This window comes from Camellia sinensis, chromosome 4 (assembly GCF_055761805.1).
Source record: "Camellia sinensis isolate YWXY chromosome 4, ASM5576180v1, whole genome shotgun sequence".
NCBI classification, from domain to species: Eukaryota; Viridiplantae; Streptophyta; class Magnoliopsida; order Ericales; family Theaceae; genus Camellia; species Camellia sinensis.
The window spans coordinates 56540902-56612990 of record NC_138964.1 but is presented as its reverse complement, the minus strand read 5'-3'; the positions used below and the strand labels follow the sequence as shown (position 1 = coordinate 56612990).

Sequence of the window (72089 nt, the reverse complement as noted above, 5' to 3'; positions counted from 1 at the left end):
GCTTGAAATGGCCTCCATCCTTCCATACAGTGGAGGATGGCTCAGTGAAAACCAGCTAGCTCAAAAGATTTAGCATGAAATCTGCTAAGACAAGGTGTTCTGCAGGCCATCAGTGGTGGCTGGCAGTGTCTCATTGATGGCCGGCAAGCCTTATCAATGGCAGGTAGGGATAAATGCATGGCTGGCAGGTCCAAAAAGTAGCCGGCAGTGCACCATGAGAAGCATGCTGAAAGGACCAACACATGGTCCAAAAATGGGGCAGAAAGGATACAGGGTTGGGAAAGCTCAAACATGTGACATTCTGCCGCGAAATTCGAGCACTTGACGAGCAATCGAACTTGTCATTTGATGTACCTGCAAGCATATCCAAGTCTTTAGGATGGTCAAAAATGGGGTATCTACACAGTGTTTTTTGAGTAAGCACGTAGCCTCATGGTAAGATGCTAAGCATGGCAACAATCACGCACATGAACATGCTAAAGTTGAAAATGCTCACCTAGTACTCCAAGATAAGCCAAAGAAAAAGAAAGCAATTAGAAAAATGCAGGACCCTAACAATACACATGGCTAATGCAACTCATACAAAAATGCAACTTTGAGGTTCGGATTATTAACATGTCATATGGATTAACTCATAGCATGAGGTAACACACATATTCAAGCAAGTAGAAAATGACAATGATCTTCGAAAATGATGAACCAAACCTTAATGCATGCAAAAATGGATACAAAGCATGGCAACGATATGAAATGAAAACATGATACTATATGCAACCACGATAAGCATGTAAATAAGAGGGTGAAAGAAATGGGGGTTTGAAGACATACAAATATTACACATTTGCCATCGCACAAAAGGGTCCGAATGTCCTAATCAACTAATTATTACAAACACAAATGAATAAACTCATTAATTATTATAAGTTCGAATGAAAGTGACTAATTAATTACATATATGGATTAAAGTAGCTAATCTAATGGTCTTAAATGAGCGATGAGGAATTGCATGTAAGCGACCGAGAACATTCTTTGGAAACCTCACTATTTGCTACCCCGAACCTACTCTGTTTACAGTCAGAAAATAGTTTTGTTTTGCCCTCAAGATCTGCTCTATTTTGCTGTAAAAAAATACCACTGCTACACAAAATGCTTGGCCGAACGGTTTGATAATATGGTCGGTTGTACAGAATAGCCGGCCAACCACTGTTTCTGAGGAATACCCTGTTGCATTAGAAATAGAACAGAGCAAGACAGAGGGTTTCCGAAAGCTGTTCGTTTTTCCTGCTCCCTCCTGTCGTGGACATTTTGAAGGAGGGAGTAGGTGTACTTTCCAAATCATCAATCATTGCAAATTTGTTGCATGATGATCTTAGAAGCAATAGGACAAGAGTTTAATAAACGCAACAAAAGACAAACAACACCTACTCCCTACCATGAAGTTACTTCAAGGGAGGCGATAGACTTGCCTCATGAATTATTGAACATCACTAAAATAGTATACGATAACTCTAGAAGCAACAGATTCAGTATAACGTCCAACTGAACCTAACTAATCTTTTTATTATCTTTTTACTTTGATTTCATTAGCCTTTTTACTTTACTTTTCCATTTTGTTTATTTTTTCTCCTTTTTTGTCTAAAAGTGATGATCAAGTCCACTAAGTCTAAAGCAAGAAAGATTAACAAGCATGATTTGACTCGAAAAATGAACTCTTCGAGTCTTTTTCTACAGGGAAAATTACAAAGGAGGAATTAAACTCATTTACAAGCAATAATGAATTCGTAGTTAACCTCGAAATGGATGACTCCAAATCCAAACCCGATAATGAGCTATAATGAATCATTCCTTTATGATTTACAAGGGTGTAACTATAAAATTAGTCCCTTAAAAGTAACGCATCAGGGACCGGAGGAGATGTCAAACAAGTGATAGTGCTTAGTATAAGGAAAGTAATGAACCTCCGAAGAGATTAAACCATTTAGCACAATGAACCCCTCCGTTATACCAAGAACAATAACTCTTCATTGGATACAACCTTTGATCAAAAGAGCAAAGAAAGGGGGAAGGTTGCAGAGTATGAATGAAAAGTGGATGATTACAATGACATGGATATATGCATGAAAGCTGTAAAAATGAAAGAAAAGACTATCAACACAAATAGATTGGCAGCTATGTCCTAAACACACCAAATCCGAGAGGACTTACAGCAACGCAACTATAATATTCATCGGGATTTGCAAAACTTTGATCAAATTGAGAGAAAGAAAGGCGTGCTAAGCTCTTAATGATTGAAATCATGCTTGTCAGCGTGAGTACTAAGAAAGACCCTGGCTTGATCCAGCCTGGTTCCGCACTATCTTTAGCGCGAGCGATTCGTCGTTTCTTTAAAAAATTTCAAAAACAAAATGTTTTGTGCGGTCCTACGAAGACCTGTGTGGAATCGCTCTTGAGATTGTGCAGCTTAGGATCGCTCTCAGCCTCAAGACATGAGCCCTTGCTTTAAAACCTTGAACCACAATTCGGAGTGTTCAACGATCGACCATCAAGAGAGGCCTGCGTGGCCAGATTGGAAACAGCCCTCGAACAAGAGGCACCAAAGTCAAATCAAGAAGATCAAATCTCGCCGGAAGAAGCTTGTGAAGCTAGAACAGAAGCACCCCTCCAACTAGGGGCAAAAATGTCCGATGTGCTCGAAGAACCGAAGATGGGTCCTTCAGCAAGTCAATACAACAGTCATTTTCCTGGATTCAGATGACTTAAGGGTCTCAAAACCATTTGGCATGGACTTGTTACACCTTTACCCTTTGAGAGGCTCGCTGGGCCGAAAACCCGGAAGGGCAACCCAGGCAAAAGTTAGAGCAAGAGAAAATACAAAAAAGAAAGAAAAAAAAATGCAAAAATGAAAAGAGAAAAATAAAATAAATAAAAAGAGAAAAAAGAAAAGAAAAGAATCGAAAAAGGAAAGAAGAACAAAGCTCGCAAGGTTGAAAACCCGCAACGGGCACCTTGGCAAAAGTTAGAGCCTAAAAAGTGAAGGTTAATACCCGAGTGTACCTTAGCCCGAACTACGTAAGGTTTGATTCCCATGTTTGGGATACGTAGGCAACTTCATCCCGAAGTCCAGCCCCACACACTTTCAAAGTGATTGTGTCCACATATTTGTTTTGACCATCTTCATTTTCTCTGTATCCGAGAGTTCGGTTGCAACCGTCACTAATGAGGACTGACTACAGTATGCTGCGGCGTTATCCACACAAGGGGCAACTTTCCGTTGCCATGAGTCGCCCTCCAAACCAAGGGCAACTTTCCGTTGTCGTTCTGTGCCTTTCAGACAAGGGGCAATTTTCCATTGCCTCCGATCCGAGGTTGCATATCTCGAGAGTAGGTTCTACACTCGCTGAGCATTGATCGTTTGCAAAAATAGTTTTTGAGAATTTTTACTGAGGTTAACTATTTTCTCGAAAATTATTTCATTTTCCAAAACCGGACCATTTTCTTGGACCCAAAAAAGGAAAATTTTCAGTGCTCATAGCCTGACTTGCATGATTTTAAATCAGAAAATTGAACAAGTATGTTAATCTAACTCTCATTTTGGTTAAAATTGTTTTAGTAGAAAACCAAAACAAAAAAATGGTCAAAATGATGAATTAGGGGCACAGTTGAGTCAGGCTCCCTGTCTTTCCCCCGATTGTCAATACTTCCCAGAAGGGTACTCTATTCGCCAGAAGAAGACACAATTGAAGCTATCAGTAAAGGGCTGAAAGCTCTCAACGACCTCCAAGCAACAAGGTATCGAGCCAAGTGCGAAGCACAAATTGGAACGGATCAAGATACTCCATTCCCTTGTCTGGGGCATCGACCAAACGCCACCAGAAGAAATAGTCGCGAGCTAACCATATCGGGTGTGAACCCACAACTTCCTATTCATCAATCAAACACCTCGGGGAGGGATGGAAAATGAGAGAATAAAGAATAGAGAAGTGTAAGTTAAGAGAAAAAAAAAAGAAAAAAAAAACGAGCCAAAGGGTTTTGAGAGAAAAATCGAACCTGAGAGCCGAGTGATGTGAGAATCACAAATGAGAAAGGGTGGGAGATAATTCCCGGAGGAACTGGCTCCTCATGATTTAAAGTTTCTCTTTTTTGTAAGCACGTCGGTATGTCGTGTCTTTTGTTTTGTTTACCTCAACTTTTGTTTTGAGTCTTTTTCGAGTGTTACTCGTTGTGTCTAGGTAGTTTACCTTTTGATTTTCGCTGTTGAGTCTTTTTCACGGAGTTCAGTTGTAGGCTCAATACCCCGGTTTGAAAAACCCTTTTTTAATCTCAAAAATTTTTAATCATGCTGTGCTCAGAGTGCTGTTCCATTCTCCACATTTATGCGAAGCAAAAGAAACAAGGGAAAATTTGGGGCATCTGAGTATGCTTCAACTTTAGCCGATTCTACCGTTGTATTCCGTCTTGTCAGATTGGACTGTTTGCTCAGGGTTTGCCGTGTGCAGAATAAACAGAATGGCCTCTATGTAGATTAATTCCCAGAAGAGTATGGGCCGAGTGTTCAGACTAAGCAGTGGGTTGTATGAGTTGTTTTGCCGTTGGCCGGTTCGTTACCTGGTTATTACAATACAAGTGTTTGATTTTCAGACAGGAGATCAATTCCATTTACATTGTTATGTGATGTGATGTAATGTAATGTACCAAAATGTAACACTTTTTCAGATAAAAAGCTTTGTTTCATTTCATCATCTCTTTCAAGTACAAAGCTTTGAAAAAAACAAAACCTGTCTGCGGCAGTACAAGGTATTCTAGCTACCAGCAAAAAAAGAAAAATACAAAAAAAAAGGAAGAAGAAAAGCAACAAAAATCTGGATCAATGTCAAGCGGCCTCAAGCCTAAGGGTCTGTCCTCGTCCTCTTCCTGGATGAAGGTCCAGGAGCATCGTCATCAGCGCCTTCATCTGAGCCTGAGTCAGTGCCATCTCCGGCCTCCTCCTCAGATGACTCTGTCTCTACCTCCGCCTCCGTCTCCGCCTCGGACTCATCGTCATCCGAGACTGGTACCCTTGAGCTACTCCCAACATGAGTGCGCCCCGCCTTGGTGCGGGGGTATACTCTGCCGCCTCCATCTCCCCCTCGAACAGGAACGGATGGTCCAGCTGGAGCACCTCCTACAGTAGGAATCTGGAAAGGATGCTGAAAAGTACAAATGGCAAACGCATCAGTATGTTACAGAATGTAGTGTATGAATACAGTGTGTAAAATACTGTGAGCAGTGTATCAGTGCAGAATGGAGTGTATGAATACAGTGTGTGAATACCGTGAGCAGTGTATCAGTGCAGAATGCAGTGTATGAGTACAGTGTATGAATGCCGTGAGTAGTGCTGTGAACAGTCTGTGGGCTACAGTGTGTCAGATGCCGTGAGGGTCGTGTATCAAGTGTTGTGTTGTGCATCAGATTGCGTGAAACAGTTTACGGTTTGAGACCATGGTCAGAAGAACATACTGGAATACTGTAGATCACCAGAAGGTCGAGGCTCTGCTGGAGCATCCCCATCACAGAGGCGGTCAACTCTAGGAACTGGCGAGTGTACTCGGAAGAAGCCTGCAAAAGTGTTAGAAGTCTCAGTATTCTGCCGAATATCAAGTGAAATGAAATGAAATAACGGTACAAAATGTAAAATGCAGTAGTACATACTGGAGGCAAGTCATAGAAACCGACTAACTCATGATCAGCCAGAAGAGGAGCGATGGGGATCTGGTAAGTCGCCCCACCCTACCCTCTGCATGTCATCGTCGTGGGCAGTGCCGGCCAACTAGCCCCTGTCCTCTCTGAGCTCCACTCCTGCCACGGACTCGAGCCATACTCGATGTCCCTGCTCCGGCTCTAGCCGCAGGCGCTGCTAGCCTCTCTCTCTCAGCTCAACGTCCGCTGCTCAAAGGCCGCATAATGTAGGTCCGGACATACTCTGTGTAGTCGTCTATGCCTCTAAAGCGCATCGAGTCTCAGCCGATCGTGTAGTCGGCCATCTGCTCAGGAGTGAACCTCTCGGTGTCCCTCATATGGTCAGGAGGGTGAACCAGGACTATCTGCTCTGGTAAACCTAGGGTCTGGCGTAGGAAACGCTCACCCAGGTACCAAGCCCGACAGACCGGGCCCTTCAGCAGGAGCCTGAAGCGGACAGTCTTCTCCGCACCAGCAAATCGCTCCCGAATCCCAGCTGGCAATGGAGCCCAAGGCTGCCAGGTGATCTGTAAATGGCATGTAGATTGTTATCTACTATTATCAGAAAATACAGTGCAAGGCGAAGCTTAAAAGAACTGTAAATTCTAAACATACCTCTGCGGGGGTGATGGCGTCAAAATAGCGGCGGAAGAAGATGAATGCCTCCCACGGTCTCCGCACGCATCTCACGTCGAAGCGTCGGGAGAATGGAACGACAAGAGGGGTCCCCTCGTCAGGCGCTGGCGCAAGCCTCGGAAAGTAGGCGTAGACCCACAACTGCAGAGTAAGTATCAGTATGCCTATCAGATAAAGCAGAATGCAGAATAAAGCAGAAATTGCAGAACCGTGTATTGTGCCGTGTATTGCGCAAAGTGTATAGTGTGTGCAGTGCATAATCAGTGTAAAGCAGAATATATGTGTGCCGTGTATACAGTATATGACCAGCATGAAGCAGACCGCAGTGTGTGCAATATACAGAGTACAGATAATGAAAAGGTAGGAATGTAAAACAAAGAAAGAGATGTACCTCCCAAGCTCGCCAGTAACCTCCGAGCAACTGTCCGCTGCCACGGGAAGCCGAGCTCATGTATCTGTATAAGGTGGCCAAGGCTGCTTCACCCCAGTCATAGCGCAGGATCTTGGTCACCTCCACCAGAGCACTCAGCAAGCAGAGGGGCACGGTGTTCACCCGATTGGCAAAAATAGTCATCCCCAGCAGAAACATGAGGAGTCGCGTGCGTACCGCTCCACCTCCTCCTGAGTGGTAGGCGCCTGGTCCCGGAAGTGGTCTTTGAACTACGAATATCTGACATACCCTGCCTGAGCGGGTGGCGGCTGAGTGCCAAGCAAGTGTATCTGAGCAGCGTCCCACTCATCTATGTCGGTGTTGAAGGGGATCGGATCACCCCCTACCCCGATGCCGGTGAGCATCGAGAAGTCACAGGGAGTCATCGTCATGTCTCCCGCGACAGAGAGGTGGAACGAGTCGGTGGTGTCCCACCACCTATCCACCAGAGCGGCGAGGAGAGGCCTGTTCGCAGTGAGCCGGGAGAGTCCTCTGAAGAAGGCACTGAAGTCGGCCTGGTCTACGATGTGTCGGACCGCATCGGGCAACTCCATGTACCAATCGCGGACGGCGACATTCCCTTACCCCCGGAAGGCATGGGAACCTCCCTGTGTTCAAGAAAAACAGTTGCGAAGCAATATAAAATGTACAGTTTGGAAGAGCATTCAGAATTGGTGACAATACAGCGTGTGTGCACGTTTCAAGTTCAAACAAGCATCGAGTGTCGGTGTGCTTACAGTGAACTACGACATGCGATGTGCCAGTGTGTTTAGGTGGTTCAGTGACAATACAGCGTGTGTGCACGTGTTCAGATTCAAACAGATATCAAGTGCAAATGTATTCACAGTCAACTACAGCATGCAGTGTATCGGTGTATTCGGGTTAAGCAGTTAAAGAACAGGATCAACTTTGGCAGTTAAATGTTCTACATTGCGAAAAATGAAATGGGGAAGAATATACCTCGGAAGCGCCGCATGATAGATGTGACTCCGGCTCACGCAGGAGAAGCTCTGGAGGCGCTGTCCAGTCAAAGCTCCTGAACTGGCGAAGTCCGTCAGGAGGCAATATGTGAATCGCCGGCTGGTAGGTCGCCAGATCGAACGGGCGGATGCTCAAGGGGAGGAGCTCGGCCTCTAGATCCATCTCATGCTCCGGGGGAGTCCCGCCCTGTGGAAGGTCGTCTGCCATCTCAAAGAGAGTGTGGAAATGGCCGGAAATGTGGAAACCGGGCTAGAATGCAAAAAGTCAACGAAAAGTCAACCCTGAGAGGGCAGAAAATGGCCGGAAAAGCCGAAATATGGAAAAGGCACGAAGATCAAGAGGAACTAGGGGGAAACAAACCCCAAGTGGTGAAAATCGCAAAAAAGACACCGAAACGAAGTTTCGTTCAGTTCAAAACGTGAAGGTATTTGCAAATCAAACGTCAAAACGGGCACGAAAACCGAAGAAAACGTAGAATCGAATGAAGGAAAATACTCTAGAGAGAGAGAGAGAGAGGAAGAAATTTCGAGCAAATGGGAAGTGACAAAATAGGGTTTAAGGCCCTATTTTAAAAGACCCGAGGCCAAAAAACCAAACTGCCCCGATTCAGGCATGTTTGGCCGGTCGGCCACACTGTTGGCCGATCGGCCAAATTTTTGGCGGGTGAACTTTTTGGGTAGCCGATGGATAGCCGGTGACCTCCTTTGATGGCGGTGAGCCTCCTAAAACCTTTTTTGGGTTAGATATATGGTTTGGGGCCTTCATTGCTCAAGATAGTGCAAGAAAGTGCATTTTCGAAGCTCAACCGGTCTCCGTTTTGACCTCGGACCGTGTCTTCTGTGCGTGGCACTTGAATACAGGTGCGGTGTATCCTTTTTTTCGTATCCTTTTGTCTCTTACGGGATTCGAAAGTCACTCTACATGTGTTGCTTTACAAAGCTTTGATGTGAACGCGCGTTGAGACACATGTCGTTTCATTCGCATCGTTATGCACATATCTCATTGTCATGCACGTCATTATGCTTGCATTATCATGCATCTAAAGCCGCGCGTTGTCGTGCATTTCAAGTCCATGCATTATCGTGCATCTAAAGCCGTGTGTTGTTGTGCATTTCAAGTCCATGCATTTTCATGCATCTCAAAAGTCGCGCGTTGTCGCGCATTTCAAGTTCATGCATTATCACACATCTAAAGCCGCGGGTTGTCGCGCATTTCAATTCCATGCATTATCATGCATCTAAAACCGCGCGTTGTCGCGCATTTCAAGTTCATGCATTATCACACATCTAAAGCCGCGAGTTGTTGCGCATTTCAATTCCATGCATTATCATGCATCTAAAACCGCGCGTTGTCGCGCATTTCAAGTTCATGCATTTTCATGCATCCCAAAAAGTTATTTCGAGCGACACGCGTTGTCGCGCATTCAAGTTCACATGCATCATCGTGCATCATCATACATTTGCATTTCAAAAAAAAACAAAAAACACATGCATCATTTGCATTTCAAAAAAACAAAAACAAAAAAATGCATCGTCATGCATTTTCCTTTTCATGCATCATTTGCATTTCAAAAACAAAAACAAAAACAAAAAAATGCATCGTCATGCATTTTCACTTTCATACATTTCAAAAAATTTCAAAAAAAAAAAAAATGCATCGTCAGGCATTTTCCCTTTCATGCATTTGTCATGCATTTCAAAAAAAAAAACATTAACAAAACGAAAACATGCATCACTGTAAATAATGCATATGTCATGCATTTCATTGTATATATTGCATATGTCATACACTGTAAATAGCATGCATTATCATGCATTTTCATGCATTTGTCATGCATCCACTATGTATAGTACATATGCCATGCATCATTGTAAATAATGCATATGTCATGCATAACATTGTAAATATTCCATTCCATTGCATATTTGTATATGTTACATTGTAGCTTGCATGCATCCACTGCATCACCCCCATCTACGGCTTGCGCCTTTCCATGATTGAGCTTTGTCTGGTATGTGCCCATATCTTTTCACGTCGAAGCACAGTTCTGCATGTGTACGCGCCTATTCCACGCTGGTATGTTGGTTTGAGGGTTGCGGCACTGTTTCTGTGTTAGATGCGGTTTGTTTGTGTACATGCCTTTCCTAGGCAAGATTTGGTTCGGCCCGCGTGCCTTATCCACTGTAAATACCATACCATCTATTGCATATTGTATATGTTGCATTGTAGCTTGCATGCATCCATTGCATCACCTCCACTTATGGCTTGCGCCTTTCCATGTTGAACTTGGACTGGTATGTGCCCATATCTTTCACGTCGAAGCACAGTTATGATATTATGTGCACACAACTATTCCACGCTGGTATGTTGGTTTGAGGGTGACGGCACTGTATTTGTGTTAGACGCGGCTTGTATGTGTCCATGCCTTTCCTAGGCAAGATTTGGTTTGGCTGCATGCCATATCCATTGTATATATTACATTGTAGTGTAATTTTTGCATCCAGCATTAGGATCATGTTCTTTCCTCAGCGGGTCATTTCCCCACTTATGTCATTCCACCCAATTACTTGTTCTTGTGTCCGTCTACATCACTCATAGTTCTGCATGTGTACGCGCCTATTCCACGTTGGTATGTTGGTTTGAAGGTTGCGGCACCTTTTCTATGGTAGACGGACTTTGCATCTCCATCAATCTATTTGACATTTGTGTGGTCTTGAACCGCTCATGATTGGATCATGATTCAATTGCTTTACATATCGATTGCATATCATTTGCATTGTTTTGTAATTTTACATATTATTTGCATTACATTAGATTCAATTGCATATCATTCGCATATCATCGCACTGTTTGTGCACCCCTTGGTCTAAGGAGACTTTAAATCCTACATTTGCGTTGTCACGCCATTTTCAATTGCTTTGTTGTGCATATTGCTAACGATATCTGTACCTGTTAAGTTTTCTTTCTCTCTCAGGCACGAAATTGTATGTATGGTTCATTCGAAGCTGGTGAAACCAGACGAGCCGCACAGGTATTGTATTCTCCAAGCGAGACGCATGGAGAATTGCATAAATTCCCTTGCACCCTCTCTGCATTGTAGTGTAGTTTGGTTTGTGCTAGCTTAAAACAGTTGCATTGTATGTGCTTCGTTACAGCTTTCTTTGCATGATCATAAGTTATGCTCGGCTTCTTGCATTGTCAGTTGCATTTTGCCCCTGCCTTTGGGCGCATATCTTTATTGTCTTGCATGCTTTGTCTAAGTCTTCGGCCTTGTCAAAAATGGGTCGTCTCTGGGCTTTGACACTCACTCCCGTCATTCTTATGACTTTCGAGTTCTGTCAAAGAAGGGCAACTGTAGACACCCCATTTTTTACCGTCCTCAAGACTTGGACGTCACCGTTTGAACACTCGGTGATCATCCTTGTTTGTGTTCGTCTTGAGTTCCCGGAGGTCTCGGCTACGCGCCTTGCCTCAGGATCTCTCAACTCGACTGTTTTGTGTTTGGTTTTGCACCAAACACTTGTGTTTGGTTTTGCACCAAAAACTTGTGTTTTTTCCTTGAAGGGCAGGGAATGGCTCGTTGGCCATCCCCACACTCCACCAGCCACGGCTTGAGACCACCGACTATGTTTTGTTGCCATCAGCCAAATATTTGGCCGACCGGCACTCTGGATGGTCGACCGGCCATCTATTTTGGTCAAATTGCATTTTTGGCTGGCCGATCACTGTTCATCTGCTTTTGTAGATATTTTTATGCCAGCTGTGCTAGCCGGCATACACTCTGCTCCCCTCCATACACGTGTATGGAGGGATCTCCCTCTTGACTGGCTTGTTTGGAAAGCTTTACAAGTGGGATTGTCTATAAGAAGGAGGCTCTTCTCCCTCCATTAGGGTTACAAAATTTTGAGAAGAGCTCTGAGATTAGGGTTTGAGTTTGTATCTATTCCATCTCTATATCTCTCTCTTTTTTGCCTTGTGTGTGTGTTTAGTCTTACTATTGCACACAACCACCTAGTCCTACACCTTCTCTTGGTTGCTGAGGGACCAGAAGGCTGTTCTTGGTGTTTTTGGATGGTTTTGAGCTTGAAGAAGCTGCTGGAGCACCATTCTTGAAGAGGGTCAACATGGGTGAGTGTTCTTGCCCTTTATTCCCCATTGTTGCATAGCTTTTTTGACTATCTTGCAACTATTTTTATACTTTGCATATAACATACAAAAGTTTTATTTTTACCTGCTTAAAATAGTTGTTTAAGAGTGTTTTGTTGTTTGGGGTTGTTTGACCCCTCTTAGGGCTTGTTTGGCCCCATTTTGTGTCATTTTGGTTGAACTCCAGGACCACCTTGTTTGGGCCTCCTCACCACTAAAATTTTAAGGGATTTCAGTGGCGAGGATGGTGCCTTGAGGTCCTAAGAAGGAGAGGGCCGCCCCCTCTCCTTGTTGTCCTTGAAAAGGGCCATTTAAGCCTCATTAGTGAGCACCTTGTTTAAGTGTATGTTGGCCATGCCTTAACTATTTTTTATGCTTATCTTGCCATGATATAGCGTTGTTGTGAGTTGGTTTAGGCACACCATGCTTGCTTAGCATACATGTCCCATAATGCCATGTTTTAGCCTTAACATGCTTTGTGCTTTGAGCCTTGTTCGAGCATGATTTAGGCCTAGCTTTGTGAAGCTTTTGTGCATGTTTTAGTGTGCTTTAGCTCTGTTTTCAGTTCATTTGGTCATGCTCAACATGCTTTTTTTAGTCTCTTTGCATTCTAGCTTGTAGGCCTTGAATGTGTGATGTCATGAGCATGCTTTGCTTGCTTTAAATTAGTTGGTTTGGTACCTCTATTTTATGCAATTTCAGAGCTTGGTATGCTTGCCATATGTCCATGATCATCTCTTTTAATTGTGCTTAAAACTTGCCTTTTGATGCCTAAGTGGTGGACCATGTTTGCATGCATGCTTGTATGTGCATTTGACCCTCATTTCCTTAGCATTGGCCACTGTTTTGGGCTTGTTTGAGGGCTGCCTAAACCAGTTTAAGTCCCTCCTTTGCGTGTTGTTGCATGCTCGCCTTGTGTGTTGTTGAACACATGGCCTATTGCATGTGTTGCATGCTTGAATCATAGTGCATTTGGCATGCATTCTTATCTTTGTTTTGATTGCTTAATATGCCATATGTTTTTCATGTTTGCATGTTGGCATTGCATCTTGCATGATCAATTAGCTTCCATACTTGTTATATGCTTTGCATGCTTGCTACATGTTCATATTGCATTGCATTGGCATGCATGCTTTGTCTCTTGAATTGAGTATGATAGAGGTTGAGTTCATTGTTTGTTTATGTGCATTTCATTCTACATTGAAAATGCACAACTTGGTTCCTTGGGCCATCACGCATTTAAATGCGCAATTGGTGATCCGAGAATCGAGTACCATGCCCCTTTGAGTCATGAATATGATAAGCAGTGTGGTTGGTGCAAACATTGCTTGAAATGCATTGCCATGCCTTGTTTTGTCCTCTGCTGCTGTCAAAACAGGTCCTGTAGGAAGTTTTGGCCAGTCGACTACACCAAGTGCTGATCGACCATTTATGGATGGTCGATAGCTCCATAGATAGTCGATGACCACCCTGCCATGGCTGGTGACCATTCCCCTTGGTCGGTGGTATTCCACAATGTCCAGAGAGTGTTCCTTGGGAATTGTGCCATTTTCAGAGGAGCAGAGCTGGGAAAACAGAGGCAACTTGTGCATGGTGGCGGATTTCCGAGCGAAACCGGGCGCGCATGCATTGGACCCTCTTCCCGAGGCTAATTTTTACTACTTAATTAGCTTAGTTAATTTGCTTAACTAGTTAATTTGCTTAACTAGTTAATTGTCTGTAATATTCAATTAGCTTGTAGGTTAATTAAATTATATTATTCTTTTGGTCCCTCCGAGCGAGGGTGAATTTGTAATAAACGTGGGTGCATGTGTGCATGTTTTCCAACCCTCATTTCTTTCTCCCTTTTACTTACCTGCTTTGATGGTTAGTATTAGGGCATATTTAATTTAGCATACCTTATGCTACGCATGCGTGCATCATTCATCAGTATTGCATGCACCGGGCTCGGCGCATCATACTAACTGCATAGTATTTCCGTTCCAACTTGAATACGTGTATCAAGTTGTCGCATTTCACATGCCATTCTTAGATTAGCCGAGCCTATTGTATTTGCATTCTGTATGTGTTGCATTAGCCATTTTAACATGAACTAGGATCATGCATGATTACTAACTAGTTTCTTGTTTTGGCTCGGAGTACATTGTAAGTGTTTATGCTTTAGCATCTCGCATGAGTGTGAATGTTAAACATGGCAGCATGCTTACCATGTGGCTATATGCTTATGTGATATAAACTGCCTGAATGCCTGTGAGTGAAGGTTGGATTGCTTGAATTGGAACAATTCGTTGAAATTCGTGTTTTAGCCTACTTGCGAGTAGCAAATCTCAAATCATTTTTCAAATAAACGGATATGCAATGCTTTGTTCCAAATTAGATAGTCTAGTCTATACTTGTTTGTTGTGCGCATAACATAGTAATTCTAGGCTAATAATCGGAATAAGAACGCATGTGTTTTCAAAAACAAGATATCATGGTTAGTAGAGGCCGATCTTCGGATCGGGCGAGAGGGGGTGCTCATAGCTGACCTTCCCCAATCGTACCCAAGTTCCCGAGCCGAGGCAACTTTGGTGATGACAGACACGTGGCCTTAGGCAAACGAGTCAGGGTTTCCTAAATTCCCCCAAAATAAAATATTTAGGTGACGACTCTGTATCTGGCAAAGCAGCCCATGTTTGGCACTTCTTTACAAAAATCTGTTTTCCAAAATGATTTGCCGGATTTGGACTCTTTGGTTCAGATTAAGAACCGCGACGATTTGAGTCCGAACTGTAGTGAGCCCAAAACGAACAAAACGGGGGTCCTCCCCCAGGGTGTTCGAGGACGTCTACAATGCCAAGGGAAAATCGAGAGAAGGGTCATCATACCAGAACCGTTCCCTCTAACCCTAATCTTGCACCCAGGAAAAATCAGCAAGCCAAGCCTGTACCTGCCGATCCTTTTAGTAGTGCATCCAATAAAAATGCACAAAACTCGAAGTATCTGCCCTGAGGTCGCAAGGTATTCCATGCCCTTTATATGCCTTTGTCTAAGGCGCTTCGAATCCTCACTGAAAAGGGGCATCTCAAACCCCTTGAGCCTTGGCCTCTCCCTAGTTGTCTTCCAGCTGGTTATGACGCTACCCAGTACTGTGCGTACCATCAACAGACCGGTCACACCACCGACAACTGCTTCCGTCTTCGCCATGAAGTGCAGGATCTGTTTGACAATAAGGTCATCCTCTCACTTAGCTCAGAAAAGTCTGTCATCACTGAGTTGGTGGACTTCGAGGATAATACAAGTATGTGATCAGGGGTTGGTCCACCTGCGGGCGGCGCTCGGTTTATTTCAGATGTGGCGTTTGGCACGCACTATTTTGAGCATTTGCGAATGCTAATTTTTGTACTTTCTGACTTGGGTGTTGAGTCAGTTCTGTAGTTTTGTTTCGAGTCTGTCTTTTTTATTAAGGTCTATCTTGTTGTATCGAGTCAGTCCTGTTGTACAGAAGTCGGGTGATTCTAAGGGTGTCACCTCTGACATCATTATTTTTTTTTGTGATTGTCCTTTTGCTTTCTTTTGAGTCTGTCTCTGCTGTGGAGCCAGTTGCAACCAGGAAATCTGAACAAGACAGCTGTTGTTGTCATGTTTTTGTGCTTATTGCCACTTTGAGCCTGTTGTGCGAGCAAGTTTGGAATGAAGCGACAGTCCATTTCACCTGCTCTTCTGTGCCTTGAAATTATTGCATTGACCTAGGTTTTTCAAAACCTTTTGAACATCGTGATGAAAACAAAGAGGAAGGAATTCCTCGGGATTTGCAAAATTTGATCAATTGAGAGAAAGAGAGGCGTGCTAAGCCCTTAATGATTGAAATCATGTTTGTTAATGTGAGTACTGAGAAGGATCCTGGCTTGATCCAGATTGATTCTACATTGTCTTCAGCATGAGCGACTAGTCGTTTTCTTAAAAGATTTCAAAAAAATGTTTTGCGTGGTTCTGCGAAGACCTGTGTGGAATCGCTCTTGAGATTGTGCATCTTAGGATCACTCTCAGCCTCGAGACTCAACCCCTTTGCTTTCAAACCTTGAACTGGGATTCAGAATGTTCAATGGTCAATCACAATGTGAGGCCTGTGTGGCCAGATTTGAAGCAGCCCTCGAACCAGGGGCAAGAAAGTCAGATCAAGAAGGTCAGACATCGTCAAAAGAAGCTTGCAAAGCTAGATCAGAAGCACCCCTCGAACTAGGGCACAAAAATGTCAGATGCGCTCGAAGAGTCAAAAATGGGACACTTCTCAAGTCAATAAAGATCGACAAGAAGGCCAAATCCCAGAAGGGAGGAAAGAAGAAAGTATTGCTGAAGGACAATCGAGTTCCTATCTACAACACTGGGGGCAATTCAGCCCCCCATTGGATGGACTCCTACATCATCAGTGAATAGCAGCCATTCTCTTGGATTTAGACGGATTCGAGATCCTATGACCATTCAACATGGACTTGTTACACTTTTACCCTTTGAGAGGCTCGCTGGGCCGAAAACCCGGAAGGGTGACCCAGGCAAAAGTTAGAGCAAGAAAAAGAAGAAAAAGAAAAGAAAAAAATGAAAAATGAAAATTCTGAAATGAAGAAAAAGAAATGAAAAAAATGATGAAAAGAAAGAGAAAAAGAATGAAAAGAAATGAATAGAAAAGAAAAACAAAGCTCGCAAGGTTGAAAACCCAAAAGGGCGGCCTTGGCAAAAGTTCGAGCGCAAAAGGAGAGGTTAATACTCGAGTGTACCTTAACCAGAACTACGTGAGGCTTGATTCCCATGTTTGGGATACGTAGGCAACTTCATTCTGAAGTCCAGCCATAAACACTTCTAAAATCGACTATGTCCATGTAATGGTTCTGACCATCTTTGTCTTCTCTGTATCCGAGAGTTCGGTTGTGATCATCACTATGAGAACTGTTTACAGTATGCTGCGGCGCTATTCAGACAAGGGACAACTTTCCGTTGCCATGAGTTGCCATTCAAACAAGGGGCAATTTTCCATTTGCCATACAATGCCGTTCAGACAAGGGGCAAATTTTCCATTGTTATGGATCTAAGGTTGTGCATCTCAAGAGTAGGTTCCATGCTCGTTGAGCAGTGACCGTTCGCAAAAATATTTTTCAGAATTTTTACTGGGGTTGACTAATTTTCTCAAAAATTGCTCCATTTTTTCCAAAACTGGACCATTTCTTGGACCCAAAAAAGAAAAATTTCCAGTGCTCACAATCTAACTTGCATGATTTTGAACCAGAAAATCGAACAAGCATGATAATCTAACTCTTATTTTGGTCAAAATTGTTTTAGTAGAAAGCCAAAAAAAAATGGTCAAAATGATGAACTAGGGGCACAGTTGAGTCAGGCTTTCTGTCTTTTCCCCGTTGTCAATGCATTTTCCAAAAAGGGCACTCTACCTGCCAGAACAAGGCATAACTGAAGTTAACAGCAAAGAGCGGAAAGCTCCTTTATCCTCCGAGCAACGAGGTATCATGCCAAGTGCGAAGCACAAACTGGAATTGATCAAGATATTCCACTCCCTCATCTGGACGGATTTGATCACGTCCAAACTCCCCGAAAGCACATTGTCAACCGATGTTAGCTGCAGATTGGCTACACACCCAGTTGTAGCGCAACCCCTATGCGAGAGAAGCTCACTGTTCTGAGCAGAATAATGAGAATCTAGCAGAATGCTAGGGGCAAGAGCCCGCAACTTGTTGTTTACCCATCAACCACCCAGGGGAGGGATTAAAGATGAAAGATTGAAGAATAGAGAGATGTGCGCTGAGAGAAAAGGTGAGAAAAGGGCTTTTTCAGAAAAACAGAGCTTGAGTGCCAGAGTGATGTGAGAATCACAAATGAGAAAGGGTGGGAAACAATACCCAGAGAAACAGGCTCCCTGTGCACGTCTGAGTGTCGTGTCTTTTGTTTTGTCTCGATTCTTGTTTTGAAGTCGTTTCGAGTGTTTCTCGATGTGTTTAGGTTGTTTACCTTTTGTTTTTCTTTGTTGAGTCGTAGTGCGCTGTGTTCAGTCATAGACTCAATACCCGGTCAAAAACTCATTTCTCATTTCAATTTCAAAAATGAATCATCTTGTGCTCAGAGTGCTGTGCCATTCTCTACATTTGTGCAAAACAGGTTTTGTTCTTTCATAAAATCGTAGGGTTTAACCCAGGTCAAGTCAGATCAGTAAAACCAGGACCTATCTGAAGCTGCATAGGTTCCAGGCTGCAAAGCAAAAGAAAAGAGAGAAAATTTGGAGCATCTATTTTGTTTCAACTTCTGCAAGTGCCGTCACTACATCCAGTATATTCAGAATGAGCTGTGGTCATAATAAGCAGTGTGCTGTATGAGCTGTGTGTTCGAACTGAACAGAATATTGTGCCAGCTGCTTCAAAGCCAGAATGGCGATCAGAAGTGCTCTCCCGGAGTACCAATCCTTGCCAGAGGCATCTTGGTTGTGTTCGCAATGAGTTCCTTGGAGATCAATTGTGTTGGTGGAAACTAGAGTTCGAATAGTTGTTGCCTAGAACACAAAGGTTTGGAATTTCTGAGACTAAAGTCTGGTTTGAATACTCGGGGGTGTATCCCCGGCTTGAAATCTGTATGGAAGCCCCATACGTTGAGATAGCATGTATGCACCTCAATTCTGGATACTGAACCAACCTAGTCTGTCACCCCGTTGAAGAATAGGGAAAGTTGTGAATATGATCAGGAAAAAAAATGGCATATGTGGTTTCCCCAGTAAACATTGCTCCTTGTCAACATTTCAGAACCTTGTACTGTGGGTTCAAGGTAAGAGTTCGAAGAACACACAATGGGAGATCCCCGTCAAGGTAGAGCGGTTTATCGCCACTCACCAGTAAGGTGCTTTCTAAAGCGCCGCTATGCTTAGTTATTGCATTCCTTAAACATCATGCATTGTTTTGCATTATACCTATCTTGTTTCTTTCTCATTTATGCACAGTATTGTATGTACTGTTCATTTAGAGGCGTTTCGATTCAATTTAACTGATACCTTTCTCCTCTCGCATTTGGCATGCTTTTGGACCTATCTTTTTCCTCTAGCATTTGATACGCGTTTGGATGACTACACTTTCCTGCACAGCCCTTTCCTCTCCTGCGTGTGATACGCTGAGAGATGCTTTCCCCTTCTTCTTCTACGTGTGATACGCTGAGAGAGATATTTCCTTTCCTCTCTGGCTTGTGATACATTCAGAGGTCCTCCTTCCTTCTGAAACACGGGGATACGTCCCTATGTTTCTCTTTCCTTCGGGAAACACGGGGATACATCCCTATGTTTCTCTTTTCTTTCGGAAAACACGGGGATACGTCCTTATGTTTCTCTTTTCTTTCCGAAACACGAGGATACGTCCCTATGTTTCTCGTTCCTTCGGGAAACATGGGGATACGTCCCTATGTTTCTCTTTCTTTCGGGAAACACGGGGATACATCCTTATGTTTCTCTTTTCTTTCCGAAACACGGGGATACGTCCCTACGTTTCTCTTTCCTTTGGGAAACACAGGGATATGTCCCTATGTTTCTCTTTCCTTCGGGAAACACGGGGACACGTCCCTATGTTTCTCTTTTCTTTTGGGAAATACGGGGATACGTCCTTATGTTTCTCTTTTCTTTTCGAAACACGGGGATACGTCCCTATGTTTCTCTTTCCTTCGGGAAACACGGGGATACGTCCCTATGTTTCTCTTTCATTTCCGAAACACAGGGATATTTCCCTACGTTTCTCCTTTTGTTCCTTCCTCACACGATTTCAGCGTGTTTGGAATTGTTTACCTCTTCTCACGAATTCAGCGTGGTTAGAGTTGTTCCTTCCTCACACAATTGCAGCGTGTTTGGAATTGTTGACCTCTTCTCACGAATTCAGCGTTGTTAGAGTTGTTCCTTCCTCACACGATTGCAGCGTGTTTGGAATTGTTGACCTCTTCTCACGAATTCAGCATGGTTAGAGTTGTTCCTTCCTCACACGATTGCAGCGTGTTTGGAATTGTTGACCTCCTCTCATGATTCCAGCATGGTTGGAGTTTGTCCCCTTTTGTATCTACTTTACTATCACCCCACCTGCACCTGTCAGTGCATTGTTCGCGCTATTTTGCGCACCCACCTGCACCTGTTAGTGCATTGCATTGTTTTGTAGCCTATTATCTTAACTTGCGCTGTTATGCAGGTTATGTGTGTTGTTTCGCACTTATCTTCTTAACTTGCGCTGTTACGCAGGTTATATGTGCTGTTACGCACTTATTATCTCAACTTGCGCTGTTACACAGGTTATGTGCGCTGTTACACACTTACTGTTTTACTTGCGCTGTTACGCATGTTTACCTATTTTACTTGCACTGTTACACATGTTTTTGCTTGCACTGTTACGCATGCTCTTCTTCTTTTAACCTGCGCTATTACGCATGTTTGTCTCTTTAACCTGCGCTATTACGCATGTTTTATTTCTTCTACTTGCACTGTCACGCATGTTTTACTTGTTTAACCTGCATTGTCTCGCATGTTTTATTTGCGTTGTTTCGCATTTCTTTAACCTGCGTTGTTTCGCATGTCATATCTTTAACTTGCGTTGTCTCGCATCTTTTATTTCTTTAACTTGCGCTGTTACGCATGTTTTGCATGTTTTACATGTTTTACTTGTTTTACTTGCGCCGTTTCGCTGGTTATGTGCGTTGTTACGCACTTTTCTATATCTTGCGTTGTTACGCATACTATCTTTACTTGCGCTGTCACGCACACACCTCTATCCTACGCTGTCACGCGCTTCCCTTTAACTTGTGCTGTCACGTATGTTTTACTTGCGTTGTCGCACACTTTTCACTTGCATTGTTATGCATGATTCTACCGATATTGTACCTGTTGAGTTTCTTTCTTTTACAGGCACGATATTGTATGTATAGTTCATTTGGAGTCGGTATGACCAGACGAACCGGACAGTATTGTATGCACTCCACAATAGACGTGGTGAGAATTGCATAATTTTCTTACACTCTTTCTGTTGAAATATGTAGGACTGTTATTCATTCGCTTAAAATGTTGCATTTATTTTGCATAACTGCTTCATTACAGTTTTCCTTTGCATAATCATAAGTTATGCTCTTGCATCTTGCATATCATTTGCATAATGCCCCAGCCTACAGGCGCATCTCTGCATGCTTATATTGATTGTCTGCCTGAGTCTTCGGCCTTGTTAAAAATGGGTCATCTCTAGGCTTCGACACTCACTCCCGTCACTTTGTGACTTTCGAGTTCTATCAAAGAGGGGCAACTGTAGACACCCCATTTTTGACCGCCCTCAAGACTCGGTTGTGCTTGTAGGTACATCCAGACACAAGTTCAATTGCTCGTCGGGCATTCAACTTTTGCGGCGGAACGTCACAGGTTTGAGCTTTCCAGACCCTGTATTCTTTCTGCCCCATTGTTGGACCATGACTTGGTCCTTTCAGAATGTGTTTCTTGGTGCACTGTCGGCTCCTACTTTGTTGCTGTCGGCCATTGATTGAGCTTGTCTCAGCAGGCTTCACTCCAGATCATTTGAGCCAGCCGGAATCCTTTTATCTGCCCTCCATACACATGTATTAAGTGATGAAGCTCTTGCCAAGCTTCTTGAAGAAGCTTTGCATTGCTTCTCTTCTATATAAGGAGAGAGCCTCTCTCCTTAGCAGAGGTTCAGCATTTTAAGAAGAAATATCTCTCTCTCTCTCTCTCTCTCTCTATATATATATATATATATATATATATTTTGTTGTTGATTTGTGCCTTGAAGTCCATTTTCCTTGCACTTTTACACTACAACACTTAGAGATACACCACCATCTTTGGATTGAGGTTCTTGGGAGGACTTCTTGAGCTCTGAAAGTGAGGTTTTACCCCCTGAAGTTGCTGGTTTCGAAGTTAATCTTCAAGGGTGAGCTTCTTCCCCTTTTTAGCACCTTTTTGTACCTCATTTTGGCCATCCTTGCAAATTCTTTTAGGCTTTGCTTTCAACTGAAAAAAGTCTTACTTTTAAGTGCTTTTGGTGGTTGTTTAAGGTTTTTTGGCTGTTGATGGTCTTCAACCCTCTTGTTGGCCTTGTTTGGCCTTGTTTTGAGACATGCCTTAAGGCCTCCGAGCTAGCCTTGGTTTGGCCTTCTAACCACTGAAATCTAGTGGATTTTCAGTGGTAGGCATGTGGTTTTAAGGCCTCAAATTAGAGGGGGTGGCCCCCTCTCTTTTGACTCTTATTTGCTTGAGTTTTTGGCCTTCAAAAGGAGCATGCCTCTCTATATTTTTTAGGCTTGGTTTAAGCCCTTTTTTGTGACTTTTAGAACCTGCCTTGGCTCTGTCCATGGCTGGTTTGGTCACCTTTTGCATGCATCTTGTATGTGTAGTGTAATCCCATGTGTAGCTCATCAAAGTAACATGTTTGCCTAGCTTGTGTTGAGTCCATTTCAGTAGGTTTTTTGTGATGCTTTACCATGCCTTAGATCTATTTTGGGTTGGTTTTTTCACTTCATGCATGTATAATACACTTGTAGTGTAAATCACTTAAACTAGTTTCACATGCTTCATGCTTTGATATGTCATTCTAGCTTATGATGAGTCCATTTCAGCATGTTTTCGGTGATGTTTTGCCATGTCATGACTCTATCCATAGCTGGTTTGGTCATCCTTTGCATGCTCCATATACTTGTAGAACAAATCTTGCTTACTAGCTTTATGTGCATGATGTTTTGACTCATCATCCTAGCATATTTTGGCTTTGCTCCAGCATGATTTTGTTCTTATTTTTGGCTGTTCTTGGACTGTTTTGGGCTGCCATGGCCATATCACTCATGCTTTGTATAGCTATAGTGTAAATGCTTAGGCTAGTCTTGGGTTTTGAGGCCCCTACCATGCCATACATGTGATGTTTGCATGCTTTGCCATCATTCTAAGTGTTATTTCAGTCCATGAAATGTGGCCATACACTTGCATTTGCCACGCTTTTAATGCCTTGAAGCCTTGGCTTTTTATGCCTCAAGAATGAACTTTTGTGCATGCCATTAAGCCTAAGTCTTTTGCTCATCATATCAATGCATTTTTGGTCTTGTTATACCATGATGTAACTCTGTTTTATGCTATCCAAGTCATGCCATGTTTGGTTTCAATAGGTGTAGAGCATTGCCTCTTTTGTAGCCTTGCATGCTCTATGTTTTTGGCCTTGTGTTCTAGCCTGTATTGGCTAGCTTTGAGCTTGTTTTTGGTCTTGTTTGAACCTACTTTGGGACTATTTTAGGTTCCCTTAGCCCTTTGGGGCTTGCTTTGTATGGCCATGGCTTAAGTCCCTTTGCTAGTTCTTAGCTTTTGAGCTTTATGCATGCCATGCTTGTGTTATGTGTGTGATTTGGCATCATTCCTAACATCATTTCAGAGCATGTAGTATTGTCATACTTGCATGCTTTTCACTCCTTCAATGTGCTTAAGAGTTGCATCTTTATGCCTTAATTCTTGGGCCCATTGACATGCATGCTTGTCTAGCATTTTGTACCATCAATTCAGCACCTTATGGCCACTGATTTTAGGCATGGCTGAGGCCTATCCATCTTTAGTGTAAACCCATCTTACCATGCTGTCACATGCTTGTCCCACTTTGTGTGTTGTTGCATACTTGTCCACCGTCACATGCCTTGTATGTTTGTATGTTCATGTTGCATTTTATCATGTTATTCAAGGTTGTTACCTCATATCATGCTTATGCGCTTGTTGCATACTTGGGTTATTGCATTGCATGTTTGCATGCTTAAGTCATATTGCATGTTTGTCATGCTTGTTTTGCATTGTCGTTTGGATTAAAGTGATAATCCAAGCACGAGGAATGAGGGGCATTTCATACTTCAAGTGATGAAACGTGTCTCAATTCTCGGTCGCCGACGCTCTTGATGATTCATGATAGAGTTTTAGGCTTTATGTGTGCATTCATTTCATATTGATTTACACAAGTTGAATCTTTGGCCATCATGCATCGGGATGCACGATTGATGGTCGTAGATCCGACTATGCCTCTCCCTTGATGTTTTGAGATGATATGGGGTGGCATAGTGCGTACATACCCTTGGGAGACCCTCCATTTTCTCTGTTTTGTGCTCTACTGCAACTTGGTGTCCCAGTACACCAGTGGCCGGCAGTCCCTTCCAGATGGCTGGCAGCCCTTCATTCTTGGCCAGCAGTGTGCACTCTCGGCCGGTAGGGGGGTCGGTAGAAGCTCCTCATGGCTGGCAGGCTACTGGTGTATTCCCCAGAATGGTTTTGGTAAGATCCAATAGGAATTCCTTAAGGACAACCTGCAGATAGAGCCTCTTGAGAGCAACCGGAGAGCTTTTTTGGGCCGCATCCGAGCATGCATCCTCTCCTTCTTCAAACAGAGCTGGAGCAGCTTGTTTTTCATGCTTACTTGTTAGTTAGCATCAATTTGTAATAATGAGTTAATTTGTTAATTAATTAAGTGTTGTAATAATTAGTTATAGCTAGTTATTCAATTCGGTTGTGTAATAATTAATTAGCTTGTTAGTTAGTTAATTAGTTGGCATGTATTATTCATTTGGACCCTCCGTCGAGAGGGTGAATTTTGTAATAAGTGTGTGTGAATGTGTGAATGTCTTCCAACCCCATGTCTTTCTCCCTTTTACTTGCCTGCTTTTGATGGTTAGTTCTAGGTCATGTTTTGATTAGCATCCTTATGCTATGCATGTTTGCATCATTCATCTGTATTGCACGCACCGGGCTCGGCGCATCATACTAACTGCATTATATTTCAATTCCAAATTGAATACATGATTACGTAATTGCATCTCATATGTCATATTAGAATAGCCGAGCCTATTTCTAGTTGCATTTTGCATGTGTTGCATTAGCCATCTTAACATGAACTAGGATCATGTATTGATTACTAACTAGTTCTTTGTTTTGACTCGGAGTACACTGTGAGTGTTTATGCTTTAGCATCCCCGCATGTATGTTAATGTTGCCATGACAGCATGCTTGCCATGAGGTTAACTGCTTAAGTGTTTAACTTCCTAAATGCTTGTGGGTGAAGGTTGGATTGCTTGAATTGGAACAATTCATTGAAATCCTCGATTTAGCCTACTTACGAGTAGCAAATTTCAAACTGTTTTTCGAACAACAAATATGCAATGCTTTGTTCCAAATAAGGCGATCTAGTCTATACTTGTTTGCTGTGCGCAGCACATAGTAAGATTAGCTAATAACCGGAATAAGAACGCATGTGTTTTCAAAAACAAGATATCATATTTAGTAATGGCCGATCTTTGATCGGGCAAGCAGGGGTGCTCATAGATGACCTTCCCCAATCGTACCCAAGTTCCCGAGCCGAGGCAACTTTGGTGATGACAGACACGTGGCCTTAGGCACGAGTCAGGGTTTCCTAAATTCTCCCAAAATAAAATATTTAGGTGGCGACTCTGTATCTGGCAAAGTAGTCCATGTTTGGCACTTCTTTCTTAAAAATCAGTTTTCCAAAACGATTTTCCGGATTCGAACTCTTTGGTGATTTATCAATCTCACATCGCACATTGTGAGATCAGATTAAGAACCGTGACAATTCGAGTCCGAACTGTAGCATGAGGCCCTCAGGGCGCGTCTACAGTTTGCGAATAGCCCGATGTCTTTCCCGAGGATCTTACTAGCTTACCACATCACCAAGAGATCGAGTTCTCTATTGATTTAGTGCCTGGCACGACACCGATTTTTATGGCATTGTACCGGTTTGCACCTGCTGAATTGAGTTAGTTGAAGATTCAACTCCAGGAATTGTTAGATAAGGGTTTCATCTGCCCTAGTATTTTACCTTGGGGAGCACCGGCTCTCTTTGTTAAAAAGAAAGATGGAGCGTTGCGACTTTGTATAGACTACCGGAAGTTGAATAGGGTAATTATTAAGAATAAGTACCCAACGCCTCATATAGATGATCTGTTTGATCAGTTGAAGGGGTCTTGTTGCTTCTCTAAGATAGACGTGAGATTGGGTTATCACCAGTTGAGGATAACGGAGGAGGATATCTCGAAGACAACATTCTGTATGCGGTATGGCCATTATGAGTTTCTAGTAATGCCTTTTGAGTTGACCAATGCACCGGCAGTGTTTATGGATTTGATGAACCAGATTTTACACGAGTTCCTAGATTGTTTTATGGTCGTCTTTGTGGACAACATATTGATTTACTCACCCTCCAAAGAGGAACACGAGGAACACTTGCAAGTGGTACTTAAATTGCTTAGAACCCATCAGTTGTATGCTAAATTTGGAAAGTGTGAGTCCTGGCTGAAAGAGGTTAAGTTCTTAGGCTATGTGGTATCCGGGGAAGGGGTGATTGTAGATTCATCCAAGATAGAGGCAGTACAAGATTGGACACAATCGAAGAATGTTTTTGAAATTCGTAGTTTCTTGGGGTTGGCCGGGTGTTACCGTCAATTTGTGAAGGATTTCTCTAGACTAGCCTCACCTTTGTCTAGGTTGACGAAGAAAGGAATTAAGTTTGTGTGGAATAAGACTTGTGAGAAGTCGTTCCAAGAGCTTAAGGTTAAACTTACCACTGCTCCAATCTTGATTATTCCAGAGAGAAGTTTGGGTTATTTAGTTTATTGTGATGCTTCACGAGAAGGTTTGGGCTGCGTTTTGATGCAAGAGGGGAAGGTAGTAGCCTATGGCTCACGGCAATTGAAAACACATGAGAGAAACTACCCTACTCATGATCTAGAGTTAGCAGTGGTGATTTTTGCTTTGAAGATTTGGAGACACTACCTATACGGTGAGAAATTTGATGTGTTTTCTAATCACAAGAGTCTAAAATATCTGTTTACACATAAATACTTGAATTTGAGGCAGAGGAAATGGATGGAGTTCATAGAAGATTACGATTTTGAGTTGCATTATCATTAAAGGAAGGCAAATGTTTTAGCCGATGCCTTGAGTAGAAAATCTATTAGCAGTGTGGCTTGTATTGCCATCTAGGAGTGGGAGATGTTGGGTGCTCTTGGAGAGTTTGACTTGCATCTTGGCGAGTCCATTGAATCTGCGACTTTGTTTATGGTAGTTGCCCAACCTACACTTGTAAATTGACTGTTAGAAGCGCAGAAAGGTGACCTTGAAGTAGAAACCCTCCAGGAGAAGATCTCCAGTGAAAAAGTAAAAAGAGGCTCGAGCGTGTATCCTAACCTAAGTGTGAGATACCGTGACAGTTTGTTTATGCCGGAGTCTTGCCAAAAAGTACTCTAAGAATTTCACCATTCTCGCCTTGCGGTGCATCTAGGAGGCACAAAGATGTATCACGATCTTTGTCGACAGTTTTGGTGGAGAGGTATGAAGAAGGATATGCCCGTGTTTGTGTCGAAGTGCCTTACTTGTCAACAAGTGAAGGCTGAGCATCAGAGGCCAACGGGTTTGTTGCAACCCTTGCCTATAGCCGAGTGGAAGTGGAAGCATGTCACGATGGATTTTGTTGTGGGCCTTTCGAGAACTCAACAGGATAGTAATGCCATTTGGGTAGTAGTGGACTGATTAACTAAGTCTACGCACTTCGTACCTATGTGCATGAGTGGTTGGGTAGACCATCTTGCTGACCTGTATATCAGGAACATAATGAGGTTGCACAAAGTCCCTGTGATGATTGTTTCACATAGAGATCCGCGCACTATAAGAAATTGGGTCTTGAATGATGAATTTTTTTTGTCTCCAAAGAGCTAATTTCATCACTATAGATATTTGTGAGGAAATATTTTCCTCACCAGTTTTGTCATTGAATGTTTGTCACTAAAAATCGCCGTGAGGAAAAATAATTTAGTCACCAATAAAATTACTTTAGCGACAAAAATTTGTCACCAATAAAACAATATTTTATCACCAAAAATCATCATTTTCGTCACCAAATAGTTGTCCAGTACTGTATATATAACTTTAGTTGACGAATAAATTTGTCATACATGTTGATCATTAATGAGGAAATAATTTTGTCACAGTAACATGTAAAGTTCACGAAATTTTTCGTCTTCAAAAGTCAAACATGGGTGACGAAATATATTTCGTTACAAAAACATATATACGTGACGAAATTTTTAGTCACCAAACAACAAAATCAATAAAAACTTTCACATATAAGTAAACATAAATTTTGTCACAAAAAATATTTATTAGCGACAAATAATCACTTTGTCATAATAACAAATACATATGATGAAAAAATTCGTCACTAAACTTGTTTCCTATTTTATATTTCAATTTAAATTATTATTTTACAAATACGCCTACTCATATCCCAATAACCTTCTAAATGTATTAAGAAATCCACTAGCTATTATACACAACTCCACACAAAATTTGCTAAACAATTTATATTATAAATCAAAATATATCCATCAAACAAATTTAATAACAATTCATTAACTATAACAAAGAAGATCACAGCAAATCCCAAAATGAACTAAGTATCAGTCCACAAAAATAAAATCAACACTTGATCTTGAGTTGCAAGTAGAACTAAGTATCAATCCATAAAAAAAATAAAAAAAAAATTAACACTTGATCTTGATTTGCAAGTATGCTTCCAAATGTCATCAAAAATCAATCTGCAAAAAAAAAAAAAAAAAAAAAAAAAAAAAAAAAAAAAAAAAAACATTAATATATTATCAATTACATATAAACTCATATATAAATAATTTTATATATGAGAAAACCAATTTAGCAAAAATGCATTTTCTACCAAAACTTGACTTTCATATGTACTAAATCACAAAACAACAGCTAATCTAATTGGGAGCAAGTTCTTGTAAGTTACATGAACACCTATGAACCTGCCAATATTGAAAACAATCAAGCAACATGATGACTTTTATTGTCATATAAAATGATTCAATGAAACTTGGATCTTTCTTGTACTAACTCCAATTTTCTCCACAAATTTCACTATCTACCAGCGGATGTCCCTTTGATACAATTTCACTATCTCACTCACTGTTTCTCCAACTTTGCTTAGAAAGAAATGAGAAATACCAATATGGTTTGATTGTTTTTAATGGGTTTTCAATTTCACAAAATTCGAACTAAGATAGATCGACATAAACAATATGAAACTAAGCGTTTCAGTATCTTATGATCATTTTCAATGTTTCAATGTTTGTACTAGCAATTTAACAATGTTGCAAAGTTTCTCTTGATTTTAGACCCTTCAGCAAATACTGATCTAGCTATGGTGTTAATGCAGAAGGGATTGGCACATAGGTTCCTCATTGGTAAAAGGTAGCCTAATTGAGTTCGACAGTCTAACTTTCTTAAACAATTGTGCTTTAACTAATATATACTAACCAACATGAGAAAAATGAAAAGATAAAGCAAGATGGACTTACCAAAAAGGCGATCTACGAGTTCATGGGATGCCCCCTCCCCTAAATTGTCCGTTGAAACCTTGTTTCTTAAGAAACTCCATGATACTTGACGTTATCTCCAAATGCTCCTCAATCAACTCATTCATCTTTGCTATCACATAATTTTGTGCTTGAATTCATGTTTTATGTTGTAATTTCCAGTTTTTGTGACTGAATTTCCTCCTTTTGCTCTTGTATTTCCATCTCCAGACGCCTTACATAGTCACAGTCAGTAGAAGCAGTGGTAGTCCTAACCAAGGACGAAGGCCTCAAACCAAGTCCTTTAACATATCCCGACCTTCACTTGAGCACCTTCACAGATAGCTCCTCTGGAGTAATTGGAACCACACCAAGTTCGAAGCAATGTGCATCCTGGAACTTTATCATATTGTCCTGCCATTTTGAAATAAATAGAATAATGAATAAAGATACAATAAAAACTGCAATCATCCTAACACAAAAAGTAAATATAAGTAGATAATATTGATTGGTTAGTAAGATGGTACGCAGAAAACCTAAGCAACACCAGCACAAAAGTAGCAGACAGCACAATAGGAGCAGCATAGAAATTGGCAAATAAAGGAGAAGCCTCCAACCTGTTAATGCACCACATATACAAGCACATGGGGGGCTATTCCTATATATTACAAGGGTCCAAATACATTATATTTTATACAATATTTACATAAACTTTTCATCTTCATCATCATGTTTTCTTCAGATGTGCTCTTGGAAGGTAAAAACATTAAGAACTTTCCAACAAGGTGGCAGATGATCTAATTATTTTCATAGAGATTTATCTTCTCTATTGGATCTGACCAAAAAACAGAGGAAACAAAGCTTCTCGTTTAGAATCAAATCTGTCATACATTTCATAATATTTTTAACTTTCATTTTTGTTTTTTACAAGTACAACTTTCAGCTGAATCATGTTTTTCCCTTGTGAGAAAGTTGTGCAATATTAAAGCTAGAGAAGTAAAAATAGGAGAAGGATGATTAAGGTCAAATCAACTCTAAGAAAAATAACCAAGTAAATACATCCCTTCTAGACTGAACAGAGACTGAATCAAATCAAATCTGGATCAAGTTTTCAAATAAGAGAAAAATATAATAAATACTTTAAAAAAAATTATTAAGTCAGCAATACACATGAGAGAAAAAACAATGATCACTAAAAGGAATTTTGTTCTTGAGCATCACCACCATGCAGCAAAACACAAGAGCAACAGACATCAAGTTTTTTGGGAGAAACAACATCAGAGAATTTGGAGCTAATTTCTCGTACAAATGCCAATCACCAACCAAAGCAAAACCAAAACCAGATAAGATAAAACCAAAGAATTTGGTGAGTTCGTCATTTTAATCCATTATATCTGCTACCATGTCATTGAACTTGGTTTCTAAATTTGATCACTTCTCTAAGACTTACTATAAGGCTTAGTTGAGCTAGAGCTTTTTCAATAATTGTTCACTTTGGTTGTTATGCTTCTAGAAGGTATTTACGGATTTGGAAGATGGAGTTGTTTATGCTCCGATTTTTTAATAATTATCACTAGATAAGATATATCATATAATGATTCATATAAATAGTAATATAAAAAGATAATGAAAAATTAATAACACATAACATTGCTAAAAAAAACAACTAAAATACTTTGATGTTTTTTCAAAAAATAGCATACTTCAATGACAAAAAATAAAAAAATGTCATCGTGTCCAATTTTTTGCCATACATTTTACATAGTAAACATGGCCATTCTCTTGATGTTAATCACTGAATTTCTGTTGATCAACTAATGAAGAGGAAAACTAAAATTACCCAATCTCATAAATTACCTAAATTCGTACATAGCTATAAATTATAAGCACTTGATTCATGTTGTGAGTAGTGATCATGGCTGTGATCTTATGGGTACATAAATGACATCTTCCATGCAATTAATCCAATAGGTGACACCTTAGCCAGAGGAAGAAAGGATGGTCCAGTTTTGAGAACTTCAGTTGAAAGCTATAGACTCCCTGGCATAGTTCTTTTACCATTTTGAATATTGATTGTCCATATGACCAAGGGACAACCCATCTTGACTATGTCCTATCATGATGTTGCCACATGCCATCCAAAGGGAAATTCCAGCACATTAGTACCTCTCTTGCTCTCTTTCCCTATCTCTAGAAGTGCTTATAAGAGGGAAGGGGACAAACATACCAACAGCACCCAGAAAAAGAATATATACATAAAATAATAAGGCTTTGTTGGATTAGACTACAATAAATAATAAGGATTTTATGTGAGAAACTATGTAAGTGGTCTGAAATCGTAAACAAGTCAAGAAAAAAGGGAATTAGATGCCAGAGTTTAAAAATTAGACTGCAGTCTTCCTTAGCCAAATGACTTGATAGTCACCAATGCCACATAGTCCTAATAATTCAATTAATAATAAGATAATTAGATTTTGTTTGTGTTAAGTATAACATTACTGTAACTAGATGTTGCCTTGACCATATTTTGTTGCATATCCAACAGCAATTTATTATGGCTTACAAGAAGAGGCTGTTGTTTTTGATGGAATAAGAAGAGACAGAAAGACATTCCCCTGCTACTTGAATCACTCCAAAAAGACCAAAACAATCAAAATTGGCATCCCTTATGGAGTCCATAAGAACTACACATTCATGAGATCACGGGTTTTCAGAAAAGAAATTCAGAACCTTCATGGCTTTAATCCAAGCCAACTCACAACTGCAAAGTTCCCACAACACAACAAATTAGGCTTATGGACCATCTTTACTTTTTTTTTTTTTTTTGTAAGTCTCTACATCATTAAATTCTCTACAATCCTACATACACAGAATTTTTACTAAAAAATTTCAATGTATGGTTCGGATTCATTGCTTCAACATACAAAAGTTAAATTTGAACCGTACATTACTAATTTTGGGAATAAAATTCTGAGCATAAATTCTTGGTGTTTGGCTTTTCTGTTAAATTATGTGGGTGGGGGGTAATGCAGAACACAGTAGCGCGTGAGGATGGATTAGCAGGAGGGTAAGCAGTGGTGCTAAGGATATCAAGGACTAAGGCTGCATTTTATAACTGCAGTTTTTATGGTGCTCAAGACACCCTTTATGATCACAAAGGCCTTCACTATTTCAATAATTGCTTCATCCAAGGCTCCGTTGATTTCATTTTTGGCTATGGCCAGTCCCTTTATGAGGTCAATCAGTCTTATTCCACTACTCTTTTTTCCATAGGAAACTTGATATGCCATACCCAAACTTACCTAAAATCACACATGAAATTGTATCCTAATTGATTATTAAAACAAGTTGAAAATGAAAAATCAAATATTTCTTGCAAATTTGATTTACAAATGGCGTCTACAACTTTTTTATGTTGAAAATGATACACAATAACTTATTTGGAATGCTATTTCAAATGTATTTCTCAATAGACACAACCATGCTATCATAAATTCTTTGGTCACCCATTCAATTCACAAAAAAAAAAAAAGCAGAAAATGCCCCCTCTACTATGGTAGTCCTCCTGACAAGTAACAAAGATAGGCACCTCTAAATTACTACTACTTAAACTGTCTAATTGCTCTCAATTACTATATTCAAACTGAAAATATATGCAAAATACAAGATGCCCATAAAGAACCAATAACATGGCAAGCACATGGAAACTAAGATGAACATAACCTTTAAATACAAAATATAGTCCGAAGAAATCACATATGGGACACTGCGTGTCTCATTAGTTTCAAAAAATTAGGGAAAATATTAATTCTAAAAATTAGGGAAAAGAAAGATAGAAAAATTGAGAAATTGAGTGAGAGAGAGGACCATACCTGAAAATACAAAAATAGAGGAATCGAATAAACAAAGTGCACCTTCTTGCTCATGCAATATGGAAAGCAATGTGTTTCTTAAGCAAACCAAGTACAAAAGCAAACCGAAAAATCATTAAACATGATAACAACTTCATCAACCATAAAAGATATGGGAACGAATATCATCACTTTCTCCTTCAATAAAGTTAATTAATCCAATGAAAAGTTACTAATAACTACGCTCTAATAATTTTCTCTCATGAAATAAGCAAAGAATAAAACATGGAGTGACAAATGATTCTTCTGTTACAATATATTGGTTTTCTAATAGCTTGAGATTCTGTAAAGACCTTCAAAATAAGATGTTCGAGCTGCTTAAGCCCAATCCCATCTTCTGAGACAAACTACTGCCATTAACTGCAGCTAATCTTCAAGCTTAAACATATTATTATGCTAACCATCAACTAATCCCTTTGTCAATTTAACCAAAAGGCCATTTCTTAAGGAGAGGATGGCCCAAAAGTCAGAGTAATGGAACACTTGCCTCGGCAAGTCTATACAATTGATATGTTAATGATTATTTTGTTATTCATATGAAAAAATGCATATAATTTTAACTATAGGAGTGGTCAAACTTATGATTAATGGGCTAATCAATGTGTACCATATACAGCCCAATTTAGCGAACAAAGAAAAACTAAGCACCAAGCCTACACCCACATCAAAGCTATACAGCAGCACTCCACAATAAGCATGCTTCCATTCAAGATGCTATAACCCATCACAATCCTTAATAGATTTAAATCTATACACCAAGTCCATAACAGAGTAATCAACTTTGATCAACTCACTTAACTCCAATCAATTAAGCTGAGCCTTCCAAGCTTTGCAAGTATGATGGATATTGGATAGACAAACACTTGAAAAACAAATGTTCAACTAATTAATTTAGTAGCAATTGAAGAAATTCTTCAAAGACCATATAAAACACAAATAATGAAATACACAAATATGTGTACTACTTCATGAAATCAAGCACAAATAAAACTGCTTATTAAAAAAATAATGAAAACATAAAACTATTACAAAACTTTGAAAATGAAAACAATAATATGATATGCAAAATTTTAGGTTATATGCAAGTTACTCTATAAAACCCATTTGTGGGAGTAACAGTTACAATTTGCATTGTAAACTCATTTGGAGGAGTAATAATTTTAGAATTTCACAACTAATAATTTCACTTTGATTTTCATTGAGTGAGCCAAATTGATCGTAAATCTTCCAAAAAGAAATTAATCAAAAAAATTTTATAATGAAAACCAAATCATGAAACCCCTGAATCAAAGGGGCAAGAGGAAAAAAAAAACTAGTTCCACAGATATTGGGACAAAAATTTCACAGGAATTAATTGCAATTTTTTTATAATGAAATGATGAAACCCGTAAATCAAAAGCATAAAATCACAAATCACCACAAATTGACAAATATATGTGTGTGTATACACAAACAGTAACAGTGAATTCAATCAAGTTTAGTGAATGTAATAAAAGATAAAGAAGAGATGTAGAACAAAAATGAAGGTGAAAAGAAGAAATTAACAGAGTAAATTACGCAAACACATATATAAACCATGAAACAAAGGAGAGATCTTTTACTTGAGGGAGTCGAATTTGGAGATTAAGAGTGAATTTGGAGATCACAGAGGGTCGTCGATCTAGAGCATCAGATTCAAGCCTTGAAGATCAAAAATAAAAATAAACAAATAAAGTGAGAGAGAGAGAGAGAGAGAGAGAGAGTGGAGAATACATACTAATGTTAGGGTTTACGCGTTCAACAACTTGCCCAGCAAATTCGAGCTCTCTGGAATCCCTGGTTCCTCATATTATAGTGTGCCTCGACATTGATGCTCTGCAGATTCGTGCTCTTGCCAGTGGAGGAGTCGGAATGGGAGTGAGATGAGTAGTGCGACGATGGAGAGAAAGAGAGTGAGATTTGAGTGTGAAAATGAGAGACGAGGGAAAAAGAAATTCTAGGCGCCAAAGGGTTTGAGGAATTTTGGAAATTTGGGGATTTTGGGTCAGCTATTTCTGAGAAATAAAAAAAAAAAAAAAAAAACCAAGGGATTCATTCAAAATGAAGTAGCCACGTTTTTGCAACTAAATAGTTGTTGTCGCCAAAAAGTTATATTTGGTGACTAAAATTTTAGTCACCATATATTAACATCGTCTCAAAAACTTTTCCCATGTTCCCACGTAAAAATTTGGCCTCGCACCAAACCCAACCACGACCAACCATATTAACTAGTCGCCAAAAGTTTAGTTTTTGGCGACCAATCAATATATGGTTGTCGATTATGTATATTTAGCAACTAATTTATATTATGTTGCCAAAAATAGTCGCCAAAAATGTTTTTTTTTTTTTTTGTAGTGAGCCAACTTGTGTTTTGTTTTCTAGTTAAAAAAAAAAAAACAAACAAACTTGTGTTTTGCTTTGAGAGAGAGAGAGAGAGATTAGGGAAAACCGATATACACAAAGGGGAGGGGGGGAATTAGTGGTCAATTTTTTTTTTCATTTTCGCCCAATATATCAAAATTCTCTCTCCAAAATAAGTGACAAAATAATTTCCTCACCAAAAGGTCTCAAAATATTAAAAATTATTAGTTCGAAAAATATATTTCTCATCAAATGATTTTAAAATATTTAAAATAGTGTTTTTTCATTAAAAAAAATTATGTAAAATTATTGGTGACGAAAATATATTCCTCACTAATAATTTTATAATTGGTGACAAATTTTTTTCTCACAAAAAGTCTCAAAATTTTGGCGCCACCAAAAAAAATTAGCGGAAAAACTTTCAGTGACAAAACTTAATTTTTCCTCACCTAAAAAGAAATATTTATTGACGAAAATAAATTTTGTCACCTATTATTTTTATTTTCTTATTATATGTGACAAAATTTTATAATTTGTCATGGATTATTTTTGTTTAGTGATGAAATTTATTTTCTTCACTACTTTTCGTCACTATAGATTACTTTTGTTGTAATGGCGTTTCACAGCTCAGTTGTGGCAATGCTTGTAGAGTACCTTGGACATTAGATTGACTTTTAGCACTGCGTATCATCCTCAGACTGACGGGCAGTCCAAGCATACAATTCAGATTCTTGAGGATATGCTTCGAGGTTATGTCCTTAATTTCAAGGGTTTGTGAGAAAGGCATTTGCCTTTAGTGGAGTTTGCCTATAATAATAGTTTTCCAATCGAGTATTGGTATAGCACCATTTGAGGCCTTGTATGGCTGGCTGTGTAGATCTCCGGTGTATTGGGCCGATGTGGGTGATGCACCTTTGTTGGGTCCAGAATTGGCTCGGGAAAAGACAGAGAAGGTGGCACTTATCCGTAAGAGGTTGGTTACGGCTCTGAGTCGTCAGAAAAGTTATGCCGACCATAAGAGGAAACTCTTGTCATTTGAGGTGTGAGACCATGTGTTTTTGAAAATATCACCTAGGCGGAGTCTGATGAGATTAGGAAGAGTGGGAAGTCCCCTCGTTTTATTGGGACTTTTGAGATTCTGGAGCGGGTTGGAGAAGTTGCTTACCGTTTAACGTTGCTGCCACAACTTTTTGAGATTCATGACGTGTTTCATATTAGTATGCTTCGGAAGTATGAGCCGGATCTATCGCACGTGTTGGATTGGACAGACTTAGAGGTAGACAATGTTGCCTCATATGAGGAGAGACCAGTGAGAGTCTTGGACACTCGGAACCGAGTCTTGGACACTCGGAACCGAGTCTTGCGAGGCAAGACAATTCCTTTGGTTAAGGTTTTATGGAAACATCATGGGGTTGAGGAAGCAACTTAGGAACGTGAATTGGAAGTCTAAGAGAAATATCCGGACTTATTTGTTGATGTTTGAACATATATTGAGAATTTGATTATGTTAATAAAATGTAAAAGCATCGTATATGTTTAAATATGAGAACATTGTATACGTTGTTTAAGTTTTGGAAATTCGAGTTTATCATGAACATAGAATATGTTTTGGAAATATGGAATATAATTTTGAAATTTGTTAAAACTACGGGAAATGTATATTGGAAATGTATGTTGAGATGTGTATTGAGACTTGTTCCTCATGTGATGAGACTAAGTGACCGACAGATGGGTCATGATGTTGGAAATTGATTTGTAAGTATTGTGGGAATTTGTTTAAAAACATGGTTTTAAAATGTGCTTTGTAATTTCGGGGACGAAATTCTTTAAAGGGTGGAGGTTATAGCGATCCCAGTTTTGACCCGACTCTTGTGGTGTCCTGGACTCGGGTTTAATATTTTCATATTGTTGTTTACCTCTTTCTTCCTTTGTATCTCTTTGAAATTGGCTTTTGGGTTTTTGTAATTGTGTTTGGGCAGGTTGGTCGCTTGTTTTTCAAACCTTGTGTTGTCCAGAATTTTAGTCCTCCGCTCGAGCGGCACTTCCTACGCTCGAGCGGCACTTCTTACGCTCGAGCGGGCTTTGCAAACACTCAATACTTTTGCAAGCCTACAAAAGTGCTCGGAGGGAAATTTCTACACTTGAGCGGCGTTTCCTACGCTTGAGTGGGTGGGCGCTCGAGCGGCCTTTCTTACGCTCGAGCGTTGATCTGTTGTCTACAAAACTACTAAATGTGTTTTTTCTACGCTCGAGCATCACTTCTTGAGCTCGAGCGGTGAGCGTTCTTTGTGTCTTGGCACTCAAGCGGCCTCTCTTGCATTTGAGCGGAACAACATTTTTGTGTCTGACGCTTAAGCATTAACTCTTCCGCTCGAGCTGACTGTGCGTATATCAGATCGCGAAAATGACTTTTTACATCACTTTTCCAGATCTTTTCTCGCTAAAACCTAAAGTTGAGACCCTCTCTCTGTAAAACACACACTCTCTCTCTCTCTACATTTTCACTTACTTCTAGTGATTTCTTCACCCTAATCCCTTTGATAAAAAGGTAAACCATCTCAAAATCTTCATTTTGATTCGAATAGAGTTGGATTTCGGTATCTTTGAAGTTTCACTCTTGCTTGGCTTGTCTTCCCTCTTTGAGATAGGGATTTTCTACACTTTCATATGGTTTTTAGCTTAGTTATTTGTCGTTGTCTAACAATGGTGGGATTTGGGAGTATTTTGAGCAAACCTAGGGTTTGGGTTCAAGTTTGAAACGAGGGGTTTCTATGTGGGTGTTATATAATTGATTATGGGGTTTGGATATGAGGACATCTTGTGTTAAAGTAATAAATTTTGGCCTATGGGTTAATATTTGAAACATGGAGAGCTTTGCCCTAAAACATCTTAAATAATTATTTTGTATAAATAATGAAACTGGCATGGAAAATGTGAAATTGGGAGGATGTATACATGAATCGTGGTGTTAGATTTGTTTAATCACTCACCTATGCAGATTTGATGATTTATCTGTTATAGAGATTGTATATCTGTTTAGAAATATCTGTATTAGGCTATCGGTGGAGGATGGCTATGATTGTTGTAGAAATTGCAAAAGAATTAGGTAAATTAAAACTAATCTATTGTTGGTTGTCATTGAATATGACTATGATTTATATGCATTGTATATGTATGATTGTTTGGAAGGAGAAAGAGTATGTACTCCATTGTTTGGGAGAAGATAGGAGATGGACTCCATTGAAATTAAGTTGGCCGGAATGTTCAGGGTGAAAGTCCCGAAATCTTGTTTATACATGGGTGTCAATCCCACGGACGAAATTTTCATAAAATGGCAGATTTGAATTGTTTATGTGGTACCGCTTTGAATTAGAATACCACTGAGTTGTAGTCTCAGTTGGGTTATTGAAAATAATGAAATTGACTCATAAATTGAGAATACTGAATGAACTTGAAATGAATTGAAATATGAACTTTGGTGTCTTACGGTTATATAGAAAGTGAAGATTTTGTCACCGGCATTATATATGCACAATGTGCTTATATCTTTGTTAAATCTCATATACTGTGTTAGATTATTTTTATTGGGCTTTGGCTCACCTTATTTGGGGAAAACCATTTTCAGGTGTTGGTGACAGTGTTATTAAAAACGATAAGCGCACCAAGGCACCAAGGTCTCTTGAGGCCTTAGGCGCAAGGCGCAAGGGGAGGCGCAGGCTTTATCGAAATAAAGCGCACCATGACAAGTTAAAATAATATAATTTAATATGAGACATATAAGCAAATAACTAACTGGTATAACATAAACAAAATGCAATATTGAACATTTAAAAAAATAAATACCAACAAATATCGCTATTTTAACATAGACAAATGAGTATAAGCATGCATTTCAAAACATAAAACGCGAATATCCATGATCTAAAAGTCAACTAATAACAATATTTCAAGTTTAAGCATGCATTTCAAAACATCAACAAATTTAACCAACAAAACATAAAGTCTTTGCTTCCATTTATCCAATGAGGATCTAACAATCATCATCATCCTCAATATCAACAACACGCAATTCATAATCTTCTTCTTCATCATTGGATTTGTATCCTTCTACATCTTCCTCTTCTGTCTCCTCTGAATCTGCCTCTTCCTCATCTATCAATTGACATGCATTTGATGATCTAGAACCCCTTGGCCTTGCCCTCGACGATGATGGTGTCTTTGAAGTTGTTGATCTAGTTCGCTTATTTCTATCCCGAACACCAGAAGCTCTAGCAACATCATCCCACATCAAACTTTCATCATCAAACACATTATCGTTGTCTTCATCCTCTTCTCCATCCATCCTCCCAACCAACCACTCATTGCTTTCATCAATATTTGTTAAAGTGATGGGATCAAGTGTGTCACGCATATCATATCAACGTCTCAATTGTCTATTGTACTTAATAAATACCAAATCATTGAGACGTTGTTCCAACCTATTTCTTTTTTTGTTGTGGAGCTACAAGAAAAAGAGAATGTATTAAAATTTACCATCTGAGAAGGGAAAAAAAAAGGAATTCACCAAACTTGAGGTAGATGCTCACATGCTCAAATACACTCCAATTTCTTTCACAACCAGATGCACTACAGGTTAAGCTAAGAACTTTTATGGCAAACTTTTGCAAATTTGGGGCTGAAGAACCATATGCAGACCACCAATCAGCTGTGAATTGCAACTAATTTCAGCACAACTAGAAACTTTTGATTTAATCTAGAGGCATGAAAAAGTTAATGGTGTAAAATGGATTACCTGGTGCCCTTGTCATTCTCTGCCTAGTTGCTAGTGGCATCGCAAAGAGACCTTCAGATTTTGTATAAATACTCATTTCTTGAGTGATTTTATCTTGAATGTCAGTGCCTCGAACCAACCTTGACACACACTTATACAACCCTGTCATGATTTCAGGACCATGCTCAATACTTGGATTAGAATAGAAGAACTCCGGATTCAAAAAATGGCCAGCTGCGTGAAGAGGTTGATGCAATTGGATATTCCACCTATTGTCAATGATTTCAAAGATGTTCTTGTATTTTTCTTCTTTTTCATTAAATGACTTTGCAATACTTTCTTTAGCCCTATCCATAGCCTCATTAATGTATCCCATGGCAGGTTTTTTCTCAGAATCAACCAACCTAAGCACATGCACAAGTGGACCTGAGACCTTAAGAGCATAGACAACCAAATTCCAAAATGATGGCATCAACATAATCTGTGTTGCTTGTTTACCCTTTGGCTCCTTTGCCCATTTGGAGCTTGTCCATTCCTCCGAAGTGAACATCTTTCTCAAGTTGTTTTTTTGTTGATGAATCCTAGATAGAGTGAGAAAGGCTGTTGCAAATCTTGTCTTTGCAGGCTTGACCAAATTCTTTAACTGTGTAAACATCCTCATCATATTCAACACACCTGGACGGTTATAAATATAACCGTGTACCCGAATAGCCCTGTCAAATGTCTTCTTCATATGTGGCAATTTGAAAATATCTTCCAGTATCAAATCCAAGCAGTGAGCCGCACATGGTGTCCAAAAAAGGTGTGGTCTCTTTGCCTCCAAAAACTTACCTATTAAAATTATAGAAGCAAAACACAGAAGATTATTTAATAACAACTAAACTAACTAACTAACTAGCTAGTAAGTACATATAGAATCAAGAAGACAAAAGATTATTACCAGCCAACACATTAGCTGAGGCACTATCTGTGATAATTTGGACTACATTAACTTCTCCAACATCATCCACAAACTTATCAAGTAGTTCGAAGAGTTTTTGCCCATCCTTTGAATAGCTTGAAGCATCGAGGGACTCAACAAACATAGTTCCTCTAGGACAATTGACTAAAAAATTAATCAAAGTCCTTCCATTCTCCGAAGTCCATCCATCTGACATCAAGGAACACCCATATTTCACCCATTCCTCTTTATGAATCCTCATCAACTCATTTGTATGATTCAACTCTTTCTTCAGATATGGAACCCGCACTTCATGGAAACTGGGAGGTTTCATACCAGGACCATACTGCCCAATTGCTTCAACCATTGGTCCAAAGCTATCATAACTAACTGCATTAAAAGCTATACCTGCATCATACATCCACCTTGTGATTCTTATCACTGCTCGGTCTCTTAATTCTTTCTTATAAGGATCATTATGATCAATTGTTGTCTGTTTTCCTTTTCTATTTTGCACCACAAAATCAGGATTTGGTGTGTAGAATACATCCATGGGCCCCTTCTTCTTCAACCTTTTTGATCCAGCAAAATAACTATTTTGATTGCTTGGCAATGCTTTACTACTTGATCCACGAGGCCGCTGAATCTCATAAGCAATGTCATCTTCATCCTCTTCAAAATCATTGTTCATCTCATCAATATGAGGCAACAAGTTCATTTGATCTTTCTGTGTTTTCTTGTTTCCCATATACTCTTTTATCTCTTCCCTTACATCAAGTGGACATTTTTGACAAACTGTGACATTCCTTGAACCTCCAACAAGATGTTGTTTAACTCTATAAACCCCTCCATTAGATACTTTACCACAAAAATTACACTTAAATTGATTTGGGTTCTTAGGATCTAACTGATGTGCATATTTCCATGCAGGATCTTTTCTTGTACTTTCAGATGCCATCTAAATCATAGAAGTAGAGAATTCAGAATTAAAAAAATTAATTTTAGTATATTTTAGTTGAACCATAAACAGAGCATAACTAGAAATTAAATTAAATTCTGAACCATAAACAGAGCACAACCATAAACAGAATTAAAAAAATTAATTTTAGTATATTTTAGTTGAACCATAAAAAATTAATCATAGAAGTAAAGAAATTAAATAAATTAAATCATTGAACCATAAACAGAGCACAACTAGAAATTAATTTTAGTTGTGCTAAAATTAAATCTAAACAGAGCAATTCAGAATTAAAAAAAAATTAAAGAAAAAAAAAAGAAAAAGGTTCAAACAGACGAGGAGAAGGCAAAAAAAAATTAAAAAAAAAAAAAAAAAACACAGACGAACAGACGAGACGAACAGACGACCAAGAAGACAGAAGAAGACGAACAAGGCAGACGAACAAGGCAGACGAGACGAAGTAGAAGAAGACGAAGAACAAGCAGATGAAGAGACGACCAAGAAGACGAAGAGACGAACAGACGAACAAGACAAAGAGAACAGACGAACAGACGAAGAGAATAGACGGAGAGAAGGAGAAGAAGAGATGAAGAAACAAAGAGAACATACCTGGGCATCCTGAACTGGAAGACGACTGCGCTGGAAGATGATTGGAAGAGAAGAACTTCTTTGGAGATTTGGATTAGGGCTCGATGTTTCTTTCGTCGTCGCTAATTTGGGCTAAATCTTTAAGTATATTTGAAGGAAATAATCTGCTGTAGCTGACCCTGAAATCTTGGTGGTCCAATCTGTATGAAAAAAAAAAAAAAAAAGCCCTCAAGGCCTACGCCTTGGGCTTAACTGCGCCTAGCTCGAAGCGTGAGCTTTAATCGCGCCTTAGTGACATCGCCTCGCCTTGACCATTGCAAGGCGCAAGAGGTGGGCATGGCTGGGCTTTGCGCCTAGGCGCGCTTTTAATAACACTGGTTGGTGATATGCCTCTGCTAGGGCAATAGCTTGGAGGGACTTTGAGAGCAAGAGCTTCTTTATTTTATTGTATTTTCTTTTGCATAGCTAAGGACTTTAAGTGTATGAGCTAGTCTCACTTTTGTTGTAACCAAGCCAAGACTTGGAAAGGTTTAAGCCTATAGAGCATTTATTTATTCTAAACTCTTTTGTACCATTAACTTTATGAAATGAAAGAACGTTGCATTCTTATTCATGCAGTTATTTATATATGATTTTGGTTGGATTTATGATTATATTTTGGGAGCATTACAAAGATCAAGTGATGTCCTTGTCCATCCCCAATCCTGGGAGAGAGGCAAGGACTGGGTACAAACCTAACTTCCAACTTGTACTTGCACGGAGTAGCTGCCCTCAAATCTAAGTTTTCTAGCTCGACAATGACAGCCAAAAGTTCTACTTTTCTCATTGATGATTAAAGTGATTTCATATGGATCCATTTTGCACCACTTTCAGAACTGTATTATGTTCTCCCAAATTTTAAAATTTTTAAAAAATTAATAATAAAAAAAAAAGCATACAAGAAACTATTTGGAAAAGAAGAAAAAAAAAAAACAAAATTGATTTTGAGAAAATTTCCCGAAAATAAAAAGAAGAGAGAGAAGAGAGAGATTTACTCACAAGTTTGGGCTCTATTACCAATCGGCTAAAATTATCACATTTATTCACTCATTTATTTCTACAACAATGCTTGGTAGCTCGTATTTTCATGACCTAAATGGCTCGAATGTCTCAAAATGATGTGGTTTTAGGAGTAAAACGACATCGTTTTGATACATTCAAGCTTCAGGTCACACAAATTGGAGCTACCAAGCATTTTTCTTATTTCTAATGAAAATATTTTAGATGAAACATTAAAAAAATAAAAAATAAAAAAAAATGAAAATGTAACACAAAAAATTCAAAATAAGTGCACTAAAAACAAAAACAAAAAAATCTACCTTTTCAATTTTCATTAATAGGTCTTCAATAAACTACCAATTTTTTTTTAAAGCATCTTTTCACATTTGAACCTAAAAGAATTAATTTTTTTGTAAAAATTTGTCACACATTACTAAAGACCAAAAATCAAAATCAAATCACTAAAGACCACACAAAAAATACCAACAAAAAACTACTAAAAAAAGCAATTTTTAAACAGCACCCAAGCAAACTTGAAACAACAGAGTAATTTTGAGATCACAATAAAAAAAAACCCCTAGCCTGATTTGGGTATTCTCTCAGTGAGTTCTCATTTGGATGAGATCTTCCTGCTGCTGAGACCAGTTCATAAATCCCTTCCTAATTAAATAGAAAAACAAGCAAACAAAAATAAACTATATACAAAATAATCACTGTGTTTGGTTTGAGTTTTCTGGATTAAGTTTTTTGAAAATTGACTTTTTTGGTTTTTGTGTTTTTTTGTTTTTAGTGAATATTTTTTAAATTTTAATTTTTTTTTTTACTTTTTTAGATGCACCTTACTTAGATGTATCTAAAAAGTAAAAAAATTGTGAAAAAATATTTTAAAAAATTAATAAATACATAAAAATACAAAAAATGTACTGAATTCTTGTATTTTTTTTATATTTTTGGTATTTAGTGAATTTTTAAAATATTTTTTTTACAATTTTTTTACTTTTTAGGTGTATTTATGTTAGGTGTGTCTAAAAAGTAAAAAAAAAATTGCTTAAAATATTAAAAAAATTCAGTAAAAACAAAAAAAAAAACACGAAAAATAAGAAAGTAGAATTTTCTGAAAAGTGTTTTGGAAAACTGGAAACCAAGCAAGGTGACTACCAATATTGGAATAATAAGCCAGTTTAATTAATCTTCTTCTGGCTTGAAATGAATGGGCACACAACTATCACACTATACAAATTTCATACACTCTTTTGTGTGTGTAAATCATTACTCATTGATAATATGCTATAAATAGATTGACAATATTTTCAAAGAACTTAAATGTCCTGAATGGTTTTGCAAATCCAACTAGACTCAAAAAGCCAAAAGCAGGCAAACCAATCAGTTGATAAAAGACATAAGTAATGAACCCATCATTATTTTTGAGGTGATTATAAACATATAACTAAAAGCAGCAACATGACAATAGTAGTGGTCACAAGAGCAAGGATCCTCTAGAGTGATTTTTCTCTAAAGTTTTCTAAAGTGCTACATTATGTGGTTGAGATTTACTGGCAAGTCACATCAATTTTTCTGATATGACTTGCCAATAAATCTCAACCACACAATATAGCACTCTAAGAAACTTTAGGGAAATTTCACTCTAGTGGATCCTTGGTGGTGGTGACAAAGGGTTCCAGAATTGAGAGTTCAGTTCACTCAAAGATCACACATTTAGACCTCTGCAGTAAATCACAGTACAAAAATAATTTTTTAACATATAAAAAAAAGTACAAATTAGGCTAAAAATTGTAACATACAATCAACCAGAGTAATCAAATCAGAAAAATATTATGTTTGGTTAGTCAGAAAAGAGAATCAAAGCAAGAGGAAGCTCACCTCACTTGGGACTTTTGTCAAACACGTTGTCTTCAGCAACCAAGCACCATATATGCACATGAAATTGAACACATCAATTACAGTTTTGGGGCAAGAGTAGTATCAATTCTAACCAACTTAATCAAACATATATGAGTGTGTATACATATATATGCAAAATTCTTGAATGCAAAAAATATTAATCAAATCAAATAGATGAAATAGAACACTAAATAGAAGAAATTGATAGTTTAAAAGGATAAAAATGATAAACTAAACACTAGAAGAAAAAAAAAAAACATTAGTCAAATCAAATTTTGCTTCAAAAAACTTCTAAAAATGACAACAAGCAAAGTTAGAACTCATAGTTTGATAGTATTCTCCAAGTTCGGAGCAACACCATGAGCCAAGAAAATCAACAAGAAGGCTCTTGGTTGGGGTTTCAGAATCCGAGTGTTCAGCAACGAGTGGTGTCTCTTTGTCCATGGCTTCTCAGAACTCTCAATTGGGTCGATTTGCCACAACGAGATATATAAACCTTAGAAATTGGTGGTGTGGTGGGGAATATGAGAGAGAGAGTATGAGAGTAGGGTGAAGAGAGAGAGAGAGAGCACCATTTGAAACCCTTACCCTTCGAAGCCTCTCTCTTCTACCTCTCTTCTCGGTTTTCCTTCTTGAACAATATTCTATGTTCAGTCATTAGAAGCCAAGGAGTGGATGTTTTGAACAATATTCGGTGCTCAGACCCTTCTCTTCCCTTGCGATTTTGCTTCTTCGAACGCTTCTCTTCTCTTCTCTATGCCTAAGATCATCTCCAACGGTGAACCAAAATTGACATCAGATTCAAATTTTGATGAAAAAGACACTTTTTTATACTTCAACCGTTGCACCAAATGAATATCAAAATGAGAATTCAGCAAAAAAAGTATCAAACTGAGAACAAGATAGGGATTTTACCAAATCACTGTTACTGACCGTTGAAAGAGGTACACTGGTCAACCAGCCGGTTGCCCGGCCGGTTGACCAACCGGTCAACTGGTTCATCAGATTATGCGACGGGTTTGAACTGTGACGGGTTTGAACTGGTTGAATTGATGGGTTTGAACTGGTCCGTGGCCTGAGCGTTGTTGATGAACCGGTTGACCGGCTGGTTGACCATCCGGTCGCCCGGTCTAAGCATGGGAATGGTAGGTTTCAACTGCTTTCAACAGGTTTGGTTTGAACAGGTAGAATTTCAGATAGGTTTATTTTTAGATAGCTTATTTTGTGGACTTGGAATAATTTGGAATAATTTGAAGGGTGATATAAATTTTAATTTCATTGAAAATATAATTCAAATTGTTATCTTTTATATAAATATTTTAAAACTAGTAGTTTCAGTAAATTTACCGTTGGATGGACAGAGTCTTTTGATAATTTGCCGTTGTTATCTCATATACATATTTTAAAAGTAGCCGTTTTAATAAATTTACCGTTGCATGAACAGAGTATTTTTAAAATTTACCGTTGATAATGTGTTCTATAAAATATATCAGTTTTGTATATCAAGATGACAGAGTATTTTATTTTGAGAAGAGCATTACATTGTATGTTGTGAATTTTGTTTCTTCTGTGATTTTTCTCCTTTGAAACTTTAATTTATATTATCTGACTAAATTATCTGATTCTGAGGTTCAATATTGATTGTATATCATTCTAATATTTTTTGCTATTTTACATATTGTATGTGCTGTATTTTTTTGAAATTATGGAAGATTTTCAAATGTTTGAATAATCACAAATGTTTCAGTACAACACTGATATTAATTTTATGTCGGAAACTTCGCGAGAACAGAACACGCAGAGCAGTGATAATCATTTCATTTCAGAAACTTCTCGTGTTTCTCGTGGTAAAGCATTTACAATTATAGAAGATGAAACTTTATGTAGATCTTGGTTAGCAGTCTCTCAAGATCCCATTACTGGTAATAGTCAGACTATGGTTATATTTTGGGAACGAGTACTTGTTAATTTTAATTCACAATTGAGTAGTGAATCAAATCGAAACCGTATTTCTTTGTCTCACTGTTGGTCTGCCATGCAAAAGGCAATTAATAAATTCTGTGGTTTTCTTGAACAAATTCAACTGAGGCAACAAAGTGGAACAACTGAGGCATACATGGTAACATTTATTTGTGTTATTAAATATCAAATTTCTTCTCTAAATGTATATTTGTTATTAAAATTGTTGTAATTTTTTTTGTAGGTCGCTGAAGCAAAGCGGATGTATCATGCAATACAGAAAAAACACTTCACATTTGATACATGTTGGGATATTTTGCGCCGAAGTTGTAAGTGGGATGAATTTCAAACATAATCCAAAAAGAGTACGCAACATGCTTATCCATGTTCTAATCCACCAACTGGAGAATCTGATGCATTTCAATCCAACCAGAATAATGTTTTGCACAAAGAACCATCTAATCCATCAACACGACCAATTGGTACTAAAGCAGCAAAAGAGAACTTGAAGAATCAAACAACCCACGATAGTAGATTTGATGAAATGGCTGCCAACCAATCCAAAATTGTTGAAGTGTTATCAACTATTTCAGCTAGAACTATTGAGCGAGATGAACAAAAGGCGATCGACCGTGACTAGAAAGCTGCAGACCGTCAAAGAAGGGCCGAAGATAGGGAGGAACAACTAAAACTCCTATCTATGATGAATGAAAGAGAACAACGAAATGAAGATCATAAAATAATGTCAATGGACATGACAAATTTAAATCCAATGCAAAGGGCGTACTACGAAGATCTTCAACTACAGATTTTATTTCGAATAACTAATAGATTGCCTTGAAAGGTTCTGTATTTACTGGTTTCATCTATTGGTGTCATCTATTGGAAAAGGAAACGGAAAAACTGTGTACAATTATATGAAATGTCTCACTTGCCTTTTCCATTTATGTAAAATTAGAAATTAATTAATTTGTTCTCAGTTTTTGTTTCTTGAGATGGTTGCGTTCTATTCTCTACTGCTTCTTTGGATGCCATATTGATTGGTAAAAACAAAACACACCAATTGCTAAGTAGTTATCATGAATGAAATTCTTCTTCATGGATATGTCAGATAAGGGGCTCATATTTTTATTTTTCTTCTACAATTTCCTACAACTATCTAAATGGGTGTTGTTCTTCTGTTACGCAATCAAGTCCAAGGGCTACATCTTCATATTGTTATAGATGATTATAATTCCAAGGTTTTATAATTTCACCCTTCATTCAATCTGCGTCTTATCTTCATCTCAATGGATCTCCTCTATCTGATTTCTCAAATAAGAATATGTTGTACATGTACATACAGTATTACAGATAACTACTTACATATAAATACATCATTTATTCTTTTCTTTGGTTACCATTACACCTTTCAAAAACTTTCATACAAATTTAAGTAATCAGAAACATTAATAACATATTACAGATTATGGTATGAGTGAAGCTCGAAAAGATGGTGCTAAAGTATTACCAAGGCAAGATCATTTTACCTAACAAAATGTTGTGAAAATAATACAAGACAAAACAATGGAAACACATAATGGCACACCGATCAACAGTCATTATCTGGTTGTGGTGGAGGAGGGAAGTAGTGATGGTATATGTCATTTACGCGATGCTCAATTCTATCAATGCGATTGTTTGCCACGTCATGACGTCTTCCAATGTCCAAACGGAACTCACCAAATTGTTCAATTAATGAGTTCTGTGCAGTGGCAAATGTCTCAAACTGAATACCCAACGAATTGACCTGATTAGCCATTTGATGTTCACATTCAACGCGTTGATTATAACGTTGTTCTTCTATGGCCAAAAAATCAGTCCAATAGTGAGGTGGTTCAGTTGATGGCATCACATTGACAGGAGGATCTTGTGGACCATCATCTGGTGGGACTTCATCCTCTGAATCATCTGCAGCATTATCATTTCCCATTAAATTGGCGGCTGCACCAGCACGATTCACAGTATATTGCGTAATGGGTGAACGGATTTTGATCTCCATTTCATTTGCAAAATGAACCTTAAAATATTTGAAAATTTTTGTCAAGAGTGCCCCAAGCAGTAATGACCGGCCCATTTCTTGATTTGCCAGCACCATTTCTTTCATAATTATGTAAGACAAATCTAACTTCTGCCCAACCTCAAAACAGTATAACAAATAGGCATTAAAATATGGGACCGCATCATGATGTCCTTTTTTCGGAGTGGCATTTTCTACAATCCACCGGTGGAGGATCCGAAGATAAGATTTTAAATGTCTTGCTTGTAGACTAGTTCCAGTAAATCTGTTTTGACATATAGTAGTATATACATCAGTACCATTGCCGACAATATTAACTAACTCAGCGTCAGTCTGAAAATGGGTATTTTCATCACCTACCTCAACTCCAATAATACGTGCCAAAGTAGGAACATCAAACTGTACACCCTTTCCTTTCACATATGACAAAAGAGTAAAATTTCCATCTTCTTCATGAGTAACTCTTAGGTGAACATAAAAAAAGGGATACTAGCCATGGATATACCTTTTGGGGTAAATTAATTAAATTTAGCCATCCCATTGATTCAAGTTTACTAACTAGTAGTGCATCATATTGAGGTGGCAGATTGACCCTCCTCCCTGTTACAATAGGTCAGCTTGAGAAATTTTGAAAGGCTAGTTCATGACTTTCACTGAGAAATTCATCTGTAGGATATGACTGATTTTGAGGCTGCTGTTGTTCGCATCGTCGAGGGTTAGAACTTTCACCAGCTTCTGTTCTCACTCTTTTAGTTCTAGGCATGATGTGAATATCTGTTGAATTTTAATAAAAATGTGCTATAATGAAGTAATTAACATAAACACTGTCTTTTAAAATGCTTACTGAAAACATGAACTTAGAATTAAAATGTAGACATGTATTTTTAATGAAGCATGGCCACTAAAAATTTAAGAACATAGTAATGTAGTATAAAGCATGCAGACTCTATATTCAGTACATATCAAATAAATGTAGCTCATGTTTTAATAAAACATGCACACTGAAAATTCAGTGTTGTAGTTGAGGTTTTAGTAAACTACATTCATTTTATAGAACTACAAAGTAACATCAAATAAAAATCAAAATCTTGTTCTGTAGTTCAGGTTTTAATAAACTATATTCATTTTAAAAACATTAAAGTAACATGAAGTAAAAATCAAAATCTTGTTCTGTAGTTGAGGTTTTAATAAACTAATGTCATTTAAAAAACATTAAAGTAAACTCTTATTCTGTGGTTGAGGTTTAAATAAACTACATTCATTTTCAAAACATGAAAGTAAAAAACATTCATTTTCAAAGCATGAAAGTAAATAAACTCATGTTCTGTAGTTGAGGTTTTAATAAATTACATGCATTTTCAAAACAAGAAAGTAACATCAAGTGAAACTTAAAATTCAGTTCTGTGGTACAGGTTTTAATAAACTACATTAATTTAGAAAACATGAAAGTAACATATAGTGAAATTATGTTCCTGTCTTCTGTAAACAAGTTGAACAATTGAGTGGCATGCACACTAGAAGGGGAAAAAAAAATTTGAAAGGGCCGGTTGCCCCGTGAATCACCTTGCTCTTTTAATGCTGCCTTCTTGTTCTGTGTTTGATGATCCTGCCTTGTTCCTCTGTTCCTACTGATGCTGCCTTGGTGATGATGTGGATTCGCACTTGAAAATGTAGAGTGTGTGGTTAGAGGGCTTCAATGAAAACATGTGAAATATGAATGTGGTGATGCCAATGTTGAGCTGATATAGAGGATGGTAGGTGGTTGAATTGATAGGTGGTTCATATAATGAATTGTAGGTGGTGTGATCTTCTGAATGGTAGGTGGTTCAATAGATGATTTGCCACATATAGTACAATGACTGTAGGTTAAATGTTCAATGTGGCAGAAAAGTAGGTTGAATGTTCAATGCATCAACATCAATAATTTACGGAATGGCACAAATAATTGATGCCACAAATAATGCACAAATAATGTATGGCATAAATACATTGAATAATGCACACATAATGTATGCACAAATAATGAAAATGCATTGAATTTAAAACAAATATACATACAAATACATTGAATATACATACTGAAATGCATGCAATCAGTCCAATTATGAATATTGAAGATAAATCCTTACAAAAGCAATTATTCGAATGCACAAATAATGGCATGCATGATGAATCCCACAAGCCAGACCCTTAATTAATTGAATGCTTCATTTGATGAAAAAATTGAATGCTCCAATCCTCACTTCTTAAAAATGCCAAACCCTTAATCATCAAATCTTTTTAAAAATTCCAAACCTATTCCCAAAAGTTTGTTTCAACAAATTTGGTAAAAAGCTTTTTTTTGCCTTGATTTGATGAAAGAAATGTAAAAGTTTGATTTAATACAAGTTTGATGTAGATTGGAGGTGATTTTTACCAAATTTGTCATCAAATTTTAATTTGATAAAAGATTGAAGATTCTTAGGAAATGTGTGATTCACTGTTTAAGGATGGAAGGGAATCAATGAGTAATAGTAGGAATATAAATACAAAACACGAGACACATATGTCTCATATGAAATGTGATGTACATGATATGAGATCCACATATAAGACTCATTTCATGTAAAACATATATGTCATATTCTATATTTGATATTTGTGTTCCTAGACTTATTGAGGAATCAATAGTGAAGCAAACTTGCAACTCCAAAACAGAATTATAGAACTCCAAAACAGAATTGTCATACTAAAATAAATTATTTTGATGATTGTCATAAATTGAACAGAGAACAATTATGAATATTGAAGATTGGATCACCACAATAGCACATCTAATCACATAACTTCTGCGTTACTTGGTTAATATAGTGCATCATAATGAAGATTACAAACAAGACAACTTTCTATTTCTTTGCTAAACAAAATTACAAAATATATCTGTGGTGAATCTAGTTTTCACCGCGAAGATGCCACATATGTTCTATTAAATCATTACGGAGGGCATGATATGCATTTTTATCCCTAATACATAAATGACGAGACAAAAATGATTCAAAGTCATTGGTAGGAGTAGAGGAAAGTTGCACTGGTGTGTTGGTAGATGAAATTTCATAATCAAAATCAAGGTGCTCCTCCCTCTCATCTTCAATAATCATATTGTGTAATATAATGCAAGTCTTCATTATGTTGGCAAGCATTTTTGGATCCCAAAAACGTACAGCACCACCTGTAATTGCGAATCAAGATTGGAGGACTTCGAATGCCCGCTCTACATCTTTCCTGGTAGACTCTTGCATCATTGCAAAATGTTGTCTCTTAGCTCCTTGGGGAGAAGAAATTGTTTGAACCAGTGTTGCCCATTGCGGGTATATACCATCAGCAAGGTAATAACCCATATCGTAACTATGTCCATTAACAGTGTAGTGGACAGGGGGAGCCTTACCTTGGGCAAGATCAGAAAACAAAGGTGACCGGTCTAATACATTCAAGTCATTGTGTGACCCAGGCATTCCAAAAAATGCATGCCAAATCCATAAGTCATAAGAAGCTACTGCTTCAAGAATAATGGTTGGCTTTTTTTGATGGCCTACGTATTGACCTTGCCATGCTTTTGGACAATTTTTCCACTCCCAATGCATGCAATCTAAACTTCCCAACATACCCGGAAACCCCCGAATCTCGCCAATAGCAAGTAACCTAGCAATGTCAGTTGGTGTCGGAGATCTCAGATATTCTACTCCAAAGATTTCAATCACTGAATAACAAAATTGTTGCAAACTTTGAATCGCAGTGCTTTCCCCAATACGTATGTAATCATCAACTGCATCTGCTGCGACACCGTATGATAATATTCTCATCGCTGAAGTCATTTTTTGTAGGGAAGATAATCCAACTACATGAGCTGCATCTTGTTTTTGAATAAAATATGAATTGTGTGCTTCGATTGCATTCAAAATTCGCAAATACAAAGGACGACGCATTCGAAAACGTGTCCGAAGTATTGTAGCTAAATACACTGGATTTGCAGCAAAATAATCTGCAAACAATCTGTCATGACCTTGCCTTCTATCTCTGCGTATATACTTGTGACCTACAACAGAACCCCCTATTTTCTTTGAGCTATCACTTGATTTAAGAATCTGAAGCATACTACTGGTATTCTGCTCATAAGCTGCTAAAAGTGTGATCATATATTCATCATCAGACTCCTCATCAGAGGAGGAGGAAGAAGAAGAGGATGAAAATGAAGTAAATATCATGGATTTCAAAGTATCCATCATCCTCTGTTTTGTTTAAGATATAATCCTTGTGTTTAAGCTATGATCCTTGTGGAGTTGTCTGGTATATAAATAATAATGTGTTTATATGAGATTTTAGAAGAAAATAATTATTACGGGTAAACCAATGGAGGGAAAAACAAATAGGAAAAGAATTAGGAACAGAAATGAAGGGAAATCAAAAAAAAAAAGATTACTGGTCGACCGGCCGGTTGACCGGCCGGTCAACCAACCGGTCGCCCCCTACCAGTTCACATCAGTCAGTTCACGTTGGTTGGTTCAAACAGTTCAGTGGTTGGTTCAAACAGTTCAGAAAGGTTTTAAAAAAAAAAAAATTCTCTAACCGGTCGACCAGTCCGGTCGACCAGTCCAGTCGACCATCCGGTTGTCCTGAATGAGATTTGATGAAGGTGAACCGTTGGAGCGTGAAGTATCAAATTAAGAAAATGGCCATTTTTTAACTCAGATTTGGTGAAACATTAGGTGAACCGTTGGAGATGCTCTAACCCGTTCCTTTTGATTATTAGAAGTCAAAGGGTTGATATATTTATTTTTTTTTAAATATATTTTTTTGGTGTGTTGGTGCTAGAGTCTTTCATTTTGGCGCCTATTTTTTGTCAGTCATAACATTCACAGCATGCATTGTGCATCGTAAAAAAGTAATACTTTTAACGACAAGCACTGTGTGCATCGTAAAAAATACAATACTTTTAACAACGAGCATTGTGTGCGCTGTGAAAATTGTAATACATTTCACGGTTAGCCTTTGTGTGTCGTGTATAGTTGATGTTTTAACGGCACGCCATATGCATGTCATATTATTATTTAGGGTAAACATTGCAAGTCGTAAAAAATCATTGTTACGGCCTACGCAATAGACACGTCGTGGTTGAAAAATTATTTACGACAAGCAAAAAAAACAAGTCGTAAAAGTGAGAGACCACGACATGCATTTATCGTATGTCATTGATGTGGTGCCGTGAAAATCCAGTGGAATGTCATTGAATAATAACTACAATCTACTTATCATGAAGTAGAAAGTAGTAAGTCAAGTCTAGTGACGTAGTAAGTAGAGTTTAGTTTAGTAATAACTAAAGTTTAATAAAATAGTAAGTAAAAACTCATTGAATAGTAACTGAGATTGGATTGACTAACAAGTTAAGTATGATGAAGTAGTAAGTAAAGGAACATTGCGTAATACATGGGGCCTGATTGAGTAATAAGTAGAAGCCTGAGTATTTACCATTTATAAACATAATATTTATCATACATTTTGATTGTATTTACCATACTTTTTTATTCTACTTGCCATTGTTTTGAACTTACTACTATTATGAAACAACTTACTACTCATTTTAAACTTACTACTCAAGTTTGATGGACTAGCAAGCAAAGTCTAATAAAATAGTAAGTAGTCTCATTAAGTAGTAAGTGAGATTTAATTGAGTAGCAAGTGAAATTTAATGAGTAGTAAATCAAGTCAAATGAAGTGATGTACTAATAAGTACTAAATTAAGTCTAATAAATTATTGGAACCGCCACATCCACACAAAAATAGGTCTCCCGACTCCCCTAAATAACGTGGGATATTTTTTTCTGTATAGTAAATCAATTCAAATGAAGTGGTATTTTTTTCAATACTAACTCGTTTGGGAACAGGCTAATTTAGTAACTTTTTGGCTATTTGGCTAAAATGTGATGTAAAAAAAACTAGTATGTTTGGGATGACTTTTTAGCTTTTTACGAAAAGATGTGCAAAAAGTAGAGAGAAAAGAGAATCTTTGACTTTTTGCTATGAGTGGTTAGCTTTTTGGCTTTTTTAGTAACTTTTTGACTTTTTGGCTAAAATAGCCTCTTGCCAAGTCTAATAAATTTTATATTTTGTTTAATAATTTAAAATTCATATTTTTAATTTATTATTTAGCAGTCATTGTGACTCTACCTATAATTTGTTTTCATTTTACTTGCCAATCAATAGCAACTAGATCTTATTGAGTAGTAATCATGTTTGATTAAATCGTAAATAAAGTTTGATGGAGTATTAAGTAGAGCATGAACGAGTAGTAAGTAGAGTCTTATTAAGGGGTTGTTTGGGATGACCTAAGTAAGTGCATTTTTTATCTTTTTACGAAAAGATGTACAGAAAAGTAGAGAGGTGATGTGATAAAAAAAAGATAAAAAGATAAAAAGATGGATTATTTGAGGTATGCCAAACTTGGCCTAAGTAATAAGTGAGATTTAATTTAGAAGTATGTAGAGTCTTATTAAATAATAAGTGATAATTAATTAAGTAGTAAGTCACTTATTCAGACAATACTTACCATTGATTGTGATTCTACTTACCACTCATTTAGATAGTATTTACCATTCATTGACAACATAGTTCTTTGCTAAAAGAGTTATTTAGCAAATAATTTACGACATCATCACAATAAAATCTAAAAATTTTAAATCAAAATTCAATAATGGATCTTCTATAGGTTATATGATGGCACTATCAGAATCAAAATATAAAAGTGACACTAGATTTCATATTATGTCTTTCTTAATGGATCTGTACCCATTGTTGGGTGCACCTAGAAACCATCATGGTTACTAAGATAAATTGTAGAACTTGATGTTGAGATCATATTTATCATTTATAAACATAATATTTATTTTTCATTATGATTCTACTTATTATTGATTGTGATTTTACTTACTATTCATTGAGTAATATGTGAGTTTACTTGAGTAATATGTCTAGTCTAATGAAATAATAAGTGGAGTCTGATTGAACTATAACTGATATCTAATTGAGGAAGTACTTACCATTTATAAGCACAATACTTACTATTCGTTTTGATTCTTTTTACCACGCATTGTACTTTACTTACCACTTTATATTTCATTATATCTACAATTTTTGTATATTTACTATTTATTACTAATCTACTTGTCACTTCTTGTAACAACACACAACTTTATTAATAAAATAATTTAGTATTGTATGACTCAAAATTAATTTAAAATTGGATTACACAACTTGAAAGTTTGGTTAGTGAATGGTAAATAACGTTCAATCTTTAACTAAACCACATGATTTGATTTGATTTGATTTTTTTAATACATGATTTGTCTTAATATTTATAATTGGTAAACCATACTTCACAATTTGGTCCATAATTTTATAGTTATGATTATGATTTGAAACTGAATTGATTCATTTATATATGTATGTATGTATGTATGTATGTATGTATAAATAAATAAATCTCATAAGATTAATATAATTACACCGATCTCCTATTTAGTAAAGTTAAAACAATTGTAATTAATGCAGATTGTATGCAAATATAAGAATAAAAACATATATATAATAATATTTCAATATCGGTAGTGCTACATGCACCAATTGGTACACCAATTAGTGTACTAACATATATTATAACATTATTAGTGACCATATCCATTATTCAAATTATAAATACCTAAAATCTCTAAAATTATGAAACAACATCTGTTAGTACACTAATTGATATATCAATTGATATATATAACATTATTCTTTCAATATTAAAGAAATGGTATCATTTTTTTATTCATACAACTAACAAAATGTTATTAATAAATGAACTAAATATTATGTCAATTAAATTTTGAAAGAAGTGTGATATAATTATGTCAAATTTTATATAACTCAATTCTATTTTTTAAATCTAAAAAAGATTAGTATAACTTTTTTTCCCCTGTAATAAACAATTTAATGTAAAACTCATTGCATAAAAGGTGACCACCTGTTCTTAAAAAAAAAAACTAATAATAATAAATATAAATAAATAAATTTCACCACCTACAAAACAGGTGATTTCCGGTCATTAAAGTGTTACAATTTACGGTAAAACTCATTGCGTAAAAGGTGAGCACCTGTTCTTAAAAAAAAAAAAAACTAATAATAATAAATATAAATAAATAAATTTCACCACCTACAAAACAAGTGATTTCCAGTCATTAAAGTGTGTTGGTTGGAATTGGTATGTCACTTTTATGTATGGTACAAACTTTCCGCCCTTAACTGTATGACTGAGACTCTACACATTTGGGGTAAGAATTTGGATCCTCGGCCGCCCTTCTGGGCGGCCCTTCCCAGCAACCCCCCAAAACGACGCCGTTTTGAGGGTTTTTTCGTTTTTTTTTTTTTTTTTTTTCGCAGAACCAGAGCAGAGGGGAGGGGAGGGGAGCTCGCCGGAGGGGAGGGGAGGGGAGGGGAGGGGAGCTCGCCGGATTTTGGGGTCCGGATTCGCCGTCGCAGGTCGTCGAGCTCGCCAGCCGTCCGATCGTCGCCCGATCTGCCGTCGCCTCCGCGTCCGGCCCGCCTCCGCCTCCTCCTCCCCCGGTGATTATGGCCCCCTCCAGTCCGGTGCTCCCTCTTCTTCTCCCTTCCTCTCTCTCCTTCCCCTCCCCTCCCCCTATCTCTCTCCCTCCCCTCCCCTCCCCTCCCTTCCCTCTGGTTCTGTCTTCCAACGAGGAAGAAGAAAGAAAAAAAAAAATCAAAAAAACCCCCAAAACGACGTCGTTTTGAGGGGCTGTTGGAACGGCCGCCGGGAAGGGCGACCGAGAATCCGGACTCTTTGGGGTAATGAGGGTACAACGCCTCTCTCTCTCTCTATGCATACATATGCACACATAACATCCACACCCCATCATCTAATTTTTAATTTAAAAAATTATTTACTTTGTTATATAAATATAAGGATAAATTACAAATACACCTTTTGAGATTTATTTAAAGTATAAATTATCTCCTGAGATTTAGAAAATTACAAATATCCCTTATTAGAATTTTTTATTTAACAGAATTAATTAAACAAATGAAATTCATAATTGCTCTCCTATACAATAATAAAATTATCTAAATTATTAATTGAAATATATTTCTAATATCATTAAAAACGGTTAATTGATCGGATGATTTATTAATAAAATTGACGATTTATTATGAAGTTAAAAATCTCAGGAGATGAAATGTAATTTTCAAAACCACAAGGGATAATTTGTATTTTAATCAAACCATAGGGGGTGTATTTGTAATTTATCTTAAATATAATATATATGACTTTTAATATATATAAATTTGATTTTTATAAAATTAATACATTTTGAAAAGATATCAATAAAATCTTTAGAATGAGACTAATATTTAATGTATTTAATAAAAAATTAAATTAATAATTCAAAATTTATAAAAATTTACATAATTAAAATAATTTGTAGGATTTGAGTGAATATAAATAATATTTTTTTTAAATTACTTTTATATAACAAATATTATTTTTAGTTATTAAGAGGAAACGTAGAGATTAATAAAAATATGAGTTAATTTTCTAAAAGTCCTATTTACAAATGTTATGGTAATTCAGGCCCTATTTAAGATTTTTTGAACCAATAAGTCCTATCTAGTAAAATTGAGAATATTATCAGTTTTTATAAATTTTTAAAATTAAGAACATTATCAATTTTGTATAGTAATGTTCTAAATAATTGTTTCACTAATTGACAAAAAAAACAGAGTATGAGATTAAACTTGTTGCCCTTCTATTTATTGTTTTGATTCAACTATCCAATAAAACAGAGAACGTTAACATTTAAAAAAAAAAAAAAACAGAGACCATTATCAGTTTTTTCATTTTTAAACTTTTTTTTTTTTGGTTAAAGTTTTGCACATCAATATTCCATCATCATGCTCCTTTATAGACAGAAAATTTTCAATTTTGCACAAAAAAAAAATCAATTTTTTCAATTTAAAAAAAAAATATTCAGTGTGTTTAGTTTCAGTTTTCTGAAAATTGAGTATTTTAATTTTGGTATTTTTTATTTTTAGTGAATATTTTTTAAATTTTAAGCAATTTTTTTTTTAATTTTTTTAGATGTACCATACTTAGATGTATCTATTAGTAAATTATTTGTGAAAAAAATATTTTAAAAATTAATAAATACACAAAAATACGAAAAATGTACTAAATTTTCAATTTTTTTTGTACTTTTGGAATTTAGTGAATTTTTTAAAGATTTTTTTTTATAAATATTATACTTTCTAAGTGTATTTATGTTAAGTCTGTCTAAAAAAAAAAATTGCTTAAAATATTTAAAAAATTCAGTAAAAAAAAATATGGAAAACGAAAAAGTAGAATTTTTTGAAAATTGAATTCTGAAAAATGGAAATAAATAGAGTGGTTAGTTTTTTTTTGGCACACAATTTTTTTTTAATTTTTTCAATTTGAAAGTTGTTTTAAAGTTTTGAAAATCAAAATAAATGTTAAATCATCAGATTCCTTATAGATCATAAATGATGAACAATCATTATTTGAAAGGCAATTTCGACTATTAAAAATTTAATGGAACTTGAAGGTCTGAAAAATCTTATTTTTGACTTAATGGAGTATAAGTACATAAATTAGGACTTGTGTGTAAATGCCCCTAAAAATATTAACTCAAATTATACAATCAAAATAAAAAATAATATTCAAACATTCAAATATTAAAAAATAAATAAAAATTCAAAAGATATAGAATCCTATGAAAATAATAAAAATGATGTTTTTTTTTACTGAACTATTTCAATTTTTTACAAAAAAAAAAATAAATAAAAATAAAAGACAAAATTTTAAAATTCAACCAAACAGTCTATATTTCAACTTTAAAAATGGTTACAAAAATTAGTTAAAAAAAATTACTATAGTATATTTCAAATTTATAAATAGTTATAAAAATAGCTAAAATTAGTCACAAAAAAAGAAAGAATTCACATAATATATTTTAGTTTTGAAAATATTTGAGTGAGATTCAAGTTCAATTTGTGTCTGAGTGCAAGTCTAATTTGTGTGGCGCACAAGTTCGGTATGTGTAGGATGCAAATCTAGTCAAGTCTAATCTGTGTAGGGTGTTAACCTAATTTGTACAAGGTGCAAGTATAGTCTATATAGCGATCCCGGGTTTACCCTTGTTGTACAGTGATCTGGACATGTGTCCATGAATGATAGTAGTTGGTTATTACCTGGTGTACATCCTTTTTTACTTTGTATCTGGGTTATAGGATGTGTTAGGCAGGTTTGTTACAGGTTGGTTGAGTTGAGAAACCAAAACTAGTTGCCCAGATTTTGACCTGTCCGCTCGAGCGGTGGTTTTGACGCTCGAGCGGGAGTTTCACCCATCCAATATTTCCTGTGCAGTGTTGGACGCTCGAGCGTGGGATTGGCTGCTCGAGCGGGGTTGTGTGAGTGCCGCTCGAGCGGGGAGTTGGAAGCTCGAGCGGAGACCTGGTTTTGTAAAAGTTCTGGGAGTGTGTATCCGCCGCTCGAGCAGGATTGTTGACGCTCGAGCAGGAGTCTGTGAGTGACGCTCGAGCGGGGTGACTGGGTTTAAGTTCCGAGTTTTGACTTTTCAAATCACTTTTTCACTTTCTCTTCTCTCTCATACTTTTCCAAAAACACCATTGTTGAGCCTCTCACTCTAGAACTCTACCTTCTCTCTAGGTTTTGATCTAGTATGAGTGATTTGCTCATCTTTGGCCTTTACAAAAGAGTTGTTGATTGTCGAGGGCTTCATTTTAATCTGAAAATTTCGGGATTTGGAGCACGTTGGGTTTTGTCATCTTCTCCCTTGGGGCTCCGGATTTGAGGTAGGGATATCCTACTCCTCTCTATGGATTTTGTTTTTAAATTTTAGTATTTTGAGATGTTGGGGTTGGTTTGGTAATTTTGTGAAAGTTTGGGGCTTTTGTATTATTTTACAAAAGTTGGGGTTTTATTTATGATAAACCTAGATGCATGTTTGATATAGAGAAATGGAATTAATGTTGAATCATTGATGAAAATGGGACCCTAAGGGTTGTAATGTTAATTATGGAAAATGCCCTAATTACATTGGTTAATTAATTTGTAAAATTAATTGTGAGAAATGAGGAATTGAATTGGAAATGTTGAGATTGGAAATATATGGGATTAAAGGGTGTAGTTGGATTTTGTGTCACTCACCTAGTTGGAAATGTTGATTTTATATCCATTTGTTGCATTTATTTTCTGTCTAGAAATAACTGCTTGGGGCTATCGGTGGAGGATAGTCGTGATTGTTGTAGACAATGCATGATGATTAGGCAAACGGAAACTAATCACTGGAATGAGTCATTGAGTGTGATGATTGAAAGAACACGTTAAATTTATGTGTTGCGTGATGATGTGTATAATTATTGTTTATATGCATTGTGTTGTGTTGGAGGAGATAGGGGATCTACTCCACGGTTTAGGGGGAGATAGGGGATGGACCTCTAAGCCGGATGTGTTGGGAGGAGATAGGGGATGGACTCCATAGATAGAGCTCATATGCTTATCTATTAATGTGTTGACAGAGCTCATATGCTTGTCATTGGAAGTGTGATAGTGCTCATATGCATATCTGTGGAAGTGATGATATAGCTTGTATGCTTATCTGTTGTTGTGTGATATAGCTAGTATGCTTATCTAATATGAAATGGGAAGTGTTTGATATGAGTTATTGTCTCATATGAGTTGTTTTGCCAGGTTCTGAGCCATGGTTGTAATTTGAGAATTGAAAGGAATTGGAAAATGAGTTATAATATGGATTTGTATGTCATGAAAATGTAAAGTGTGATAAGGGAAAGTATCAGTGTTGACCAACTATCAACTGTTAATCTTTTAGTCATTGTTCATATTTGGTTTAGTGTAATTCTACTGGGTTGTGGCTCACCCTATATGGGAATATCATTTTCAGGTACAGGTATCATGCCACCTCCAAGGACATAGCTTGGGAGGCTAGAGGCGGACACACTTTTGTCGTTTTATCTTTGGTGTATTACATGTAAATTCAAAGCCAAGGGCTTAATGTGTAAATGAGTTAGTACTCTTTTGTTGTGACCAAGTGTTAACTTGGAAAGCTGTAAGCCTTTAGGGCATTTGCTTTTGTCGTTAACATGTAATACTTTTTGTAATGAAACTCTGATAAATGGAAGAATGTGGAGCTTTTATATATCAATGTATGTCTTTATTGATGGGTTTTATGCTATTATTTTGAGGGCGTTACAGTCTATGTGAGGTGTAAGTTCAATCTATAAATTAATATTTGTATGATTTGAATATGTATATATATATATACAAATATATATTTTTTATATATTTAGATGAATGATCTGTTCTGGTTTGTCTGGGTTGGGTGGCTGAATGGCTGAATACTGGCTGCTTGAATGTCTGTGTTGGTCTGTGTGTTGATCAAAGCAAAATCTTTGATTCTTCAAGGAGAAGCATGAAGCAGCTAGCTGCAACTGATTGCTGGCTATATGGTTTGTATTAGGTTGCTGAGATGTTATTCAACTTCTAAGTTTGCACTGGTGGAGGTCTGTTGGGACTATGAGGAGGTTTGTTGGTCTGTTCAGCTGCTCTGTTGCTATGACAAGCTTGGCCTTAGTCTTAAGCTGGACTCATTTGTGGCTGGAGTTATGATATCAACCACTGATTTTGTGCAGCATACTTTAGACCAGGTCTTATTTTGCCTTAGAAATGGAGTTGTCTGCTGTAGTGCTGTCTGATGGTTTTGGATGCTGGTGTTGGTGTGGTGTGCTCTGCTTTGCTGCTGCTGCTTTTTGTTGTTTGGTCTGGGGGCTTTTTGCAACAGTTCTTATTTTGTTAAGGTGCTAATTAATGATATTGTTGTGGACCATGACCCTAAGCGACAAAGAAGTGGATTTCTATGGGCTGTTCTGGACAGGTTCTATGGGGAGATAAATTGTTGACTTTGCTGATGGAATCTCAATGCAACAGAGGTTTCTTTGGTGTCTAGCATCAAAGGTCTCTTCAGAGGTGTCCAGCAATAGAGGTTTCTTCATGCTGCTATTTGGTGTAGGGGAGTTTGTACCCTGTGTGATTCTTTGGTGTCCAACCATTGGTGTCTTTCTTTGGAGCCCAACAACAGATGCTGCTGATATTTTGTTGTTATTTCTTTTGTAGTTGTTCTGTATTTTTTCTTTGGGTGCTTTTGTTTTGGATTGGTTTCTCACCAATCTTGGGTTAAATGCTAGCATATGATTGTGCTTCCTTTGCAGTGTCAACCTAGTTGGGATCATTGAGGGTAGCTATGTTGCTCTTTGTGTTTTCCTGCTTTGTTGATGCATTTTTGCATGTTTTGTGCTTTTTATTCATCAATAAAGCTCTTGTTTTGCTGATCAAAAAAAATAATAATAATAAATATATATATATATATTTTTTATTTGTATGATTTAAATTAATATTTATACGGGTGGAATATCAACCTATATTATTTTTATTATATGGGGTTTCATTCACATATACAAATATACACATACTGCACTCGCATCTCACACAGAGTCGACTTACACTTCACATAGACTAAACTTGCACCCCTACACAAATTTGACTTACACCCCCCACACAAATTAGACTTGCCCTTGGGCACAGATTGAACTTGCACCCTACTCAAATATTTTTAAAACTAAAATATATTATGTGAATTGTTCTTTTTTTTTCTGACTAATTTTTGCTATTTTTCTTTTAAATAAATGAAATATACTATGCGATTAATTTTTATTAAACTAATTTTTGTAACTATTTTTAAGGTAGAACTAACTATTTTTAACTATTTTGTAACAAAAGGCAAATGATGTTTGGTTGAATTTTTAAATTGCCTTTTGTTTTTTTCTTAAAAAATTAAAAATAGTTTGGTTAAAAAAACATCATTTGCATTTTCATATGATTCTATCTATTTTGAACAAAAATAATTTTTTTAATATTTTTATGTTTGAATATTATTTTTATTTTAATTTTATAATTTGAATTAATATTTATGTTAGTCTTTACGTTTTCTCTTAGCAAATAAAAATAATATTTTTTTAATTTAAAAATTGCATTTAAAAAATGATAAAAAGATATTAGATATATTTTGTAATATCTTTTTCTTTTACAAATAATGCAAATATATTTCTTTTTAAAACAAAAACTATGAAGGGTGCAAGGCCAGTATATGTGGGGTGCAAGTTCAGTGCAGGATATAAGTCCAGTCTATATGGAGTGTAAGTCTAATTTATGTGAGGTGCAAGGTACATCTGTGAGGAATGCAAGTTGAATCTGTGGAGGTATTTTATGTGAGGTGCAAGGTACATCTATGAGGAATGCAAGTTGAATCTGTGGAGGTATTCAAGTTGTGGGGAGAAAGTTTAGTCAGTGTAAGTCCAGTGTGTGGGACCAAATATAGTCATTATTTTTATTATTTTGGTATGAGTTATCTGTATGGTTTGAATTAATATTTTTATTTGTATTTGTATTAGTCTAAACGTTTTCTCCTACCAAAAAATATTTGTATAATATATGCATATATTTCAATTAAAAAAGTAATTTTAAAGAATTTTATCATTTATATTAACTTAAACCATACAAATCATTTTAATTATATACATTTTTATATATTTTAAATTATAAATATTGGTTAAATTTTAAAGATTTTATCTATATTTTTAGAACATTATCAATTTTATAAAAATAGAATTTGTATATTAAATATTAAATATATTTTATTAAAATATACTAAATTTAAAAGTATAAGGATAGATTTTATTTTATTTTTTTAATAAAAAAATGAGATGTATTAGACGCCATGTATCATGTATGAGTGCGTGTGATGAAAAATGTTAGAGGTCCCAAATGTTTTACTAATATTTTTATCAAATATCTCACATTGATATGAGACGTACATCATGTGAGTTTCATGTGAATCTCATACTCATGTAAAATATTTAATAAAAATATTAGTGCAACATTTAGGATCCCTAGCATTGCTCGTGTGTGATAGCAAAGGAAAATACTATAGACCCAAATAATTTATCAAACTTTTAATCAAACGTCTCACATAAGTGTAAAATCCACACAAACTCATGTGTACATGACTCCCACACCCATGTAAAAGTTTTAATAAAAAATTTAATAAATTATTTGGCGTCCTAGCATTACTCGATAGTGAATGTAGTGTGACAAATTGTGAGTGAGAGGGAGGGAGAGAGAGAGAGAGGGCAGAGGTGGGTGAGTAGTTGAGGGTAAAATAATAAGGGCACGGTTTCTTTTTGTTTTGTGATTGGATTAAAATGTATTATTGGGCTCGTAAGATTGCACTTTGAGTCCCGTTTCGATAATTTGAATCGTGCAATTTGTAGAGTTCGCCGAGTAATTTATCTCTACAAAAATGCAAGTTGATCGAATATCAATAGCTACTTGATCGGAACAGATTTTTGTCAATGGTAAATATAAGTTTCAAAATAACTTATTGACAAAAATTTGATCCGATCAAGTAGTTATTGATATCCGCTCAATGTGATTTTTTACAAGGATAAAGTACTTGACCAACTCTACACATTAAATGGTTCAGATTATTTTTCAACTCTACACATTAAATGATTCGGATTATTTTTTAACTCTATACATTGAATAGTTCAAATTACTAAAATACGACCTATGGAAAGTCCCATAATCCGAATAACTCCGTCTAATTCACATTATGAACTGAAGACAAGCTATCCCAAATAGTAAAATCAATATAAAATGTCATTTTCTTGTAATACTTTTTGTATTTAGAATTTTGAAAACAAATTCACTGACTGTTAATAACTTTCCCCAAGGTTCACCGTCAAGTAAAACCTATCTATACTATTATTAAAAATGAACATTTAGTGTCCATGAATTTCTCTATTTTTTTATTTATTTATTTTTTTTTTTGTTAAGTAGTCTTCTCTTCTTATATCAAGTGCCAATTTTATCATTTAGAAAGAAAAAATAATAATAATAATTAGAAAATGAATACAAGACATGAACCGAGGACTATTTACTTTACTTATTAAACAATACTTTCATCACTTAAAAAGTATAAAAAATATGTTATAAATTTAAAATTAAAATTTATATTTTAACCACACGTATTAGCTCACACCCTTACTCTTTATATAAACCAACACAATCGGCAACAATAGAAACCAGCTCCACACTAGTTGAGTTCACTTGTTGCATATTTTTAATTTCGAAGATTCAAAACCAATCACCATGGATGAAATTCAAAGTCACAAACCTCTCAAACCTATTCAAACCAGCAGAAATGGAGACGGGCCAGTCACCAACGACGACGGACAACCGTTGAGTCCTTTGGCTCATGTGTTTCATGAACCTGGTTCCAATCTCTATGTCATAGCTATCTTTGGCTCCAAAACCAAACTTAACCTAGATGAAGCAAAACCCAAATTAGTTGAGGCATTGCTCAAGCACCCCCGCTTCTCTAGTTTACAGGTATGAAATAAGTCAAAGAGGAATTTTCTCCAATATATACTTTCTTCTTTTTTTTCCCCTTTCAGTTGTCATCTAACAGTTGATCCAAAGATCTTAATTAGTGATAATGATTAACTGTTGGGATCATTAATTAAAACTTTTGATTTATCTACTGGATGATGGCTGGATGAATAGAGTGTTGGAGAGGACGAAACATTATTTTTATTTTTATTTTTTATGAAGATTTAGGGCTCGTTTGGTTTGATTTTCTGAAAAAAATTTGGGAAATTTTCTCTACAAATAAGTTTTCAAAAATAACCAAACCAAACAAATTTTCCCAAAAAAATTTCCCAAAACTTGTAAACCAAACAAGTTTTCCAAACAAATCTCTCTCTCACACACATCAAATCAATCATTTTTTCCAAAACTCTATCTCAAAATAATTTTCCAAAACATCTTTTAAAAAAAACTAAACCAAACATGTTTTCGTACTTTTTATCTCTAAAACACATCTCTCAAACACAAACCAAACATACCCTTAGTGTTTGGTTTTCTAGAATGATTTTAGATATAAATGAAATGATTATTCTTTGACATGGAATAATCATTGTCTTAAATTTGTAAATAATAATTAAAATTAAAATGTGTATATATATTTTTTGAATCAAACTTAGAAATACGTACAAATAATTATTTTATTTCAACTTTCATTTTAATAATCAAATTCTATCTTAAGGTCACATCTGTTTGGCTCCATAAGATGGATGAGATTAAAAGTACGGTAAAATTTAGTGAGGAGGTTATTAGTGTGGTGGTATTAGGTTGGAGATATAGGATAAAGATTATTTGTTTGTATACCACCGGATTAGTTATACTATAGATAGGATAATATATAAAATTTTATTTTTCAACTTTTAGTAGTTTTTAAATATTATAATTGTTTTTTATTCTAAAAAATATGATTTTTGCTTAAAAATTATTTAAAATTTCGCTAATCCCCTCACTCAATTTCTAATCCCAACCCTCCCATGACTTTGTTAGTTCTACGACATGGGGTGATTACTAGTCCAAGGGAATAGTTAACCCTCTCACTCATGTCACTAACCAAACACTCTTTAAGTGAGTCTTATGGATTATTAGTCCAATCCACATTCTTAAATAGCCAAACAAACATGGCTTAAAGTCTTAATGTCTAAGTGAGGTGTAGAGTTTGTGGCACCAAAGCTAACAGAGTTAATTACAAATAACCCCTTGTAATAATTTTTTATTTAACAGAGTTAATTAAAAAAACGAAATTCTTAATTGCTCTCCTATATAATAATAAAATTACCTAAATTATTAATTGAAATAAATTTCTGACATTATTAAAAATTGTTAATTAGGTTCTTGATATATTAATGAAAATAGTCATTTGTTATGAAATTAGAAAGTTCAGGAGGCGAGATGTATTTCTAGAACCACTAGAGACAATTCGTATTTTAATCAAATCTTAGGAAGGTGTTTGTAATTTATCCTATATTTTAAGTTTTGATATTTTTCAATAGACATGTACTTAGAATTTTTGCATAACTTACTACAAATTTCATAGGAATTTTAATACTTAATAATACCTGTTGAAAATCTTAGCCAGGGAATGAAGGTTCCTATCGTATGGGCCTTCCTCATGCATTGCACCTATCTAGGGTAAATTACACTGACACTCTCATAAGATTTGATCTGATTATATCTTATCTCTTGATATTTTAAAAATTAGATTTTTACTTTTGTGTTAATAGTCTCATTTCATAAACTTCCTGCTTATGTAAAAAGTAACAACTTCTTCCTCATAAGATTTGATCCAATTACATCTTACCTCTTGATGTTTTAGAAATTACATTCTCATTTCTGTGATTAATAGTCTCATTTCATAATTTCCCTGCTTATATAAAAGGTAACAACTTCTAGTAGAAAAATAGAGAAAATTGCATTGAAAAAAAAAAAAAAAAAGTAACGCAAAGGAAAGGAAGAAAAAAAAAAAAACACAAGAAGTAAAGTAAAACAAGAAAAGAAAAAGTGCATAAATTCAATCTCTTTATTTCATTTAAATAATTACAATGATAGGGGATTAGTGTAATTTCTTAAACGTCAGGGGTGATATGTATTAAACTCAAATCTTAAGGGGTATAAGTGTAATTTACCCTACATATCTATTAGTATAAAATTTAAAATTAATATAATAAGAGGGTTAAAATGCAATTTTGCTATAGGTTTATTTTACTATTTTTTTCATAAAACGCAAAGAGGGAAATTCTATGTTTTGGAGTGGGTACTCTACGCATCTTTAATTATGATGTTTGATATTTTTTGTTATGATCTATTGTGATATTAGTTTTGACTTATTGTGATATGGATTATTACATTATTTTGGTTATGATTTATGTGGTATTTGTTTATAACTTAATTTATTTTTAGTTATAACTCTCATTATATTAAGTTATTACATTTGTGATAATCAAATCTATAAATATTATAACTTGCATATGATACGCATCTTTTTAAGTGTGTACCATAATATTACCCCAAAAGGATGCTTACTGAAGTACATCATTATCTTGCTTGTAGAAGGGAATACAAAAATGGAAAGAGTATTGCTATTCAGATACAAAAGCTAGACCCACTTTTAAAATCTAATGGTGTGTCAAGAAGATAATTGATTGATAATTAAATATTCTCTAATTATTAACCAATCATTTTCTTGACACATCATTAGGTCTATAAAGTGGGTCTAAAAAGTGGATTTGTATATCATTTTACAAAGGATTGTAAATAGATGGGACAGTCACAATATAATTGCACTATAAATGAGAATTTTTTTGTTTTTTTTTTTGTTTGTGCAATTCTAACACACAGGAAGAGTTATACTAAGCATATGAATGAATTTACACTATACACAGAAAAGTTATACCATTATGAAAATATAATTTTTTACCACTGCTCGATTGAAATGTAATTTTCCCAATACAAAACAAACAAATTAAGTAAACTTGTAACAAAGTGCATATTATTATTATTTTTTTTTAATACGAAGAGGGATGCTATATTTAGGTGCTGTTTGTTGACGTTTAAAATTTCAAGTTCATTATTATTTTTTATTTATAAATAAAATAAAAAATATTTATGTTTGTTGTTTTTTTATAACAATAAAATATGTGTTTGACAAACATATGTTTTAAAAACTTAATTTGAAAGAAGTGAGAGAAGTGGTTGGCAAAAAACTCATTGTTGACTGCCAATATGGTTTTGGGTAGAAGTGATGGCAAAAGATGATTGTCGATAATTAGAAATAATAGTTGGGATTGTCGATAATTGAAGATGATAGTTGTGAGTGGATACGAATCACCAGAAGCCATGGTCAAAGGTAGTTTTAAAAAGAGGTAATAGTCGAAGGTGATTGAGACTGATGGAAAATGATTGGTGAAAAATGCTTTAGAGCTCTAATTTTTGAGCTCTAAAGGTAGTTTTAATGAGTTGGCAGTGGACTCCACTCACAGTGATGTGATGTTTTGGTCTTGGTTTGTTTTTATTTTTTATTTTTTGTTCATTACCATGTCATTAGTGCTCTATTAAAGCACAAAAATTAGTGGTATGGATCATTGCTGATGATTGGTAGCAGACCACAAGATCAGGTGACCAACAATTGTGGTGGGTGGTGGTGGTGATGAGTGGTGACAGGAGGAGGAAATAATGATTTGTTTTTTATTATTTATATTTATTTAAGTAAAATCAAATTTGTGTTTACAAAAATTTAGTAAAGCTTATAAAGTGTTTACCGTTGTTTTCTAAAAAGATTCAAACAAGAAGCAAATTTTATTCACAATTTCAAAGTTATTATAAATATATTTAAAAAACTATAAACATGAATTTTATCAAATAGGCCTTTATTGTTTCAAGAGTTTAAATATACCTTTGCTCACGTTGGAAACAATCTACTACTAACTATGGTTATCAAAATTTTGATCCCAACTCACAATTTATTTGGGCACAATTAATCCAGATCATGTAAAAAATTATTTTTAAGTAGGATTTTTCAATTTTGGTTAATTAGATCTTATAGGATTATGAAATTTCGATCCGAATCTGATCTCATTCGACCCAATTTGTAAGTCTTATTTTGTATTGTATGACCTATTTTACTATAAATTTTTATATCTGTTATCTAAATATATGCGGTCCAAATAATATTGATATATTATGAAAAAAAAAAACGTTTAAATATTGCAGTAATTTTTTTTAAAAAAACTAACTAGTTAGAAAAACAAACTAACTAGTGTTAGAGAAGTCTAAAGAGAATAAGATGTATGCAACTTTATCCTAATTTTTTAAAAGACTATTTTCGTGACTCAAACACACTCCACCAAGGATACTAATGACAAACCTTATCATTTAACCAAGCCATTCTTTTGAGTTCTCAATCTATTTTTGTATTTAACTTTGTTAAATTTTTTCTTTTATTTTCTATGCATTATTGTAAATTGCAAAGTGTTCTATTATAAACTCTTTTTTTTTTTCACATTCTTTTTAAATGAAATGTAAAACTTTTACTATTAAATTTTCTATTGTATAAACGTTGGGTAAATTACTCTTTCCCCTCTTTATATTTAACCATTTTCTTATTTTGGCCTTTAAAATTTATTTTTTTCCACTTTATCCCTTCAAATGTTAAGTTTTTTTCAGTTTACT

General features: G+C 36.4%; 2 protein-coding genes and 1 long non-coding RNA gene across 3 annotated transcripts; all 3 read right to left on the bottom strand.

Annotated features, from left to right (window-relative positions):
• Positions 1-28276: 28276 nt before the first annotated feature.
• LOC114294533 (uncharacterized) lies at positions 28277-35282 on the bottom strand. Its single transcript, XR_014366548.1, has 4 exons — positions 34967-35282; positions 34812-34890; positions 29303-29713; positions 28277-28525 (listed from the first exon to the last, which is right to left on the bottom strand). It is a non-coding gene; the product is annotated as an uncharacterized LOC114294533 (long non-coding RNA).
• A 4363-nt stretch (positions 35283-39645) lies between these two features.
• On the bottom strand, positions 39646-41590 carry LOC114293393 (uncharacterized). The gene is made up of 4 exons (XM_082924970.1): positions 41301-41590; positions 40382-41191; positions 40176-40294; positions 39646-40090 (listed from the first exon to the last, which is right to left on the bottom strand). Exons 1-4 carry the CDS (start codon positions 41560-41562, stop codon positions 40007-40009), a joined length of 1275 nt encoding a protein of 424 aa, XP_082781096.1. The 5' UTR covers positions 41563-41590; the 3' UTR covers positions 39646-40006.
• An 11435-nt stretch (positions 41591-53025) lies between these two features.
• LOC114293386 (uncharacterized) lies at positions 53026-54063 on the bottom strand. The gene has a single exon (XM_028237448.2). It carries the CDS (start codon positions 54061-54063, stop codon positions 53026-53028), a length of 1038 nt encoding a protein of 345 aa, XP_028093249.2.
• Positions 54064-72089: the final 18026 nt, after the last annotated feature.

Bases quoted from the DNA above. Each gene is read 5' to 3' on its own strand.
- LOC114293393 (XM_082924970.1), bottom strand. From the start codon at position 41,562: ATGAGGATTCATAAAGAGGAATGGGTGAAATATGGGTGTTCCTTGATG. The intron at 41,192-41,300 runs GTAATAATCTTT...TAATTTTAATAG, and splicing joins CTCAGCTAATGTGTTGGCTG to GTAAGTTTTTGGAGGCAAAG. The intron at 40,295-40,381 runs GTAATCCATTTT...TGCAATTCACAG, and splicing joins GAGAATGACAAGGGCACCAG to CTGATTGGTGGTCTGCATAT.
- LOC114293386 (XM_028237448.2), bottom strand. From the start codon at position 54,063: ATGGATACTTTGAAATCCATGATATTTACTTCATTTTCATCCTCTTCT.